Genomic DNA, 68391 nt, shown 5'->3' with positions numbered 1-68391 from the left:
CTTAGCCCTCTCCTCCGCCAACTCCTTATCCAGGGTCGCCCTTTCAGCAGTTGCCTTGGCTTTCTCTGCCTCCCACTACCTCTGAAGGCTTTCCTTTTCAGCAGTCGCCTTGGCTCTCTCTACTTCCAACTTCTTCTGAAGGCTCTCCCTCTCCTCCACTGCCTTAGCACGCTCGCCCTCCAGCTCCTTCTGCAGACCGTCAATCTTCACGTCTGCCTCATCCTTTTGCCTGACCAGCTCTTCATTACTGCTCATCGCCTCTTCATGTCGTTCGATCGTGACCGCGCAGGCTTTTTGGGCCTCATCCAACCTCTTCTGCTCGCCAGCCAGTTGGAACTCGAGCGACACAACCTGGCAGCGTGTGTTCTCCAGCTCCACCTTGACCGCTTGCAGATCAGCGTGGGCACTCTCCCAACTTGTACTCTTCTTCTTTAACTTTGCAAGCTGAGTCTTGGCCTCATCTGCCTTGAGTTTTGCAGCACCCGCCTTCCTCAGCAAAGTCCCTGCTAAGGTGGTTACCTCCATTTGAGCGGAGCATAACCCCCTCAGCAGTTCAGTTTCATTGAATCTGGCTGCTGGGCCTTCTTCTCCCTCCAGCCGCCCAGCCACTACACGAGCGTGGTAGATCGCAGTAGTCAGACTGACTCCACCTCCTTGGGGTGCAGGACCCCCCTAGGGCTGTTCTCCCCTCCTTGGCTCAGGGCCAGTTGCCCCACCTTCTACTTGCACTTCAGGGGCGACCCTCGCGACCCCTGCGGCGATCGCCGCTACTACTGGAATAACTTCCATGCCCTCTGAGGCAATGTCCACCACTTCTGGGGCAATTACTCTTCCTGGGGTCTCCTCCACTTTTCCCCCCTCTGCCTCTTTCGCCATACTGGTCTCTTTTGCCCTCACTTCCCTCTTTCTCTTCTGGGCAGGCTCTTCTTCACTCCTCCTTACTCTCCTCTTCTTCTTCACTACACCCAACACCTCCATCTCCTTCAAAGACCTCTCATTCAAAGGATCTATTGGGGGCGGTCGTGGTACAAATTCACCTAAGTTTTTTTCCCCCAAAGGTTTGGGGCGAGGTCGGATCCTCTCCCTTGCAACCGGCCTTGGTGGTCGGTCTTCCTGAGACTCTTTGAATTTTTGGGCTTTGGCAAGGATGGTCTGATCCTCCGCCTCTTGAGCCTTCCTCCTTGCCTCCAACTCCGCTCGGTCGAGGTCCCCACTGCTCGGCTGCGGACCCAACCCCGCCTCAAAGAAAGCCGACGGCTGAATGAGCTCATCCCATCTGGCCCTTTTCTTCTCCCTCCATTCATTTACCCTCTTCACCCTTTCCTCTACTGCTGCTGCTCCCAACTTTGGCTCCACAGACTTGGTGGACACTTTCCAAATGGTGCGCACTCCCACCCCTCCACTGGCAGACACATAGAACCACCGTGGTCTCCACCCCTTGATCGACGACGGCAGCCCCGCCACCAGCCCTTTCCCTACTGCTGCCTGCAGAGTGACCCAAGTCTCTTGTTACCCTGACGCCTTGTAATATGCGAAGAATTCATCTACTGTCATGGCCACCCCTTCGTTCGCCTTCGGCCATGCACTGGCACAGGCCAGTAAGATCTTCCACGCATTGGGCATTAGTTGGCCTGACGCTACCTCCAAATGATTCAGGACATCTACCACCACTTGCGGCAGGGGCGGCCTCAGTGCTCCCTTCAATGCTTCCTCATAACGGGCAAACTCCCCTGGCCTGGCGTCGGATGGCCTCTCCGTCGACACCGACAACAATAACTCTATTTCAGCAGGCACCTGGTATTTTTCGCGAATAGTCTCCAAATCCGCTGCAGTAACCGTTGATCTATCCGCCTTTGTATGCCAGTGATCTGGTTCTGCCTGGCTGATTAGCCTTGGAGCTGCTATCATGGCGGAACCATGGAATTGTGCCACCGACTTTCCCACCCTCTCCATCCTATGTTGCTGTGCTAACTCCACTGCATCATCATCACCAAGTGGATCCACCCTGACCTTCGCAGCTTCTTCTTGGGCCATTTCTATGGTATGTTTGCGAATCGCTTCGGATGCAGGTGCAAGGAAATTGAAAAAGTGTTGCAGAGGTGTGTCGTGAGCAACAAAGGAATTCACACTTGGAATATTTTGATTTTTCGTAAACAAGTAGGTGAATCGAATAATGCCAAAAGCCCACGGTTTGCCCGTATTCCAAGGATCCCAATTAATTTCGCCAGTTTAAAAACTTTTCAAATCATCCGCCAAAACTGTCTTTTCAACACCCATACTGACCTATCGTTTCATTTTTGATCTAACGCCTAATCTTTCCCCCCCCGGCAGGATGTTGCCACGTGTACGACCACGATCCACTGTCTCCTCCCCTTACCCTGTCTTTTCCACTTCAAATCACCACGTGACACGTCACCTCTCGAGCCCCACGCCCCTCCACTTCCCCCTTTCGCGGTGGGCCCTCCTCGTGGTCGGCCCTTCTACTCGGTCACCCTTCGCGATCGGCCCTCCTCGTGGTCGACCCTCCCACTCGGCCAACCTCCGCAGTTGGCCCCCTTTGTGGTCGGCCCCCCTCGTGGTCGACCCTCCTACTCGGCCAACCTTTGTGGTCGGCCCTCCTCGTGGTCGGCCCTTCCATTCGGTCACCCTTCATGGTCGGCAATCCTCATGGTCGGCCCTTCCACTCGGTCACCCTTTGCGGCCGGCCCTCCTCATGGTCGGCCCTTCCATTCGGTTACCCTTCGCGATCGGCCCTCCTCGTGGTCGACCCTCCCACTTGGCCAACCTTCGCGGTCGGCCCCCTTCGCGGTCGGCCCTCCTCGTGGTCGACCCTCCCATTCGGCCAACCTTTACGGTCGGCCCTCCTCGTGGTCGGCCTTTCCACTCGGTCACCCCTGCCGGTCGACCTCCATCTTGCCAATCCCTAACACCCTCATCTTTTTCATTAGTATTTCCTTCATTGGACTAAAGCTGCACTCGGGAATGGGGGACTACTGACGTGTATAAGCCCATAAGGGCCATGAATCACTATGAACAACCCAAGCCCATCACTTGGAGCCCAATACATAACACAGCTGGTGAGGTCCAGAACAGCTGGAATCCAACATGGTATAAAGAGCCAATGACATTCAGACACACGGCAGGTGAAGGACGAGCCACATCAGCAGACAAAGATCTGCAAAGTTATTGCCACTGCACATCACCATTAATGCAGCCTATCACAGCATTTATTACGACAACACCTCTCTGTTGAAACAGGATCCCCTTACCCTGAACAAGGTAAGCTACAGCATAGACTTTCGGTGAGGAGGGCAGGTTAGAAGGGACAGCGAAATGATTACCAGAGGATATAAGCAAACGTTGAAGACAAGAAGAAGGTTAAGCTTTCTATCTCCAATCTCTCCCTCTACACTCTACTTCTCTTCCTAACTTGCTCATCGGAGGGTTCACTAGGGGACTACCCCATTCCCCGTTGAACTTGTTTGCAGGTTATCCAGTGGGCTTGATCATTTGGACGTGGGCCTGAGGAGCTTGGACAAGTCCGATCCATTCACTGGAACAAACTTTATCATCAGGTTCTTTGATTGCAGTGCAGAGGATGCAGGGGGAAGGGTCGGAGCTTACTGATGAATATTAGTACAGTTTGTGTAAATAAATTTGGACATGTGCAGTGTTGGTTTAGGTCAGGGGCTTGCTTATGATAGTAATAGCTTTAGTATGTTGCTTTACTGTTAAATTTTTTGCATTCAGATAGTGTTTGTATTCTTTTTTCTGGTTGTTTCCTTCACTGCCCTTTGTTTCAGAAGAGTAGTGTTAGTAAAGGAAACAGCGTACTGGCAGTTTTAGTAACAAATTTGCAACAAACAGTTAGCGTTCATCTGTACTGACTACTATCGTTTCCACCCAAATCTTCACTGTGGTGATGATGCTAATAATGGCAATGTGATACTCTGGAAAGTTAATCAACTAATAGTATATTAGCCTTGCTGATTTTCAGTTCTACTAGCCCCAAATCAACACATTGCACCACGTTATCACGTGGATTTGGCATCATCCTCGTTTAAAAAAATTATGAATTATATGACTTCATGTAACCTTGTTTGGTAGAAAGATTAGTCTCTAAAGATTATGGTGCTGCCTTCAGGGGCCTTTGGTGACCAAAAGAACTGGAGAAATGATACCCAGTCAACAACTGGTGTTTTGCCATGGTCTTTCTTCAACTGACCTTTATTGGATATTAGAAATTTGTCCAAATTGATTGCTTGCTTACTATGTTAATAGGTCTCGTTTGGGAATAGGCAATTTTAATAATTTATTGGTTTTCTTACAAAAAGAAATGCAGAAAAGTAAATAGTAATGTGATAACTTATAGTAATTTTTTTGACTTTTTAGCTGAAATGTTTAGTCCCCAAACAAGGCCAGTCAATCTAAATACATCTGATGTTTTTCATACATCCATTTTGGCTAGCAAAGATGAGTGGGTAGAAAAATTATAATTGTCTGCAAAGGGAATTGTTGTCTTCTTATGCTGAAAATTATCCAGTCTTATGCTTTGAGCTAAACTTTCTTTAATGTAGAATGTCTAATTAATGTAGATATTTGTAATAACCATCAAATTATTATGATTTAATTAAATTATTGCTGGGGTCTATGATTTTTGGTTTGAATGCTTAGTATAAAGTCTACCTTTTTTTTTTTAACAGATGTCTAGAAAATTATTGATCTCACATGTGGTTTATGAGGGGATGATTGAAAAATCTAGCTGCCCAATGCCCAGTAATTTGATCATTTATTATATTTCAAAGTTTCTAATTCAATAATGTTTTACAATCTCTTAATAATATCATTGAGAGAGCTCAAAAAATAAAATAAAATAAAAATGGAAACAGTCAACTGCTCATGTAATCATGAGATTGAGCGTGTTTGAAACCAACTGCTGATAGAGACAGAAAATAGTGGTGCTACATGCACTAATTAATGTACACATTAGTGTATCAATTAGTGTTATGTTATTATTATTGACTCCACCTATTATATAAATTATAAATATCCAAAAATTTTAAAATTATGCCACATTATCTGTTAGTATACTAGTTAGTACATTATTGGTACATATAACATTATTCGACAGAAAAAGTTAGCCAAAGTCAAACAAAACTGACATTGCTGTTAGGTTTTTATTCTTGGCAATCCCGTTTGACAAAAATCCTTTTAGTTGTAATTTTATTCGCTCTTGTATTTCAGTGAGGATGTGAGTTTTAGATACGAATTCAACCCGAATTGTGCCTTGCAAAGAAGTTTGTGATGTAAATACTTTCAAGATTGCCACTTCGCTGATTATGACAGGGATTGAGCTGCCCGGTCAGCTCGTAGGGGTCCAGGGGGCAGCGCCCCTTGGCGGGTCCGGGGCAGCGCCCAGGCGGGATTAAGGGGCGGCGCCCCCGAAGCAAAATGCAAAACTGCATTCGAAGTTGCCTGTCCGCCCTTGCTCGCTCGAGCGAAGGAGTTCTCGCTCTGCGTTTGTGTAAAAACCTGAAAGAGATTAATGTACGCTCGAGCGATGCCACTTATGGAAAACACGCGTTTTTGGTTCCTCGCTCGAGCGAGCATCGCGATTCAGATTTCTATAAGTACGTGTTTCTGTCAGATTTTAGGATTACGCCTCCAGATCTTCTTCTTAGGTTCTAGGGTTTATATCTGGGGATATTTTGCTAGTTTTCTTTGATGTTTTGATTGAGTATTCAACTCATGGTTTAAAGAGTATACATCAAATGATTATTTGTTTGTTCTACACAAAAGAGAAAGTTGTTCTTCGGTGAATTCTGAAGAATTCAAGCCTGAAGCTTTGGTGGATTCTGAAATGGCTCATCGTCAAGACAATTCCGAGGTGAAGACGGGGTTGGAAGAGGCACATAGGGGTTGGTTCAATTAGGGCGTGGATTCGCTAGGTAATTGAGAGTATACCTATGTAATTCCTTTATATCTTCTTAGTAGATTGTTTTGTGGCTGTTGCCCATGATTTTTTTTATCACAATTGGAGGTGCTCCAATTGTGGTTTTTCCAAGTTAAAATCATTGTGTCGATTTGTCTTGATTGTTTGATTGGGATTGTTTTATTTCTTAAAATTGAAACATAATTACAAATCAATATCTAGCAGATTTCGAGATTTTTCAATTAGTATCAGAGCGGGTCGCTCTTTTGTTTCTTAAAACTTTTGAGCGAGATCTTGTTTGATTTGTGATAATGGATTCAATTCGTGAGGTATGGTTCGACCACCCCTACTTGACGGATTCAATTATTCGTTTTGGAAAGCTCGGATGAGATCGTTTTTAAAATCTATTGGTGAAAAAGTTTGGCAATCTGTCATGTATGGGTGGACTAAACCGACGATTACCGTTGATGGAGTAATTTTTCCCAAACCAATCGATAAGTGGGACACAATTGATAACCAAAATAGTAGCTGGAATAGTAAAGCTATCAATTCTCTCTTTTGTGCTGTCACACCTGAAGAGTTTAGTCGTATTTGCAATTGTGAAGTCGCAAAAGAGGCTTAGGATATTTTACAAACTATTCATGAGGGCACTCCTTCGGTTAAACGCTCAAAACTTCAAAGGCTCACGTCTAGTTTCGAAAACCTTTCAATGAAAGATAGTGAGACCTTTGATGAATTTTATGCGAAGTTGAGTGATATTGTAAATTCCAGCTTCAATTTAGGTGAAAAAATACCTGAATCCAAGATTGTAGGAAAAATTTTGAGGTCCTTTCCCGATCGGTTCCAACCAAAAGTTACGGCTATTGAGGAGGCTCAAGATGTTGACAACCTCAAGCTTGATCATTTGGTTAGAAATCTCCAAACATATGAGGCACATAGGAATTTCAAAAAGAAACAAAAAGATGTTGCTTTTAGTAGTGCTCATAGAGCTGGAGAGGATTTTGATGAGGATTGTGAGATAGATTCCAAGATTACGGATGCTTTTGTAAAACAATTTAAAAAATATTTTTTGAAAAATAATCCTAATCTTTTGGAATCTACTCACACTCATAAATCCAAAGGTAAAGATAAACTCAAAATTAATTCTATAGCTAAGAAGGAGAAAGGAAAGATACAAGGGAACTCTGAAAGAGTCCAATGCTATGAATGCCAAGGATTTGGTCACTTTGCTCAAGAATGCCCCACTCGTTTGAGGAAAAAGAAAGCCCTCGCTATCACTTGGGATGATGAATCAGAATCTGATAAAGATGAAAGTGACAATGAAGATCAAGGCGAAGAGGGACATAAACAATTCCTTACTTTCATGGTAGCTTCTGAAAATGCAGGATGAACAGAGTATCCGAAGAGGCCAGTTGAGAATGCCATTAATGATGAATCCTCGGGAAGTGATGATGAAGAGCTTGAGCAAGCTTATGAAAAGTTGTATAAGGAATCGCTTAACTTATCCAAATTGAATGACAAACTCACTGTGAAACTCAAAGCATGTGAAAGTGAGAATGTCAAACTAAAGGAGGAGATTTTCGAGGCTAGGATTAATGCCATCAAGATAGCTAATGATCGACAAGCTCTTTGTGCAAAACTCTTGACTTGTGAGAAAGAGAGGAATGAGCTACAGCAAATCTATGCAATGTATGAAGAAAAGATTGAATCTCTCGAGATGTCTCAAATTTCCTTGGAAGAACTAATGATCAAGAACGAGGAAGAGCTCAAGTGTGCTATGGCTACTATTGGTCTTTGGAACAAAGGATCAAAGACTTTGGAGGATATCATTGAGTCCCAACAAATGTGTTGTGACAAGAGTGGCATTGGCTTTGGTGATAATAAAGAGTAAAAACAGAGTGCATCTACATCTCATGATACAAGAACTCAAGGTAAGGGAGAACAAAAAATTCAATATAAGGATGGACTTCTCAAACTTCCTAGAGTTGGTAAGGTAAAAGAAAAGAAGGTACACCCTGTTTTTATTTGTCATCATTGTGGTATGTATGGTCATATTCGCCCTTATTGTTATAAGTTGCATGGGAGAGTGTCTCATAGAGATGGAAGAAATTCCAACATCTCGTGGGGTAGGAGACACATCATTGGTAGTAATGAGGTTAAAGGTCATATTAGACCTCGTTATTTTGATCATCTTGAGGCCAAACATGGAGCGAGTTTGTGTTTGCCAAGACCTAGAAATAGAAAGTTGGAAACCAAGTCGAGACGAGTTCCCATTGAAAGCAAAGGGAACCACAACGGCAAGACACCATCCAAGAACCGCAATTCTCACAACTTTCTTTATACTAAAGCGGCTTGGGTGCGAAAACTTGACTTGTGTTAATTTGCATATTCTTTTTAGTTTTTGGGTTTCTGTTTTTTTTCTTTTTAGGTCATTTAATGTGTGGGTATCATTTATTGTGTGCTTGTTCATTTTTTTGTCTTATTTTATTTTAGAAAGAAAAAAAAATCCAAAAAGATTTTCTTAGTATGGTTTTGCGAGCTTGAAATTTTTTTGGAGTCCTTGGTGCATGTTGGAATTGATGAGAATATCCATTACATGTTAATACGTGTGTCCTTTCTGTGGTCATTACTCATCTCAAAGGGTGTGTTCTTTGGTTAGTATGTCCCATTCTGTACACACTCTTGGATAAGCAAATATTGGAGTCTTCTGCCTTAGTGATCTTTTTTGTCTATGGACTTCTGGCATGGTATCTTTTGCTTTTTCTAGAGGAATTGACCAATACTAGCATATCTTGGGTGATGTTGAGTCTCTTAAACCACATTCCATCTTTTTGCATCTCCACGGCTTTCCCCTCTATTCTTTGTACTCCAGCCATGAGGAAAAGGCTACCTCAGAGTCACCAACCAGGCCATTCTTATTATATCCATGTTTCTCTGGTTCGATTTCCATACTCTTGAGCGTGTCAGCTGCAAATGAGTGCGCAAAAGAAAGAAAAAAAAAAGGGATGTGCAAAAGAAAGAAAAGAAAAAGATGTGAAAAAAGAAAAAAAAAATAAAAAAATAAAGGATTCATTGATTGAGGGGGAGCCTTCGCTTTTACTCACCAAATACCCATTGATTCCTAGTGGTTTGACTTTTCTTTGGTGTGCTTAGATTCTCTTGCCGGAGGTCCAGCGTTCATATCACTACTAGGATTTAAATATAGTTTTTGTCGAACTCCAAGAGTCACACACACACTTTTATCATGGGATCTATGCTTTTCACATAATGCATCACTTTCTTTTATGAGGAATCTTCTAGAGGCTCTGCACATTGTGTTTTTAAGTAATTGTGCTTCTTGGATAATTTTGTGTGTTTCGAGGAACAAATCTGAAATTCCTTACTTGCTCCACCATATTATTTTTTGTCGTTTTCTTCCTGTCCATTGTTTTCAATGTTTGTGGTTGTTTTTCGTAAAGGGGAGTTTGGTTTATCATTACAAGAGTTTGTAGGCATGAACACTTTGATTTGTTTGGTAAGGGAGATTGGCTATAGTTGTTTTGCATGTTGCTATGCACTGTGTGCTTATTATTTCCTTCTTGCATGCTCATGATATTTATATCGTCATACCATTGCTTGTGTGGTTTCAAATCTTCTTGATGTTGTCCGGTGCATGTGTCTTAGGATTTCATGTATTCATGTCTTAAGATTTCATGTATTCATGCCATGTGTCGGGTGCATGTGTCTTAGGTTTCAGGTTTTCATGCTACATGTTCTTAAAATCTCCAAGTTGCATCTATTCATGTTTTCCATCTCATGCTTCAAATGCTTCAAGATAATCTAGCCATATGTTTATTTCTTTTTCTTATACTCTTGTAGGACTAATAGTTGTTTTGGAGATTGTGGCACTAATAGCTGTTTTGCAGATCATTACCTTGAGAAAGAAGTTTGTTTTTGTTGGCTGTAATAGGTTGGGGTGATTAGGATTTTATTTCTTAGGTGTGTTTTGTCACGGCATTGCCAAAGGGGGAGATTGTTAGGTTTTTATTCTTGGCAATCCCGTTTGACAAAACTCCTTTTAGTTGTAATTTTATTCGCTCTTGTATTTCAACGAGGATATGAGTTTTAGATGCGAATCTAACCCGAATTGTGCCTTGCAGAGAAGTTTGTGATGTTAATACTTTCAAGATTGCCACTTCGCTGATTATGATGAGGATCGAGCTGCCCGGTTAGCTCGCGGGGGTCTAAGGGGCAGCGCCCCTTGGCGGGTCCGAGGCAGCGCCCAGGAAGCAAAATGAAAAATTGCATTCGAAGTTGCCTGTCCGCCCTTGCTCGCTCGAGCGAAGGAGTTCTCGCTCAAGCGAAGGCTGCGTCTGTGTAAAAACCTGAAAGAGATGAATGTACGCTCGAGCGAAGGTTGCGTGGCTCGAGCGAAGCCACTTATGGAAAACACGCGTTTTCGGTTCCTCGCTCGAGCGAGAGAGTCTTCGCTCGAGTGAGCATCGCGATTCAGATTTCTATAAGTACGTGTTTCTGTCAGATTTTAGGATTACGCCTCCAGATCTTCTTCTTGGGTTCTAGGGTTTATATCTGGGGATATTTTACTAGTTTTCTTTGATGTTTTGATTGAGTATTCAACTCATGGTTTAAAGAGTATACATCAAAGGATTATTTGTTTGTTTTACACAAAAGAGAAAGTTGTTCTTCAGTGGATTCTGAAGAATTCGAGCCTGAAGCTTTGGTGGATTCTGAAGTGGCTCATCGTCAAGACAATTCCGAGGTGAAGACGGGGTTGGAAGAGGCACATAGAGGTTGGTTCAATTCGGGCGTGGATTCGCTAGGTAATTGAGAGTATACCTGTGTAATTCCTTTATATCTTCTTAGTGGATTGTTTTGTGGCTATTGCTCGTGGTTTTTTTTATCACAATTGGAGGTGCTCCAATTGTAGTTTTTCCACGTTAAAATCGTTGTGTCGATTTGTCTTGATTGTTTGATTGGGATTGTTTTATTGCTTAAAATTGATACATAATCACAAATCAATATCTAGCAGATTTCAAGATTTTCAATTGCAATTCTTTATATCAAATTATTAAGTTGCAGAAACTTTTATAATATGATTTTTTGAGACCTTTTTGTGGCATCTCCCATTGGTAGATCACCACCATTTGGTTTCCCTCTGGTATGTATTCGAACTCTCTTCATGTTCTTCTATTTGTTCCTCTGTTTGCTCTTTCTCATTAGTATCACTGATGGGTTCTCGATTCAATTTTGTATACAACTAAACTCACTAATTATAAGGAAACGTTTGAAGATGATGGTTCTTGTTTAGGTATGCTTCTAATTAGTTATCTTAGGAGAGAGAATTTCAGATCTTTCTTTTTCTGTAAATGGTCTCAATCATATTTTGGGCTTCTTTTGTTCTTCTTCATGCCATAATAATCGGTGGGTTTCAGTGTATGATTTCTATAATGAAGAATTGACACCAATTGGATCAGCCCCAATCACTCAATTTTGATGATTCATTTTCTTGAAATACCAATCTTAAAAGTCGTGAATATTCTTTTTCCCAAACAATGTCATACCTATGTTACAGTTTAGTGCATAAAATTGGCTCCTTTAAATTGATTGTTGCAATATTATAACAAAAACTACTACTCTTTGTATCAACTAAGCATGATGATGGCGCTCCCAAACTAATGAGAGCAATAGTAATGGGGTGAGCGGAGTTGACGTAACCCATTTTTGGGTGAGAGACAAGATCGACCCCATTAAGAGCTTGTTTTCTGATTGCCGATAACTCTTCTTTGAACAGGGCATTTCAGAGCGTGGTTTCTATGAGCAAAATTGATTAGACTGTCAATACAAACTCCGGAGCATCGTGGTTCACGCACCTGAAGCTATCAGAGTGGGTACCATTGGAACAATCAGTGCTCTGATTACCCATGAACTAGATTCCATCAAGAGCACACCCCAGATGCCGGTGTCCTGTGAAAGCTGACCTCACACTCAAACTGTCCCAGTTTTTATTGATTGTGGTATATCAACAAGAAGGCTACAACCAAGAAGAATGTTATCTTACAGAATGAGAAGAGCTGACAACATGAGCAATGCTGATCGTAGAAGGCAAGGGAGCGTCCAGAAGAAATTACATAGCACTTTCCATTCTCCCCATGGCATTCCTATGCTCAGTGACATTTCCATGGATAGAACTTCCAGAAATGGGAGAACTACAAAGAAAGGATTTGGTATTGTTGAAATTGTGGACTTCAAATGTGGGAATACTGATAAATCATGGTCCAGGCCTATTACTGATCAATTCAAAAAGCTTAGTTTTTCGCGACTTTCTGATTAACCTGGAAGATTCTGTGTCAGGGCGTATAATTGTGAGATTACATAGTCTCGTACTCACTGTTTCTTAGAGGTTTCAAGGCGCCCTCTGTTTCAAATATGCAGAAAGTTATTTTGTCAAGGAAGTTGTGAGCTATAATACAGGCTATGTATATCATATTTTCTTCAGTTTGATGTTTCAGGCTTGTGGATGAAGAATGGTGGTCTTATGTCTTTTACATCAACTCTCAGAATAAAAGTGGTTTTTTTTTTTTCCTTTTTTTTTTATAAACCAACCTTGATCATGTTGAAAGAATCGTCTCTTTTGCTTTCCTTTCAGTTCTCTTTTTCATTAGAACTTTATTTTTTGGATTATTTACTTCAGTTATGTTCATTAAAATTGCATGTTTTGTTCATCCTAACCCATAATTAGCTGCACCTTTCTCCTTAAGAGTGCTAATTTTCAATTTAAAAGAAAATTTATTTTAAGACATCATATGTTGGGAGAAGGCTTGGGACAAAGGGACAAACATTTTTGGGGACAGAGGATCCCTATGCCTTTAATTTGTGTTACAATCTTGAATTTAATCTTTTGCGTAATGCTAGGTAATGCCATGCAGGGCAACATAGACCACTGAATTTATAACATCAGAAATCTCCCCAAGTCAATGTTAGTAAGAGGTTGAATGTTCCCATATGATATGAAGTTAGTTCCATGCATGAGGGGTCACAATTTGGTTTCCTCATGTAGTTAGTAAGAGCCACTAACTTTAGCATACAAAGGTGATATGGCTCTCCTAAATGGCAGAAAATTTTGTGCTAAAGGTCCATGGTTGTTTTTGCCAACAGACTTGTACATCCACTGTTTACTTTTATAGGTATCAAAATGATTCAACTATCCAATAGTTATAAATGTCAATTTTCCAAACCATTTAGCCTAAACAAGCTCTGAATTATTGTAAATGCCAATCATAACAATTCTCATGCCATAACAGAAGAGAATATAAAACAGAGAAATAATTGTATGGCAAAGAAGAGAAGGAATACAAGTAATTAAAATGAAATAACCAATAAATATACTGATAAGATAATTGTCATGTCAGTATATCTGATACAACCTGTGTTAAAATTAATGCCATATTTACATTAGATACATTAGATACATTGCATGCATTGGATACATTGAGTTCATACATTCTTTGTATTCATGTATTTTTATATTTGTTAAGTACATTGTCTAGATTATATTCATGTACCTAATTAATTACAAGGTTGTTTAGGTTCATGGATCTTATTCATTGAACTTATGTATAACCTTCTCTATATAAAAGGAAGTAAGCCTATGGGCAAGATATATGAATCAATAAGTGATAAAAATTCAATACAAAATATAGTTCATTCTAAAGAGAGTTTTATCAAAAGCTAACATAAGTGGTATCAGAGCATTGGTTGGGTCAAGAGCAAGTTGGGCGTAGAGATCGCATACGGGAAAACAAGCCCCGAAGAACAAACCGACGTCCATGGCGAATCCCAACAACCAAAATGTATCCACTCCTATATTTAATGGTGAAAATTTTGATTTTTGGTATGTGAAAATGAGAACTATTTTTGTCTATACGGATCTTTGGGATCTTGTTGAGAATGGGTTCGAGGAACCTGAAGATGAAGTAGCTTTGACAAATCCCTAAAAGAACCAATTAAAAGAGCAAAGGAAGAAGGATTCAAAGGCTCTCTCTTTTATTCAACAAGGAGTTTCAGAAGCAATCTTTCCAAGAATTATCAATGCAACAAAAGCGAAGGAGGCATGGGATATTCTTCAGAAAGAGTATAGAGGCAACTTGAAGGTAAGAACCATCAAACTTCAATCATTGAAAAGAGATTTTGAAAATCCACTTCACACCAATTATTTCTTTTTCTTTCGGTTTCTCCACTAACTCCCAAGTCTTGTTCTTCTCAATCACATGAATTTCATCTTCTATTGCTTTCTTCCATGCTTCATCTTTAACTGCCTCTTCAAAATTTTCTGGTTCAACAATGCATAAATTGCATCTTGCATACACATCACTAAGACTCCTTATATTTCTTGGAGTTGAACTTGGAGATGAAGAATCATGTCTACCATTCTCGTACCAAACACATTGCTATCAAACATCATTTCATTAGAGAAGCTGTGGAAGATAATGAGATTCAAATCAAGTATTGCAAGACTGAAGATCAAGTTGCGGACATCTTCACCAAAGCTTTACCAAGGGACAAATTTGAATTTTTTAGAGAAACGTTGGGTGTCACACAATATGGCATTAAGGGGGAGTGTTAAAATTAATGCCATATTTATATTAGATACATTGGATACATTGCATGCATTGGATACATTGAGTTCATACATTCTTTGTATTCATGTATTTTTATATTCATGTATTTTATATTTATTAAGTACATTGTCTAGATTATATTCATGTACCTAATTAATTACAAGGTTGTTTAGGTTCATGGATCTTATTCATTGAACTTATGTATAACCTTCTCTATATAAAAGGATGTAAGCCTATGGGCAAGATATATGAATCAATAAGTGATAAAAATTCAATACAAAATATAGTTCATTCTAAATAATTGGTGTGAAGTGGATTTTCAAAACAAAGTTCAATCCGGATGGCTCTATTCAAAAGAACAAAGCAAGACTTGTGGCAAAAGGGTATTCACAACAACCTGGAATTGATTTCCAAGAAACTTTTGCTCCTGTGGCTCGACTTGATACAATTAGAGCTATCATTGCTTTGGCGGCTCAAAAGGGTTGGTTCTTGCACCAACTTGATGTAAAATCAGCATTTTTGAATGGAAAATTAAAAGAAGAGGTGTATGTTGATCAACCTCAAGGCTTTGTTGTCAAAGGCAAAGAAGATAAAGTGTACAAGTTGAAGAAGGCTTTATATGGCCTAAAGCAAGCACCCCGGGCATGGTATAGTGAAATTGATGCTTACTTCAATGAAAAGGGTTTTCAAAGAAGCAAAAGTGAGCCAACTTTGTACATCAAGAGGCAAGGTACAACCGGTATTCTCATTGTTTCACTTTATGTTGATGATTTGGTTTTTACCGGTAGTGATGAAAACTTGATTGGAGATTTTAAAAGGGAGATGATGAAGAAATATGAAATGAGTGATTTGGGGCTATTGCATCATTTTTTAGGCATTGAAATCCACCAAAATAATGGTGGTGTTTTTATTTGCCAAAAGAAGTATGCTCAAACACTTCTTGAGAAATTCCAAATGAAGAATTGCAAATCAGTTGCTACTCCCTTGATTGTGAATGAAAAGTTGTCAAAGGAAGATGAAAGCAAAGAGGCTGAAGCATCTTGTTATAGAAGTTTGGTTGGAAGTTTGTTGTACTTAACTGCTACAAGACCGGACATCATGTATGCTACAATTTTATTGTCTCGGTTCATGCACAGTCCAAGCCAAATTCATTTTGGGGTTGCAAAAAGAGTGTTGAGATACATTCAAGGTACACTTGATTATGGAATTTTTTATGAGAAATTTCTTGATGCAAAGTTAATTGGATTTTGTGATAGTGATTGGGCCGGATGTGTTGATGATATGAGAAGCACTTCTGGATATGCATTTTCTCTTGGATCGGGCGTAATTTCATGGTCATCCAAGAAACAACAAACTGTGGCACAATCATCTGCTGAAGCCGAATATATTTCAGCATCATTGGCAACTACACAAGCAATTTGGCTAAGAAGAATTTTGGATGATTTTGGTGAGAAGCAAGGTGATAATATTATGTGTGATAATAAGTCTGCTATTGCTATGGCAAAGAATCCCGTCTACCCTTCTCGTACCAAACACATTGCTATCAAACATCATTTCATTAGAGAAGCTGTGGAAGATGATGAGATTCAAATCAAGTATTGCAAGACTGAAGATCAAGTTGCGGACATCTTCACCAAAGCTCTACCAACGGACAAATTTGAATTTTTTAGAGAAATGTTAGGTGTCACACAATATGGCATTAAGGGGGAGTGTTAAAATTAATGCCATATTTACATTAGATACATTGGATACATTGCATGCATTGGATACATTGAGTTCATACATTCTTTGTATTCATGTATTTTTATATTCATGTATTTTATATTTGTTAAGTACATTGTCTAGATTATATTCATGTACCTAATTAATTACAAGGTTGTTTAGGTTCATGGATCTTATTCATTGAACTTATGTATAACCTTCTCTATATAAAAGGATGTAAGCCTATGGGCAAGATATATGAATCAATAAGTGATAAAAATTCAATACAAAATATAGTTCATTCTAAAGAGAGTTTTATCAAAAGCTAACACTATGCAGATCGACAAGCATGATACAGCCTATGCAGATCGACAAGCATGACAGCAGACAAAAATGTAACAATGGCAATAACATCTATATCTACTTCTTCTTCCCAGCTTTGCCCTCCTTTCTTTGTACTACTTCATCAGCATATTTCACACCTTTACCTTTGTAAGGTTCGGGGGGTCTCCATTTCCTAATTGAAGCAGCAAATTGACCAATGGCAGCCTTGTCATATCCACTTACTACGATTCTGGTGTTGTCTTCCACCTTCACTTGTATGCCAGCTGGAATTTCCATTCTAACTGGATGAGAGAACCCGAGATTTAATACCAAGACCTTTCCTTCCAACATTGCACGATATCCTACACCAATCAATTGAAGTCTCTTCTCAAATCCTTTAGATACAGCCACCACTATGTTATCGGTAAGAGTCCTGACAAAAGTAAAGTAGACTGGAGCTAAGAAAAAGGTATAGCACGTCTTGTGGTCCTATCGTTGAATTTCACTTCGTTTGAATAATGATCAGGTAGGTGGTAAGAGAGTTGTTTAAAAAATTACATTGAAAGCTTAATGCAGTCGACATTAATCTCTTGTTTTCTTAACAAAGTTTTTCCTTATTCATGATATATATTGAAAAAAAAATAAGATAACAACCGTACAAGGTGTTCAGAAAAGATCCACAATTTTTTTTTTAGAAAAACAAGATCAATTAGTTTCCAAGTAAGAATTCAAATAAAATCACGTTTTAAAATTTAGAGAATAGTAAAGAAGAAGAGAATAAATTAGGGTACATTAATATCAAATCTACGCACAATAAATATTAAAATAAAAGAAAACAATATATACCTATCCACAAAAATAAAAATAAAATGAGCTTACCTGAATAGGCCATGCATTTGGTTGGCCCTTCTCGTTTCCACTGCCTTTCTAACCCTAAGAAGACCTGACTCCTCCCTCTCAACCTTTACTTCTCGTGGATAAGCAATTGAAAGTTGCCCAAGAGGACCCTTTACATTCAAACCCTGACCTTCCATTGTGATTGTCACATTGGATGGAACTTCAATTGGTTGCTTCCCAATTCTCGATTCTTTACATTCCACAGTCTTCCTCATAAAACCAGCATGAGTGACAGGAACAGTGGAAACATATATCCCATTTCTTTCACTCAGAAATATAGATCTCAAGTTGCCGTCACCAAAGAAATAGATTTAGCTCAAAATTTCAGAATAAATTTGGAAAAACCAGTTTTATTGGCCAAATAACTATGACATGAAATCTTTTCTGCATGCTAGTTTTCAAGACAAAAGACATGAGAGACCATCTATCAAACAACTTTAAGTCATCAGCTTAAAAATAAATAATAAAAAAAGAAGAAGAGAGAGACAAAACAATGTGGTATTTTTGTCCTATTATAACACAATGATCAATCACACAAATGGAATTTAGGACCCAAGAAAATGAAAACCAAACTATGGATTCTTCACACCATTGTTACTCTTGGTGGACCAATAGGTTTTGTATAAATGACACAAACATTAGATTTAAATCCAGCCTTTGCTCTAGCACTTTTTAGAACTCATAGAAAAGTGCAACTTAATATCCACTAAACATCATTTGATCATCAGCCAATCAAAATTAAACTACACCAGTGAAAGTTGGTGTGATTAAACTCTACCATTGTGACAAATCATAATCAAACAATAACTAAACCAAACTAACTATAAAGATGAAAACCCTAAACCCTAAATCCTAATCAAACAATAACTATAAAGATGAAGACCCATCCATGGATTTTCTCAACATTGGTCATTTTTTCATCAAGGCAAACTAATATTGTTCCAAAAAACAAAAACAAAACAAAACATTCAATCCTTTTTTCTATGTTACAAATGTATGTGTTACATAAAACCTTGGTCCCAAAAAAGGAGGAAAAAAATTGACAGACAACAAATTCAAAGTTCAAGAACATCTAATAGCATATGTCCACAACATTTAGGCTCCCTTTGGATTTATGGATTTGAAATGAATAGATTTGATGCCAAGAATTTGAGGAGTATAGCCCTTTAAGTCAATGTAATAATTTAGATTTAGATATCAAGAATGAATTTGAAAGTTCTATAACAATGACTTTCACATAATTTCACAAAAATAGTTATTTGAAATCATTCTGTAAAAGATTCTACTTGTACATGATCTAAGCAAAATACATGAAACATACCTCTGTTCAATCCTCCACTTCAGTGTTATCATTTACCTGCAATAACTAATCCTCTAATATATATATATATATATATATATATATTTTGAAAAATAACTATCCTCTAATATTTTTATAAAATTCAACCTCAAATCTCTTCATGTGAAATCCATTCATCCAAAGGCTTGAAATTAGGCCAGAATACAAGTGAAGTTGGCTGGACCAAGCTGGTATAGCCCAGAATACAAGGCTTGGAATTAGGCCAAGCCCAATTGTACAGAGCAAATCCCGTAGTGCACAATAGATTAGGCTCAGCCCGAAACATGCAGCATACCAAGAAAGTGGAGTGCAAGCATAACTGGGCTGGAATTGCGGACAACAGATGGAGTGGGCACAAATGAGGCTGGTCTAGGTGAAAGACCTGGACCAGGCAACTTTGGCCCTTCCTTGGTTTGGAAATCTTCTAAGGCCAACCAAGACGTTGCAAGTCAGAAGAAGGCCAAGTTAACTGACATCAAGTCCAATTAAGATAGAGAAAAGATGTCTCACATGTGCGTAACGAATTGCTTCACAAGTATGCCAGGTATACCAAACCCTAATTAGCTTTCTCTATAAGGAAAAGGCTCTTTCTTCTCCCCTGCTAGGTATACCAAACCCTAATTGGCTTTGTCTCTCTACCTCACTCTCTCTCCCTTTTTTTTTGGGGTAGGTATCTCTCCCTTTTTAACTTATTGTTCCTTGTCTCGCAGGCTATCCCAGTTCACCGGAGCACTTTGAGCTTCCTTGTGTGGAATTCAACGCCGAAATTTAGATTAAACTAAAATTTACATGCATTGAACACCACCAAACAAATCCCAACAACAACATTTCATTGTATCAAAACCAAAACCAAAAAAATCCCCTACTCATATTAGGAACCTATCATAAAAACCCAATTCATGTTTCAACAATCAACCTCCCCAGAAAACAATACATGATGTTATACTGTTCAAATCTGTTAGGATATACCTTCTTATTATTGGAGTGTGGGACCCAATTAGTTTTGGTTTGTTAAAGAATTTTAATTTGATTTGGTTTAGATATAATATATTTTAATATATTATATCTAATTTTTGGAGACGTAATTCAATTGAGTAACAATTAGGATTTGATTTCAAAACCCAAGATTCAATATATATATATATATATTATCTTTGGTCCGGTGACAGAGTGCTGCGGAAAATATTATACATTTTGGTTGTTGCTTTTCCGAAGTTCGGGCGGGTATTACAGATTGTTAAATCAATTTGGTGGGTTTTGGTCTATGCGGGGCTTCTACATATTGGTTCAATTTTGATTTTTTTGAAGCTCGGTTTGGGGCATCTTCGATTAGTGTTGGTTCATTATTTTGGATCTTCTACAATTTTGGTTTCGAAGATTTTGATTCATCTATTTGGTGAGGTCTTTTCTCTTATTTATTTGTGACTATTTGGAATTCACCTAAAGGTGATTTTGTGAGACCATTCGTGTCTCGTTTGTAATCGTTTGTAAACTTATTTGGTTGATAGTGGAATCAGATTTCGATCCCGTTACATTGAGAAAATCACATAAAATTCTCGTGTTGTTTTTGATTTAATTTTTCCGCATTAGTTTTTATTTCCATTGATTGATTTACTTGTGGGGAATCATATTTTTCCTAACAACTGGTATCAGAGCTTACGGTTTATTTCGATTTATTTATTTGTGTAAATCAATGGAGGGGAATGTGGGTCGTATGTCTAGTTTCAATGGAAGCAATTGGGTAACTTGGAAAACTAAAATAGAGTTGTAACAATGGACTAAGTCACTAGTAGCATGTTGAATGAAGAAACTAGAAGAAAATTAGCGGGTTCCTCTCATTCGGAAGCATTCGTTGTGAGAGGCCGAAGCAAAATAAGGGGGAGGAGTAAGACTCCTCATGGTTGTGATCAAAGCCGTGACAAATCAAAAGATGGTTTTTTTTTTTCAAAGAAAGACATTGAGTGCTATTATTGCCATGAGAAAGGGCACATGAAGCAAGAATGCCAAAAGCTCAAGAACAATGAGAAAAAGCGCGACAAAAGTGTGGATAAGAAGTAAGAAGACACAATGGCAGTTACTACCGATGATCTCATGATTTTTTGTGAAGATGATTGTATCAATTTTGTGGGCCAAGAGAGCAATTGGGTGATTGATTCCGGTGCTTCTTTTCATGTGACTTCTCGAGTTGATTTCTTCACTACCTACACCGAAGGAGATTATGGTTCTGATCGAATGGGTAATGAAGGTTTGTCCAAGATTATCGGCATGGGTGATGTTTGCTTGGAAACAAATTTGGGTTGCAAGTTGTTGCTTAAAGAAGTGAGGCATGTTCCCGATATTCGCCTCAATTTGATCTCTACTGGGAAGCTAGATGATGAAGGCTTCAACAACAAATTTGGTGATGGAATATAGAAGCTCACAAAGGGTTCTTTGGTGGTGGCTAAGTGCAAGAAGACTCATACATTTTATTCGATGCAAGGAAAAATTTATAAAGATATTGTCAATGCACTTCAAGATGATACTTCTACCGAATTGTGGAACAAGCGACTTGGGCACATGAGTGAAAAGGGGCCGCAAGTTTTGTTCAAGAAAGAGCTTCTACCCAGTTTGAAAGGTACATATCTTAAAACTTGTGTTCATTGTTTGGCGGGTAAATAACATAGAGTTTCTTTTCAGAAAAATGTTGCTTCTAGAAAAGAAAATGCTTTGGAGTTGATTCATTCAGATGTTTGTGGTCATTTGAAAGTTAGAACACATAGTGGTGCACTTTATTTTGTTACTTTCATTGATGATTATTCAAGGAAAGTTTGGGCTTTTCTACTAAAAATTAAAGATCAAGTTCTAGAAGTATTTAAGCATTTTCAGGCCATGGTTGAAAGAGAAATAGTGCAGATATTGAAGTGCATTCGATCAGACAATGGTGGTGAATACATTGGGCCATTTGATGAGTATTGTTGCAGCCAAGGTATTTGGCACCAAAAGACAGTTAAGAAGACTCTTCAACAAAATGGCGTTGCCAAGAGGATGAACCGCACAATTGTGGAAAGAACAAGGTGTTTGCTTTCACAAGCTAAATTGCCAAGATCCTTTTGGGGTGAGGCAATGAAGACAGCGGTTGACGTAATCAATTTATCTCCTTCTTATCCTTTGAATGGTGATGTTCCAGAAAGAGTTTGGACCGGCAAAGATGTGTCTTATGAGCACTTGAGAGTGTTTGGTTGTCGAGCTTTTGTTCACATTCCAAAGGATGAGAGGTCCAAGCTTGATAATAAGTCAAGACAATGTATTTTTCTTGGCTATGGACGTGATGAATTCGGGTATAGATTGTGCGATCCGGTCGACAAGAAAGTCATTCGAAGCTGTGATGTTGTGTTTCTTGAAGACCAAACAATTGAAGACTTTGACAAAGGTGATCAACTGGAGCAAAAAACTAGTGATCTCATTGACATGGATCCATCTCCTTCATCTTCAGTTGATGATGAAAATGGGGGAGATGTGCAGCCACCTATTGGAGATGTGGATGATGGTTCTAATCCTAATGAAGTTGAGCCCGAAATTGAGGAAGAGCATCCGACTCAAGAACCACCACTTCAACTTGAGTTGAGGAAATCTACAAGGAACCGGCAACCTTCGAGAAAGTATCCTCCCAATGAGTTTGTGTTGATTTCCGATCAATGAGAGCTTGAGAGCTACCAAGAAGCAATTGAGCATGCAAAGAAAGATGATTAGAAAAAGGTAATGGAAGAGAGATGAATTCCTTACTTCAAAATCACACTTATGAATTAGTGAAGTTGCCTAAGGGGAGGAAAATTCAGAAAAATAAGTGGGTCTTCAAATTGAAGAATGATGGTAAGAATCTGAGGTACAAAGCACGTCTTGTTGTGAAAGGCTTTGGGCAAAAGAAATGCATTGACTTTGATGAGATTTTCTCGCCAGTTGTGAAGATATCTTCTATTCGGGTTGTACTTGGCATGGCTGCAAGTATGAACCATGAAGTTGAACAACTTGATGTGAAGACCACATTTCGTCACGGTGATCTTGAAGAAGAAATTTACATAGAGAAACCAGAAGGTTTTGTAGAGAAAGGGAAAGAGAAATTTGTTTGCACATTGAAGAAAAGTTTGTATGGCCTCAAGCAAGCCCCGCGGCAATGGTACAAAAAATTTGACTCTTTCATGATGAATAATGGTTTTTCTAAAACCACTTCGGACCATTGTATGTTTGTAAAAAAAATTTCGGATGGCAAATTTATTATTCTTTTGCTTTAGGTTGATGACATGTTAATTGTGGGTCAAGATTACACCATGATTAACAGGTTAAAATTGGAGTTAAGCAAGTCTTTTGCTATGAAAGATTTGGGGTCGACAAAGCAAATTCTTGGTATGAAAATTGTTCGTGATTGCAAAGAGGGATTGATTTGGTTGTCTCAAGAAAGTTACATTGAGAAGGTTCTTGAGAGATTCAACATGGATAAAGCAAGGCTAGTTGGTTGTCCACTTGCAGGTCACTTCAAGCTTAGTTCGAATCAATGCCCTACAAGTGAGAAAGACAAGGAAGAGATGCAGAAAATTCCTTATGCTTCAACAGTTGGTTCTTTAATATACGCCATGGTTTGTACAAGGCCAGATATTGCTCACGTCGTTGGTGTGGTGAGTCGGTTTCTTCTAATCCGGGTAAAGAACATTGGGTAGCAGTAAAATGGATTCTAAGGTATCTTCGAGGGACTTCGAAAGTGTGTTTGTGTTTTGGAGATAGTAAGCTGATGCTTGATGGGTTCACGGATTCTGACATGGCCGGTGATGTTGATTCTAGGAAATCTACTTCAGGGTATTTGATAACTTTTGCAGGGGGAGCTGTGACATGCCAATCTAAATTACAAAAATGTGTTGCTCTCTCAACTACCGAAGCTGAATTTATTTCCATTACGGAAGCTTGCAAAAAAGAGTTGTGGTTGAAGAATTTTTTGCAAGAGTTGGGTTTGAAGCAAGAAATGTATGTGCTTTATTGTGATAGTCAAAATGCTATTCATTTGAGTAAAAATTCTACTTTTCATTCGAGATCGAAACACATTGATGTGAGATACTACTGGATTCGTGATGTGTTAGATTCGAAATTGTTACAACTCGAAAAGGTTCACATAGATGATAATATTTCGGATATGTTGACAAAGACTTTGTCGAGGGACAAACATTTAAAGTGTCGAATTTTGGCGGGTATGGTTGATGTCTCCACCTAAGTCGGTAGGAGGAAAATTGTTGGGATATACCTTCTTATTGGAGTGTGGGACCCAATTGGTTTTGGTTTGTTAAAGAATTTTAATTTGATTTGGTTTAGGTATAATATATATTAATCTATTATATTTAATTTTTAGAGACCTAATTCAATTGAGTAACAGTTAGGATTTGATTTCAAAACCCAAGATTCAATATATATATATATATATATATATATATATATTATCTTTGGTCCAGTGACAGAGTGCTGCGGAAAATATTATACATTTTGGTTGTTGTTTTTTCGAAGTTCGTGCGGCTATTACAAATTGTTAAATCAATTTGGTGAGTTTTGGTCTCCGCAGGGCTGCTACATATGTTGGGTATACCTCCTTATTGGAGTGTGTGACCCAATTGATTTGTTAAAGAATTTTAATTTGGCTTGGTTTAGGTATAATATATTTTTATATATTATATTTGTGGAGGCCCAATTCAATTTGGATACAATTAGGGTTTGATTCCAAAACCTAAGATTTAATATATTTTTTTGGGTTGTTTTTTCCCAAGCAAGGACGGTGGCTTTGTTTGTGGGTGAAAAACACTTTTTCGAAGTGCTGCGGCTAATACAGTGTGTTTGAAATCAAACAATTCGGTGGGAGTGCTTTAGTGCATCTTCGGTTTTCGGTTCTGATTTGGGTTCGTTATTTTGGGTCTTCTACAACTCTGGTTCTGAAGATTTTGGTTCATCTATTTGGTGAGGTCTTTCCTCTTTGTTTATTTGTGATTATTTGGAATTCACCTAAGGGTGGTTTTGGGAGACCATTAGTGTCTCGTTCGTAATCGTTTGGAACTTATTTGGTTAATAGTGGAATCGGATTTCGATCCCGTGGACGTACCTCACATTGAGGGAACCACGTAAAAATTCTTGTGTTGACCTTGATTTAATTTTTTCGCATTAGTTTTTATTCCCATTGATTGATTTACTTGTGCGGAATCATTGATTTTCCCTAACAACTGGCATCAAAGCTTACGGTTTATTTGGGTGTAATTATTTGTGTAAATCAATGGAGGGGAATGTGGGTCGCATGTCTAGTTTCAATGGAAGTAATTGGGTAACGGGGAAAACTAAAATGGAGGACCTATTATTTTGTAAAGATTTGTATAGACCCATTGAGGGTGATAGTAACAAATCAAAAGATGGTTCTTTTTGAAAGAAAGACATTGAGTGTTATTATTGCCATGAGAAAGGGCACATGAAACGGGAATGCCGAAAGCTCAAGAATAAGGAGAAAATGCGTGACAAAAGTGTGGACAAAAAACAAGAAGACACAACGGCAGTTACTACTGATGATCTCATGGTCGTTTGTGAAAATGATTGTATCAATTTTGTGGGCCAAGAGAGCAATTGGGTGATTGATTCCGGTGCTTCTTTTCATGTGACTTCTCGAGTTGATTTCTTCACTACCTACACCGAAGAAGATTATGGTTTTGTTCGAATGGGTAATGAAGGTTTGTCCAAGATTATTGGTATAGGTGATGTTTGCTTGGAAACAAATTTGGTCTGCAAGTTATTGCTTAAAGATGTGAGGCATGTTCCCGACATTCGCCTCAATTTGATCTCTACTGGGAAGCTAGATGATGAAGGCTTCAACAAAAAATTTGGTGATGGAATATGGAAGCTCACAAAAGGTTCTTTGGTGGTGGCTAAATGCAAGAAGACTCATACACTTTATTCGATGCAAGGAAAAATTTGTAAAGGTGTTGTCAATGCACTTGAAGATGATACCTCTACCGAATTGTGGCACAAACGGCTTGGCCATATGAGTGAAAAGGGGCTGCAAGTTTTGTTCAAGAAAGAGCTTCTACCCGGTTTGAAAGGTACACATCTCAAAACTTGTGTTCATTGTTTGGCGGGTAAACAACATAGAGTTTCTTTTCATAAAAATATTGCTTCTAGAAAAGAAAATGTTTTGGAGTTGATTCATTCGAATGTTTGTGGTCCTTTAAAAGTTAGAACACATGGTGGTGCACTTTATTTTGTTACTTTCATTGATGATTATTCAAGGAAAGTTTGGGCTTTTTACTAAAAACTAAAGATCAAGTTCTAGAAGTATTTAAGCATTTTCAGGCTATGGTTGAAAGAGAAACAGGGCAGAAATTGAAGTGCATCCGATTAGATAATGATGGTGAATACATTGGGCCATTTGATGAGTATTGTCGCAGCCAAGGTATTCGGCACCAAAAGACAGTTAAAAAGACTCCTCAACAAAATGGAGTTGCCGAGAGAATAAACCGCACAATTGTGGAAAGAACAAGGTGTTTGCTTTCACAAGCTAAATTGCCAAGATCCTTTTGGGGTGAGGCATTGAAGACAGCGGTTGACGTGATCAATTTGTCTCCTTCGTATCCTTTGAATGGTGATGTTCCAGAAAGAGTTTGGACCGATAAAGATGTGTCTTATGAGCACTTGAGAGTATTTGGTTGTCGAGCTTTTGTTCACATTCCAAAGGATGAGAGGTCCAAACTTGACAGCAAGTCAAGACAATGTATCTTTCTTGGCTATAGGCGTGATGAATTTGGGTATAGATTGTGGGATCCGGTCGACAAGAAAGTCATTCGAAGCCGTGATGTTGTGTCTCTTGAAGACCAAACAATTGAAGACTTTGGCAAAGGTGACCAACCGGAGCCAAAAACTAGTGATCTCATTGACATGGATCCATCTCCTTCATCTTCAGTTGATGATGAAAATGGGGGAGATGTGCAGCCACCTATTGAAGATGTAGAGGATGATGCTAATCCTAATGAAGTTGAGCCAGAAATTGAGGAAGAGAATCCAACTCAAGAACCGCCATCACAACTTGAGTTGAGAAAATCTACAAGGGACCGACAACCTTCAAGAAAGTATCCTCCCAATGAATTTGTGTTGATTTCTGATCAAGGGGAGCCTGAGAGGTACCAAGAAGCAATTGAGAATGCAAAGAAAGGTGATTGGAAAAAGGCCATGGACGAGGAGATGAATTCCTTGCTTGAAAACCAAACTTATGATTTAGTGAAGTTGCCTAAAGGGAGGAAAATTCTGAAAAATAAGTGGGTTTTCAAATTGAAGAATGATGGCAAGAATCTGAGGTACAAGGCACGTCTTGTTGTGAAAAGCTTTAGGCAAAAGAAAGGTATTGATTTTGATGAAATTTTCTCACCGGTTGTAAAGATGCCTTCTATTCGGGTTGTACTTGGCATGGCTGCAAGTATGAACCTTGAAGTTGAGCAACTTGATGTGAAGACCGCATTTCTTCATGGTGACCTTGAAGAAGAAATTTACATTGAGCAACCGGAAGGCTTTGTGGAAAAAGGGAAAGAGAAATTTGTTTGCAAATTGAAGAAAAGTTTGTATGGCCTCAAGCAAGCCCCGCGACAATGGTACAAAAAATTTGACTCTTTCATGATGAATAATGGTTTTTCCAAAACCACTTCGGACCATTGTGTGTTTGTGAAAAATTTTCCGGATGGTAAATTTATTATTCTTTTGCTTTATGTTGGTGACATGTTAATTGTGGGTCAAGATTCTACCATGATAAACAGGTTGAAATTGGAGTTGAGCAAGTCTTTTGCTATGAAAGATTTGGGACCGGCAAAGCAAATTCTTGGTATGAAAATTGTTCGTGATCGCAAAGAGGGGCTGATTTGGTTGTCTCAAGAAAGCTATATTGAGAAATTTCTTCAGAGGTTCAACATGAATAAAGCAAAGCCGGTTGGTTGTCCACTTGCAGGTCACTTCAAGCTTAGTTTAAATCAATGTCTTACAAGCGAAAAAGACAAAGAAGAGATGTTGAAAGTTCCTTATGCTTCAGCAGTTGGTTCTTTGATGTATGCCATGGTTTGTACAAGGCCGGATATTGCTCACGCCGTTGGTGTGGTGAGTCGTTTTCTCTCTAATCCGGGTAAAGAACATTGGGCAGCGGTAAAATGGATTCTAAGGTATCTTCGAGGGACTTCGAAGGTATGTTTGTGTTTTGGGGATGGTAAGCCGATGCTTGATGGATTCACAGATTCTGACTTGGCTGGTGATGTTGATTCTCGGAAATCTACTTCAGGGTATTTGATGACTTTTGCAGGGGGAGCTGTGGCATGGCAGTCTAAATTACAAAAATGTGTTGCTCTCTCAACTACCGAAGCTGAATTTATTGCCATTACAGAAGCTTGCAAAGAAGAGTTATGGTTGAAGAAATTTTTGCAAGAGTTGGGTTTGAAGCAAGAAAAGTATGTGCTTTATTGTGATAGTCAAAATGCTATTCACTTGAGTAAAAATTCTACTTTTCATTCGAGATCGAAACACATTGATGTGAGATACCATTGGATTCGTGATGTGTTAGATTCGAAATTGTTACAACTCGAAAAGGTTCACACAGATGATAATATTTCAGATATGTTGACAAAGACTTTGTCGAAGGACAAACATTTAAAGTGTCGAACTTTGGCGGGTATGGTTAATCTCTCCACCTAAGTCGATAGGGGGAGAATTGTTGGGTATACCTCCTTATTGGAGTGTGGGACCCAATTGATTTGTTAAAGAATTTTAATTTGGCTTGGTTTAGGTATAATATATTTTTATATATTATATTTGTGGAGGCCCAATTAAATTTGGATACAATTTGGGTTTGATTCCAAAACCTAAGATTTAATATATTTTTTTGGGTTGTTTTTTCCCAAGCAAGGACGGCGGCTTTGTTTGTGGGTGAAAAACACTTTTTCGAAGTGCTGCGGCTAATACAGTGCATTTGAAATCAATCAATTCGGTGGGAGTGCTTTGGTGCATCTTCGGCTTTCGGTTCTGATTTGGGTTCGTTATTTTGGGTCTTCTACAACTCTGGTCCTGAAAATTTTGGTTCATCTATTTGGTGAGGTCTTTTCTCTTTATTTATTTGTGATTATTTGGAATTCACCTAAGGGTGGTTTTGGGAGACCATTAGTGTCTCGTTTGTAATCGTTTGGAACTTATTTGGTTGATAGTAGAATCGGATTTCGATCCCGTGGACGTACCTCATATTGAGGGAACCACGTAAAAATTCTTGTGTTGACTTTGATTTAATTTTTCTGCGTTAGTTTTTATTCCCATTGATTGATTTACTTGTGGGGAATCATTGATTTTCCCTAACAACAACATATTGGTTCAATTTTGATTTTTTTGAAGCTCGATTTGGGGCATCTTCGGTTAGTGTTGGTTCATTATTTTGGATCTTTTATAACTTTGGTTTCGAAAATTTTGATTCATCTATTTGGTGAGATCTTTCCTCTTATTTATTTGTGATTATTTGGAATTCAAGGTGATTTTGTGAGACCATTCGTGTCTCGTTTGTAATCGTTTAGAAACTTATTTGGTTGATAGTTGAATCGAATTTTGATCCCGTGGAAGTACCTTACATTGAGGGAACCATGGAAAATTTTCATGTTGTTTTTGATTTAATTTTTCCGTATTAATTTTTATACCCGTTGATTGATTTACTTGTGGGCAATCATATTTTTCCTAACAAAATCAAGAAGACCCATCTCAGAATCATGATATTGGAGTGACCCAATAAATACACACATCCATATTCAACAATACACAATGTATTAGAGACATATGTATGATACAAGAGGTTAGAAAGAAAGGAGTATTAGAACCCATACCCGGTTTGAAAAGAAGCTGTGATTGAAGAAGCCATTGTTCATAGGTTCGGAGCTGGAGCTCACTGGGAAGGTTTGTGAACCCTTTTTCTGGTAATCGATGAAAAGGCCTATCCAAATCGACTGTTATCAGCTACGGACTTTTTGCGTAATAACCCAATTGCCCCTCATACGTGATGATATCTCCCATATTACCCCCTTTTTCTTTTTCTTTTTTCAGTTTTTGCTATTTTTTTCTTATTTCTTTTCTTTTGAGGATCTAAGAAAAATGTGAGAAAAATAAAGAATAGAATTGAAATTGGATACTTTTTTTTTTTATCAATTATTCTCTCCAAGTCAATTAGAATGAAGTTGTATGAGGAGGTGTAGGCTAGTGCAATTGTTAGGCTCATAACTATACTCAGATTAGAGCCAAACCCTATTAAAAATTTTAACTCTTTGGATTAAAGGTACAATTCAATTGCCTTGTTAAAGATGTTTGTGATCACTAAATTGACCAAGTAATAAAAAAAATTAAAAGGAAAAGTGTAAGGTATGCCTATTTCAGCATAAATTTATTTGGTTCTCAAATTAGTTATTGCTTGATCTAATTAGAGCTTTATGCCTACCTAATTTTCCAACTACAATTAATTATGAGAACCATTGCAGCTGAATATTTGATCAGCACAAACACTAATTTTACTTCAAAGTTTTGAAAAAAAACAATAATTGATAGTAAAATATGAGAGCAATAAAATCTCTTTTGAACAAGGAAATTTGTGTTCACGCAATGGAATGCTTTGCAAGAATTTTGCAATAATCAAATCCACCACCACATTCCAAAAGGACAATATGGGTGTAAATATTGTAATCTCCTATTATCTTCATTACTATTTTTTAAAATTTTATTTATAGATTTTTTTGGGGTTCATGTTCATTTGAAGAGGTATTCACAAGGTCCAACTTATAGGGTTGAAAATTAGGGAAGGCACTTGCACTGCCACTTTTCTTTTTCTTTAATTTTTTGGGGCCCCCTCTTTGTGAAGATGGAAAGAACTCCATTTGTGTTGTTTCTACTTTCAAAGACCCACAAATATGCATTTTAGATACATACATGTAAAGAAATTCATTTGATAAAAGATTAAGATGTTATTTCTTTCTTTCTTTCTTTGTTTTTTTTTTTTTTTTTTTTTTTTTTTAGGAAAAGATGCTATTTCTTTTTCAAGTGACCCTGTTTAAAGGAGATGCTCTTAAAATCACCAATCAAATATTGTTCTTTTTTTTATTTATTTTTATTTTATGTCTATATATAACCTTTTACACTACAAGAAAAGCTGGCTATAACAACGTTTCTTAGACATCGTTTCTTGGACAAACGTTGTGAAAGACGCGTTAAACACACGCGTTAGATTAAAATACACCCGTTAAACACGCGTTTCACTTTATAACAGTGCTCCGTCTCCCCATTTCTCTTTCCGTCTCTATCATTCTCTCTCTATCGTTTGCTCTCTCCGTCCTAGATCTAGGGTTTTCTCCGTCTCTCTCATGCTTCTTGAGAGATTCACCAGTTCGATTACGATTACTTGGTCAGATTTAATTCTAAATCCATCGATTTTGGAATCGATTTGGTTGAAATTTCCAGACGATTTTTTGTTGTTCTTGATTCTGATTCTGATGATTTTGCAGAGAAAGATGGACCGGTTGAGTTGCAGGAACGCGAGGTTACGAGACTGAGGAGTGAAAAAGGATCGAGATCATGGATCGGGATTGAGACAGGGATCGAGACCGAGACCGGTCGAGTCGAAGCAAGAGGAGGAGATGAGATCATGAATACTGGGTTTCTGGTAATCCTCCTAAGGTCTGGTCCTCCCGTCGCTACCGCCCCTCAGGTCTCATCCTCTCTCTCTCTCTCTCTCCCTCTATTGCTCCATCAGATCTAGTCTCAAACACATGACTCACTATCTTCCTCGCTCTTCCTACTGGATTTCGAAATTTCTTATTCAATAACATATGTTTCAGATATGAGATTTCTCATTCAAAAATATGTTTTGAGATTTGAAATTTCTTATTCAAAAACATATGTTTCAGATCTAAAATTTCTCATTCAAAAATATATGTTTAAGGTTTGAAATTTGTCATTCAAAAATATTTGTTTGAGATTTGAATTTTTTCATTCGAAACAATATCCTTGATTTTTTTTTCCTTTAAATGGTTTGATAATGCTTCCCTTAGGAACTTGTCGTGGTCAGTTTTGGTTTCATTTTCTTCTTGGTATGGCAAATTCTATAACTTTTTCACTGAAATATTTGGTATCTGTGTGCATTGCAGGTTTGCACAAGCTCTCTCTATTGAACATGGAAGGTTGCCCTGTTACTGCGGTATGCTTGGACTCTCTTGCAGGTTCACTTTTACCTTTTCTTCTCCTCTGAGCCATCGCCATTGTAGTTATGTTACTGGATATTGTGATAAATATTGCATTTTGAGAGAAGGGTATGTGCTATGAAACAATAAATATTTCATGAGTATTATTTGTTTTATGGTCTAAACTTAAGAAAATATCTTGACAAAGGTAACTCAAAGATATGATTTTGGATTTGTAGGAGACTAGCAGTTTATTGCAAATCCAGGATTTCCATTTGAAAATTTAAACATTTTGTGGATCAAAGCACAATAAAAATATTTGGAAGTGTAATGCATTGGATTATTGAGAAAATGAAAAAAAATTACTTTCTCAGTAATGTTTTCTATTTGGAAGCTGACTTCTGATTTTCAAAGGAGTTGATTGTTAATTTTTTTGATTTTCTGCTTAAATGTTTTTGACTTAACGTGGTAAATGCTGGTGATGAATGAAGGATTTCTTGTGATATACTATGATTAATAATAGTATAAGTTATTCATGTTTGGTATTAATCTGATTGCCATTTGTTCTATACATGCAGCTATTCCTGCCCTGCTATATTTGAACCTAAGTAGATGTAATTTGTCTGACGATGGGTGTGAAAAGTTTTCAGGTAGGTTATATATAAACTTTACTTTGTATCCCTCCTGATTTAAGAATAATGGACTGTCTTTTAAATTGGGATACATACTCCACTTTCTAATAGCACCAGGAAAACATTGAAACAATCTTCACAGCAAAAAGTAACCTTTTTCATGTCATGTTTTCTGCAGGGCTACGGAATAAAGTACTAAGCTTGGGATTCAATGATATCTCAGATGCTTGTTTGGTACACATGAGAGGTGGTTTTTCCTTCTTATATTTATGCAAGTTCAACAACAATATAAAAAATTAGGGCAAAAATTATAGAGTTTCTCACTTTTGACGGAGATACCCAAGAGGGATAATAGATGGGTCTTGTGCAACAACTCACAGCTGTATTTAGGGAATGGGTATTCCTCTAGCCGTTGAATATACAATATGTAGAATTTTCCCTCCTTGCTTCTCAAAATCCATTCTTGTGGGTTTGCCTTCCGATGTGATTATTTTTGGCAGGTATATAAACATCATGACAAATGCACTTTATTTAGCAAAATTGTAGATTTATTGTGTTTGGTTTATTTAAATTTTCCTTATTTTGTGGAAATTAATCTGTATTCTGAAACATGAGTTCTCTATTATGTAATACCAGAGCCCTTCAGAGTTTATATGGATAAAATAGAGACATGCCATTTTAGAATTGTGGAAATTGAAAAATCAATTGGTGACACTATGATCAACAACACTGATGCAGAAAGCAGACTTACACTGGCAGATGCTTTGGTATATGCCTGTAACCAAGGTGTAGAGCAGGTATATAAACATCATGACAAATGCACTTTATTTAGCAAAATTGTAGATTTATTGTGTTTGGTTTATTTAAATTTTCCTTATTTTGTGGAAATTAATCTGTATTCTGAAACATGAGTTCTCGGTTATGTAATACCAGAGCCCTTCAGAGTTTATATGGATAAATAATTACAAGTGCGGGCAACGAACTTTGACAATAAGCTATACTAACAACTATTGCAATAACCCAAACAAAAACTAGTCTCACATCCTCAGTCACTCTAATTGCATTAATGAGAACGACCGTAACCAACCATTCATGTCTAATATTCGTTAGGATAATAATATAATATTATCTTAACGCTCTTAATCAAGAAGAACATTAACTCATTGGTATTGGTGGTCTTCTTTTGTTTTTCTATCTTGTATCTTTGATTGGGGACTGTTTGGCTTTTGGTTGGTTTTCTTTAGTCTTGTTTGCTTAATTGGTTCCTCACCAATCATTTCAGTTTAGTGGTGGCATATGATTGCACTTGCTTTTTGATGTTGACATAGTTGGGATTGTTAAATTTTATTGTGATTGCACTTGTATTTTGATCTTCATTAATAAAAAATCTTCTTTTGTTGATAAAAAACAATGACATTGACAGTAGCTTCCACTCTTTTTGTCTTTCCTCTATATAAACACCTCATTGTCTGAGCTTGGACACAAGTTTCAGAGATAAGAGTAAGTAAAGGTAATGCTTCTCTCTCTCTCTCTCTCTCTCTCTCTCTCTGAAAGTTCTTAAAGGGCTGTGGGGTGGGAGGACCTGTTTTATTCTGTTCTGTTTTATAATTTCATTTTTGTTTATTATTTGTATACTTTCTTTTTGGATTAATTTAAGTTATTCTTCGAATATACATTTAATTGATCACATCCTTAATTTGTTTAGGTCTTGGAGAATCAATTCAAGAAAGGATATGGAAAACTATTGCTTTGGTAAGGTGCTCTCCCACACAGACATTACGTACACATTGGAGATACCGAACTGGGCAGCTGATTTGCCGGAAGACAATGATGCCATCATGCCAGTGTGGGATCAAGGTGGAAGATATTGGGAGCTTCGTATGACAATAAGGGCAGATCAAAGAAAGGCCTTGAAATCCATTTAAACTCTGAAGGGCAGGTTTCAATAATGGGCTTCGTATGACAATAAGGACAACAATACAAGTACAATACCTGCCCTTCAGAGTTTAAATGGGTTTCCTTATTTTGTGGAAATTGAAAAATCAATTGGTGGTTCATTTTCCTAACTCTTTTTGGAAGAGTTTGCTCTATTTTAGAAAGTTTAGTTTGCTCTATTTTAGAAAGTTCAGTTTGTCTTTTTGGAAGAGTTTGCTCTATTTCGGGAAAATTTTTTTTGATACTTTTTAGCAGCTTCATGTTTATTTTTATTTTTAACATTTTCACTAGGTTTCTTTAACTGAAAATTACATTTGGTTCCATTGTAGTATGACTACTCCAAATGGACGATTTATGACACAAAAGAAACTCTGCTTGTCTATGAGTGATTGTAAGTGCCGTTAAATATCATCTAGGAATCATCTGTTCTTTTTAATAAACTGATTTTATTTTCATCTCCTTTCTATCATTTTTCAGTTCATCCAGAAAGTTGGAATCCGATGTGGTCTGTATCAAGGTAATACATTGTCATTGATGAAAAAACAGATGTCATTGTTTGTAACCATTTAATCTAGCGTCTGATGCTGACTAGGGTTTGTATGTCTTAAATGTAGCATACTTACTGGCCTTCTCTCATTCATGGTGAGATTCTGAACTCTCTAGTATTCTATGGCTATTGTCTGCTAACTATACAGGATAGATACACAACTAGATGAAATGTGCCTGAAATTTTCTTTATGGACATCTCAATCCCATTTATTTACATACCAAACAGTCCTTATTCATTTGACTTTTGAGTCTTGAGTTCTTGCCGATGACTGTATCATAGGAATGTATTCTGCATTCATGACATTGTATACTACTCAATTTTTAACAAAGTATCTGGTTGTGCATTGGTGTAACTGGTTGATTCACTTATTTCAATGAATGGAGGTTTTCTGCACCTTCTCTGCTTCCTCGTGCATCCGTGCATCCGTCTCCACTTTATTTTAAATTTATTGAATGATTTCCTGGTTGATTCGCTTATTTTAAAGTATTATGTGATTTTCTTACCTGTTTTATTACTCTTTCCATCGTCATCTGTGACCCTACTACCACTATCGGCCACCTCTATTCCTCTCTCCGTCTCTTTCCGTCCCTCTCCTTCACCTTTGACCCTTGCCACATATGGCCACCTTTTTGGCATACATGAAACCACAGAGGCATGAGTAAGTCAAATACCTATATATATTATATATTTATTACATTATTGAGAACACGAAAACATACCGGTAATTGTATTTGCAGGAAATGGAATATACAAAACATACAAACCCTCAGCTCAGTGTATAAAATTGAATGCTTTACAAATTACATTCTCTCTTGAAATATCACAAACCTTGGGGGTGAAGGAGACAGGTAGGTAGGTACACATTTTATGCTCTGCTTGACTGTCAAATGTTCACACAACATAAAACACATACAAACCCTCATCTCATTCTCTATATGCTTTGTTCTTTCTTTATTGTCCTACTCATTAATTTTTGTTTGGATCATCGTAGTATGAACCAGTTGAAATCATTAATGAGGAACAGATTTCAGTAATAAATCAATATTTATTTTGTTATTTTGAAGAATTGATCTCTGATATATGCCCCATTTTGAAAGGGCAAAAATTAGATTGTATTGTTTTCTTGAATTGATATCTACTGAGGCATGTATGTTCTCTCCAGATGAAGAAATTTTAGCTAGAAGGCAACTTCCTCCTGAATGCCAGCCTGAACTTCATACAGATTATGATGGTCCTTCACTCTTATGAGTAAATATATTTATGTGATGAACGTGAAGTTTTTTTGAATGTGGGTGTTTGCAGGTGGTGGAGGTGAAGAGTTTTAAACCTATTTTTCGCTAGCTTTATTATTGGCAATAATTATAATTTGCTAACTTTTTATTTATTATTTTTAGGTTAGCTTCTCTATTTTTTTGACTGATTCCAGTGTTTTTTTGTAGGAGCATTGGCCAGCTGTTCCTTGAAATAAGCATTGGCCCATGAATGAGTTTTCTAATATTTTAATGGTTTTATTAACATTTTTTTGGGGTATGGTTTGTGGTTAAATATAAACAGCTAGGAAATGTTACAATGTTCTTGTGTTTCTCAAATGTAAAATTGTAGTCATTTGGAAGAGGAATTAAACTTGTTTGGTTATTTTTGTTTATGCGCTTCTATATAAGAATCCTTAACTTTCAGATTTGATCTTATTTAGCTAATAGTGCAATTTGACAATTAAATCCGTATTTTGCTAATTTTTTTTGTTTTTTTTTTCTTTTTGAGAAGCATTATTTTCATAAATGAAAGTTACTTATATTGTTTTTTCCCCCATAATTAGTAGTGGAATTTTTTTTTAAATAATAAGGAGAAAAGATGGCGTTTTTGAAAAACGTCACTAAATGTCGTCATATGACGTCAGCGTTTAACCGTGACGGATTTCACGTTACGGATGTATAAGCATTTAGGACGTTTTAAAAAGCGCCGGCTAAAGTCATTAGTGACGTTTAATAAACGTCATAAACTAAAGACGGCGGCCGTATCTGCGACGAAAGTTATAAACGCCACTTTATCCTTTAACGGCGTTTTTATGGCTTATAGTGGCGTTTTTTAAACGTCGCTAATGGCCAAAATTCCTGCAGTGTTAGATATATTTGGACAATCAGAATTGATGCACAGTGGACATGGTTTACTTCCAATTGGATCACATTCACATTCACATTCACATTCACATTCTCATCTTGCTTTAATATTTACAATCTCTCATTGGTTTTGGCTAAAAGTTGTAATCTTCCTATCAAAGAACCAAAAGAAATCACCTTTAAGCACCAACTCCTTTCCTTTATAAGGAAAGCACTCATAATTTATAGCATTTATTTAGGGATTATTTGGGATATTCTAAATAAGTATATTTTTTTGACTTTTTTTAAAAAAATATGTAGAAAAATAGATAAGAGATGTTGATTAATGTGACCTAAATAAGTGTATGTAAATAAAAAAAATACAGTTTTTTAGTTCAAAAATGATTCGTAGCTCGAAACTTATGAGCCTCGAATGGCCCGACTGCCCAAAACGAAATGTTTTTTTTTTTTTTCAAACACAGACAGGAGAAGAGGAGAGAGAGAGAGAGAGAGAGAGAGAGAAAAGAGGGGAGAGGAGAGAAGAGGAAGAGGAAGAGAGAAGAGAGAAGAGGCGACAAAGAAGGAGAAAAGATGATCGACGGTGATGGTGGCGGCGCTGGTAGGTATCACCGATCTCTCTGTGTATCACCGATCTCTCTGTTTTCTCTCTTTTTTTTTATTTTAAGTAGATTTGGATCTGGAAAAAAAAAAAAATTGTTGATGATGAAGCAAAAATTCAAACCCTGCTGTCTTATGAATTTTGCTTCTTATTATGTTGATGTTGATGAAGATGTTGTCGATGTTCTGTTTTTTCTTCTTCTTCTTCTTCTTCTTCTTCTTCTTCTTTTTTCTTTTTTTTTTTTGTTTTTCTAAGTAGATCAGGATCTGAAATAAAAATAAAAAATAAAAATTGTTGATGAAGATAATGTGTTGATGATGATGATGTTGATGAAGATGTTCAGTTGTCCAGCTCCAGCTCCAGCTTCAGCTTCCTCTTCGTCTTCACTGTAACGTCCTCAAAATAATAACATTAAACCCATCAAATAAGACATGCATTGAGATGCATAAGTTCCACATTCTTCCATTTATCCGAGTTCTATTACACAAGTATTACATGTTAACAACAAAAGCAAAATGCCTTACAGGCTTACAGCTTTCCAAGTTAACACTTGGTTACAACAAAGAGTTCTAACTCGTTTACACATAAAGCCCTTGGCTTGAAATTACATGTAATACATCAAAAAGATAACGACAATAGTGTGCCCGCCTCTAGCCTCCCAAGCTATGTCCTTGGAGGTGGCATGCTACCTGTACCTGAAAATGATATTCCCATATAGGGTGAGCCACAGCCCAGTAGAAATACACTAAACCAACCATGAACAATGACTAAAATATTAGCAATTGATAGATGGCCAACACTGATACATTCACATAAATCACATATTTATGTTATACAACTTACGAGTCCAAGTTACCCTTCATTTTCCCTTTTTCAACGGATAGGCATATAAGCACCACCCACATTCTAAACAGATATGTATAACAACAATATCCACATTCTCAGATAAGCAAATAAGCTATATCCACATTCTACAACAGATACGTATAACAACAATATCCACAGATAAGCATATAAGCTATATCCACATTCTACAACAGATATGTATAATAACAATATCCACAGATAAGCATATGAGCTCTATCTTCACTTTACTAGACAAGCATATGAGCTGTATCTACGGAGTTCATCCCCTATCTTCTCCCAACACTATCCGGTTTAGAGGTACATCCCCTATCTTTCCCTAAACCGCGGAGTACATCCCCCATCTCCTCCTCTACACATAACGTATACAAACACAATGGTTCTATATACAATCACTCAATACATACAGTTAATGTATTCTATCAACCGTCAAGTTCCATGACACATTCCATTGATTAGTTTCCGTTTGCCTAATCATCATGCATTGTCTACAACAATCACGACTATCCTCCATCGATAGCCCAAAGCAGTTATTTCTAAACAGAAAATAAATGCATAATGGATATTCAATCAACATTTCATTTCCTCATTTCTCACAATTAATTATCCCAATTAATTAAACAATGTAATTAGGTTGTTATCCATAATTACCATTTCAACCCTTAGGTCCCATTTTCATCAATGATTCAACATTTATTCCATTTCTCTATGCCAAACATGCATCTAGGTTTATTATGAATAAAACCCCAACTTTTGTAAAATTACACAAAAGCCCCAAACTTTTACCAAATTACCAAACCAACCCCAACATCTCAAAATACTAAAATTTAAAGACAAAATCCATAGAGAGGAGTAGGATATCCCTACCTCGAAGTTTGAGCCAAAAAGGAGATGAAGACTCGAAGATCAACGTGCTCCAAATCCAAACTTTTTCAGATTAAATCAAAGCTCTCAACGCCCTCTATCTTTTTAACAAAGGCCCTAGGCTAGATTCACACTCTAGGGAGATCAATTCTTAGAGAGAGTGTAAGTTTAGAGAGAGAGTGTCTCGGATCAAGGGTTTGAAAGAAAAATGAAGTGAAAAAGTGATGTTTCAAAACGCTACTGTTCGCTGATATAAAACACTCTCGCTTGAGCGAAGCCTTTGTCGCTCGAGCGACCAGACACAGAAAATCTCGCTCGAGCCAAGAAGTTCTCGATCGAGCGAAGAAAAACCCAGACCGCTTGAGCGAAGGAAGCTCGCTCGAGCCAAGAAAGACAACTCTCAGGTCCAGAACCAGACGCAACACTCGCTCGAGCGAAGCCACCCTGGCTCGACCCACCAGACACGAACCTCACTCTCGCTCGAGCGACCAACTCCTCGCTCGAGCGAAGGTCCAAAAATCTGGGCAGCAACATTAGGCTCCCAAACACAACCAACCTGTAACAAACCTGCCCAACACATCCCATAACTCAATATACAAAGTAAAGAGGATGCAAACAAGATAATAAACAACTACCAACATCCACGGACACATGTCCGGATCACTGTACAACAAGGGTAAACCCGGGATCGCTATATTCACTTTGATATCCTTCATCTTTAGAAAAAACGAGAAAGACAAAGAAAAAAAAAAAAATTTAAAATGTCATCGTTTTCTACTTGGGCCATTCGAGCCCCATAAGGGTCGAGCTACAAAACGGGATTGTTTTTAGTTTATCCCAAACACCTACTTAGGCCTCGTTTGGAAACAGGCTAATTTAGTAACTTTTTGACTATTTGGCTAAAATATGAGCTAAAAAAAACTAGTATGTTTGGGATGACTTTTTGATTTTTTACGAAAAGATGTGCAAAAAGTAGAGAGAAAAGAAAATCTTTGACTTTTTGGTATGTGTTATTAACTTTTTAACTAATTTAGTAATTTTTGACTTTTTAACTAAATCAATCGCTTCCCAAACTAGGCCTAGTGTCCTATCAACTAATAGTGGCGTGGGAAAGTGGGAAAAAGATGGCCAATACTGGGGTGGTTGGCGGTGCGGCAAGGACTAAGAAGGGGGGAAGACAAAGAACAAGAGGGGCAAAAATAGGAAGAAAAAAAAAAAGAAAAAGGCATTTCCAAGATTTTGCAATTTCTATTGCTAGTTTAATTAACAAATATTTTCATTTTTTAAAATTTTTTTTTATCGTAAACGTTATTTTATTTGGTAAAATTAATGAAAAAATATATTTTAATCATTAAAATTAATAGAAAATATTATTTTAAATATTTTAAACTAAAATACTATTTTTTGTCAACTTTACTTAGCATAAATAGATAAGTAATTTAAATTGAAAACAAATCAAAATATTAGAGTTTAAATTGATAAAATTAAAAATTCATAATTTATGTTGTTATAAGACTTAGTTCCTAATTTTTTTTAATTTACATTATTGTTATTTGTCAATTTAATTTTTAACTTATTTAATATTTAATGGAAGAATTTTTTTTTTCTTCTCTCTTTCAAATTGAGAGAAATTTTGGACAGAAACGATGATGAGATTATTTAAACAAAAATTAAATAAATTGATAAATAAATTAACAAATATTAAAATGTAATAAAATATAAATTTAGGTAATTGTACTTACAATATCAATTTATCTTTTTATATTATTTTTCTAATTGCACGTTTTGCGGGATATTTTTTCTCTTTACACTCTTTATAATTACAAACTAATCCTAATCTTTATCATTTTTTCTTCTCTTTACTCCCCCCCTCAATTTTTTCAAGCCCTAATCTCATGGCGATCACCATTGGCCACCACTTCATCCACATTCGACCACTATTCCATGACCACTACGTGGCAATCCTCCCCCACCCATGACCGCCAACCCACCGCCAGTCTCTACCTCTGCGAGCCACCACCATCGCAACCCCTATCTCATGACCCACTGCTATCACAACCCTCACCTTGGATTTAGGGGTTTGAACATGGTGGGGGTCGATGAAGAGAAGTGGGGTGATGGCGATAATAAGTGGTTCTCCGGTGGAGATAGAGAAGGGGGTAAGTGGAAGGAGAAACGAGGGTTTTTGTTTTGAAATTTGAATGCATTTTAATAATTTTAAATAAAAATAAAAATATAGTAAAAAATTTGAAAAATTAAGAACGTTGTTTATTTAGTTGGGTATACGCGAAATTCTACCACACAATCATTTATCATAGGCACCTTTAAGTTATGTTATTTTATTGTTTAGTTACGATTAAATTCTTTTTTTAGTTATGACTCATAAGATTTTTAATTATGCCTTATGTGTTGTTTGGCTATGATTTTTTTTATTTCATTTTAATTATGACTCAGAAAATATGAAATTATATCATTTTTTTATTTAGTTATAAAGTGTATATCGTAATGGTTCCCATATAAAATTAATTCCCTACAAACTTTAAACACCAATCATTAAAGTGCTTTGACAACTATTTATTTTATAACTAAAAAGAAAAATGACATAGTTTTAATTTTTTGACTCATAACTTAAAAAAAAAATGTCATAACTAAATATAATATGAGATATAATTAAGGAACTCATGAGTTATAATTAAAATAATATCATAAGTTAAAAAAAAAATAGTCATAATTACAAAAAAATAATAATTAGCAAAACCAAAAAAAATGATACATGCATGATGCTATGATTTGGAAGTTAGCAAAATGAGGAAGTCTGTTGAGTCTTCATGCTCTTTCCTAGTGCAGCCTCTCTCTATCTAAAAATATGATTCTTATATCCACAAAACCAAAATCAACATCACAATTCATTACTATGCATTTACCTTCGTCAATTTCTCCACATCCCACTCTTTAAAACTGTCAATTACTTTCCTTACCTAATACAAAGTACCCTTCACTTCATGTTTCCACTAAAAACTGGGCATTTCAGTGATCACGATTCTGAAATACTTTCATTTGCAGGTTATAGAAAATTATACAAGTCTCTGAAAATCAAACATTAGGGAGGACTTAAATCTCTCCTCATAAGCAAATGGGTTTTGATTCACCATTGATTTTACTCTGTACTAATTAGTTTTCAAGCTTCACACCATGAAATTCACTATGATGATACCACTGACCCTTTTTATATTGATCATTCTTGGTGGCTCTGTGTACTGTGAAAGGCCTTCTGTTGTAAATGTTGGAGCAATTTTCAGTTTTGATTCGGTCATCGGCAGAGTTGCCAAGGCCGCCATGGAAGCCGCGGCCTCCGCTATCAATGCCAATCCGAGAATTCTCAGTGGGACTGAATTGAAGTTAATTATGGAGGATACAAATTGCAGTGTATTCATGGGGTCTATTGAAGGTAACCCTCTCTTCCTCTCTAATTGGTGTTAATTGTTTTTAAGATTCTATTTAATTAGTTAATATTGTTGTGTAAGTGAAGTGAAATAAAATTCTTGATTTAAAATAATGATGAACTTAACCAAATTTGTGGAAATCATATTATTGTTCTATAATTAGTTTTTCATTTTTCTCTTCATTTGTGTCACGCCCCAAGTTCCGTGACAACGCCGCACACTCATTTAAGTGAGCATGCAAGGCTAAGAGTCCAACACATAACTAACAATGTAAAATACTCAAATTAAATCCTTAAATATTATAATGCTAAAAACCATACAAATAGATAATTCTTATCATATGAAATTGTCCACTAAGTCCACTAATAAAAGAAATAATAATAATAATCCAAGTACTTAAATCATAGTCCTACTCTCGGCACTCCCACAAGTAAAAACCCCGCGCAGCTCTACTCCTCAGAATCTGAAAAATAAAATAAGGGTAAGCTAGACAGCCCAGTAAATAACCAACCATCACTGTTAGCTGGATCGAGTATACAAAAAAAATAGTCGATAACCAATAAATATATTTTTTGCTACCATTCAATAAATGAACAATTATTTTGTAAGATGTTTCTTAGCTGAAAATAAACAGTGTAGCAATACATTTTAATTGAAAAGACAATGAGGTAATTCAATGAAATTTCATTGTTCAAAATTGATGGTTCGATATTCAAATGGTTCAATGATGCAATTCACAAAACCCAAGTTTTGGTGACTACGGTCACTTAACTCGTGACAAGGCCCAGAACCACACGTAGGCCGGTGGTAAAGCCCCAAAAGAAACTAGTTCCTGTGCCAATAAATAATCCCCATTGGCTAGGGTCCAAATCTTAGTCAGACTGGAGTGATGTTCCGCATTCAAACAAAACACAACTTTTAAATAAAATATTCGATATTTTCATAATAAACATTTGATACAATTTTTAGAATAGTTTCACCAAATATTCGAATAATTTTCGTAATAATATTCGATGTTGTTTTATACTTGACCCATATTTTATTTTAAGAGAACATGAAGGTTATAAATAAATATTTATGATTTTAAACGATTAGATACGAATGAAAATGAACCAACAGTGATAGAGGGTTACTTACCTCAAACGCTTAGAAATAACACTCCAACACCAATTCCAAACACCCAGCTCCACCACTTCGATCACACAAACCTAATAAATAAAACCTCAAATAAATTAATATTTTTTACATGTTACATACACCCACAAAAGCCCCACTATATTAGATTAATGTATTGCTTTAATATCCAAGAGATCAAACCATTCAACCCAACTTTATAGCCAAACACACCCTTACCCATGATACAAAACTCCATTGTTTCTATTACCCACCCAAAGTTACACTTACACATTGCACCCAATTCTCACAACCTAAGTAGGCACCTATAGATCTTCCAAATCTCCTTAATGCATTGATTGTTAAATTCCTCAACATAAACTTAATAATTAACAGTAAAGACAGATTTTACCTTAACCAGTGGGTGTCCCAAAATCACCAATGTGCTGCCTCCAATCCCTATTGCAGCCTCACTTGAACTTCTCTTCACTTTTTCTTTTCTTTTTTCTTTTACCTTCTCAAACCCTAGCCGCCTATGGAGCAATTCACAGCCCCTGTTTTGTTTGTTTTCCAAGACTTAAAGCCACAATACGTGGGCTTATTAACCTAATTTTGCAAAGTTACAAAATTACCCATCTAAGTAATAGGAAATATAATGTCATCTCATAACTAATTCTTTGATATTAATAAATGACCCATATAAATTAATTTAATTACTAATCTATCCAATAAAATAATCCTACACATAACTTGGGTTTTACATTCTTCCCCTCTTAAAAGAAATTTCGTCCTCGAAATTTGACATGCCTGTAGTCTCAAAAAGTTGTGGATACTTTTGTCTCATTTCATCCTCAAGTTCCTAAGTAGCTTCTCTTTCCGAGTGATTGCTTCATTAAACCTTAACGTAGTGGATGACTCGACGCCTCAAAACCTGCTCCTTCTTATCAATAATTCTTATAGGGTGTTCTTCATAGGTCAAATCCTCTGCAACGGTGCATAATCAATCACATGATTGGGATTCGATATATACTTCCTCAACATCGAAACATGGAAGACATTATGAACTCTAACTAGTGAAGGTGGTAAGGCAAGTCTGGAAGCTACCTCTCCAATTTGCTCTAAAACCTCAAATGGTCCAATAAATTTAGGACTCAATTTACCACGAACACCAAACCTCATTACTCTTTTCATAAGAGACACCTTAAGGAACACATGGTCTCCAACCCCAAACACCAAATCGCGTCTCCTGTTATCTGCATAACTTTTTTGTCTACTCTGTGCAATGCGAAGTCGCTCTCTAATAAGATTGATCTTGTCCACTGTTTGTTGCACAATCTCAGGCCCTAACAACTTTCTTTCGCCCACATCATCCCAATAAATAGGTGATCTAAACTTTCGTCCATATAAAGCCTCATATGGTGCCATCTGAATGCTCGCATGATAACTATTATTATAAGAGAATTCCACTAAGGCCAAATACTCATCCCAAGAACCTCCAAGATCATTAATACAGGCCCTCAACATGTCTTCAAGAGTTTGAATAGTTCTCTTAGACTGTCCACCACTTTGAGGATGAATGGTCGTGCTAAAATTCAAACTAGTATCCAAAGCTATATGCAAACTCCTCCAAAACATAGATACAAATCTGCTATCTTTACCAGACACTATGGTCATCCGAATACCATGCAACTTCACAATCTCCTTGATATACAATTTTCCAAACCTCTCTAGAGAGAACCCTACCATAAAAGCTAGAAAGTGAGCAGATTTGGTCAATCGATCAACAATAACCCAAATAGCATTGTTATCACCTTGGGTCCTAGGCAACTCCATCACAAAATCCATGGTAATATGTTCCCATTTCCACTCGGGAATAGGAAGAGGTTGTAACTTACCTGCAGGTCTCTGATGTTCAATTTTCACCTATTGACATACTAAACATTGAGCAACATACTGAGCAATTTCCCTCTTCATATTATTCCACCAAAAGTTCCTCTTCAAGTCTTTATATATTTTAGTGCTCCCTGGATGTACAGTATACCCTGAACTGTGAGCTTTTCTCAGGATTTCTCTCTTGAGCTCTAAATCATTAGGCACACATAACCTCTCTCCAAATCTCAAGGTTCAATCTTTATGCATACAAAATTCCATCTGTAGCCCTATTTCCATTTCAGCCTTAAGTTTTTGCAACTGAGGATCTTTTCCTTGAGCATCTTTAATTCTATCAATCAATGTGGGTTGAACTCAAAGGTTTGCCAACTGCACTCCATGGTTATGCCATTTAATCTCGATATTCAACCTTCACAAGTCCTCCAAGATATTCTTTTGGTTAGTGATCAAGGTAGCTAAATTACTTGGCGTCTTTTTACTCAAGGCATTAGCCACTGCATTGCCTTTTCTTGGATGATAATTGATAGTCAAATCATAGTCCTTTAATAGCTCCAACCATCGCCTTTGCCTCATATTCAATTCTTTTTGAGTGAAAATATACTTCAGACTTTTATGATCAGTGAATATCTCACATTTCACCCCATACAGTTAGTGCCTCCAGATTTTCAATGCAAACACCACTATAGCCAACTCCAAATCATGCGTAGGATAATCAGCTCATATGGCTTCAGCTGCCTAGATGCATAATTCCACTACCTTATCGTTCTGCATCAGGACACAACCCAAGCACATCTTTGATGTATCACTATAGATGGTAAAACCTTCATCTCTGGACGGAGCTATAAGTACTAGAGCACACACTAATTGACTCTTTAGATCCTGAAAACTCTTCTCACAATCATCAGACCATTCAAATTTAACCCTTTTTTGTGTTAAACGAGTCAAAGGCATAGAAATTCGGGAAAATCCCTCAATAAACCTTCTATAATATCCTGCTAAACCCAAGAAACTACGAATTTCAGTGACACTAGTAGGCCTATTCCACTCTACCACCGCCTCACTTTCTTGGGGTCAAGAGACACCCCGTCTTTAGATATCACATGACTCAAAAATGATACACTCTCCAGCCAAAATTCACACTTCCTTAATTTAGCAAATAATTTATTCTCCCTTAATAACTACAACACTATTCACAGATGTTCTTCGTGCTGCTCTTTACTTTTTGAGTAAACAAGAATGTCATCAATAAAAATTACCACAAACTAATCTAAGAAGGGTTTAAATACTTTGTTCATTAAATCCATAAAAGTTGCAGGCGTATTGGTCAACCCAAACGACATCACTAAAAATTCATAATGCCCATACCTAGTTCGAAAGGCTGTCTTAGGTATATCTTCCACCTTAACCTTCAACTGATGATATCTAGAACAAAGGTCAATCTTAGAAAAGACTTGTGCTCCTTGCAATTGATCAAATAGGTCATTTATCCTAGGCAAAGGATATTTATTTCGAATTGTCACCTTGTTTAACTCTTGATAATCAATGCAAAGGTGAAAACTACCATCCTTCTTTTTCACAAATAAAACAGGCACACCATAAGGAGAAACATTAGGCCTAATAAAGCCCTTATCTAGTAACTCTTGTAATTGTTCCTTCAACTCTTGCCCCTGATTTTCTCCGACTGCTTGAGAACCACTACCAATATTAGTCACATTCCTTCACCGATTATTATTACCAGTCCGTCGATTCGTTTAACCCTGGTGTGTATTCCTAGCCATATTTGCCAATGTCTCCTCATGTTTCATTGCAACTTATATGCATCAATAATAAAACCTCATCTTATTCTATTCTCAAGTCCCTATAGCACGTAAATAAAATTAACATTTTACTAAATTATAAGCGTTCCCAATCCTACAACTACCCAATCTTACCACTATTCTATACCAACTTTTAAAATTACAACCTGGCTTTGATACCATAAAATTGTCATGCCCCAAGCTCCGTGACAACGCCGCACACTCATTTAAGTGAGCATGCAAGGCTAAGAGTCCAACACATAACCAACAATGTAAAATACTCAAATTAAATCCTTAAATATCATAATGCTAAAAACCATACAAATAGATAATTCTTATCATATGAAATTGTCCACCAAGTCCACTAATAAAAGAAATAATAATAATAATCCAAGTACTTCAATCATAGTCCTACTCTCGGCACTCCCACAAGTAAAAACCCCGCGCAGCTCTACTCCTCAGAATATGAAAAATAAAATAAGGGTAAGCTAGACAGCCCAGTAAATAACCAACTATCACTATTAGCTGGATCAAGTATACAAAAAAAATAGTCGATAACCAATAAATATATTTTTTGCTACCATTCAATAAATGAACAATTATTTTGTAAGATGTTTCGTAGCTGAAAATAAACAGTGTAACAATACATTTTAATTGAAAGACAATGAGGTAATTCAATGAAATTTCGTTGTTCAAAATTAATGGTTCGATATTCAAATGGTTCAATGATGCAATTCACAAAACCTAAGTCTTGGTGACTACGGTCACTTAGCCCGTGACAAAGCCCAGAACCACACGTAGGCCGGTGGTAAAGCCCCAAAAGAAACTAGTTTCTGTGCCAATAAATAATCCCCATTGGCTAGGGTCCAAATCATAGTCAGACTGGAGTGATGTTCCGCATTCAAACAATACACAACTTTTAAATAAAATATTCGATATTTTCAGAATAAACATTTGGTACAATTTTCAGAATAGTTTCACCAAATATTCGAATAATTTTCGTAATAATATTCGATGTTGTTTTATACTTGACCCATATTTTATTTTAAGAGAACATGAAGGTTATAAATAAATATTTATGATTTTAAAAGATTCGATACGAATGAAAATGAACCAACAGTGATAGAGGGTTACTTACCTCAAACGCTTAGAAATAACACTCCAACACCAATTCCAAACACCCAGCTCCACCACTTCGATCACACAAACCTAATAAATAAAATCTCAAATAAATTAATATTTTTTACATGTTACATACACCCACAAAAGCCCCACTATATTAGATTAATGTATTGCTTTAATATCCAAGAGATCAAACCATTCAACCCAACTTTATAGCCAAACACACCCTTACCCATGATACAAAACTCCATTGTTTCTATTACCCACCCAAAGTTACACTTACACATTGCACCCAATTCTCACAACCTAAGTAGGCACCTATAGATCTTCCAAATCTCCTTAATGCATTGATTGTTAAATTCCTCAACATAAACTTAATAATTAACAGTAAAGACAGATTTTACCTTAACCAGTGGGTGTCCCAAAATCACCAATGTGCTGCCTCCAATCCTTATTGCAGCCTCACGTGAACCTCTCTTCGCTTTTTCTTTTACCTTCTCAAACCCTAGCCGCCTATGAAGCAATTCACAGCCCCTGTTTTGTTTGTTTTCCAAGACTTAAAGCCACAATAGGTGGGCTTATTAACCTAATTTCGCAAAGTTACAAAATTACCCATCTAAGTAATAGGAAATATAATGCCATCTCATAACTAATTCTTTGATATTAATAAATGACCCATATAAATTAATTTAATTACTAATCTATCCAATAAAATAATCCTACACATAACTTGGGTTTTACAATTTGATTCTTGGAATATGAGAGAAAGGAAATTGAGCCCTCTTTAATTTGCAAAAGTCCTAACAGAGCCTAAACCATCTTACTTTGCAAACAAAGACTGTAGGTTTAACGATCCATCAACTTTTTTAAAAAAAGAAAAAAAATTATACTATTTTATTGTGTTTTCCTTTCACAAATTTCATGTTATGTTGGCTTGTGAAGTTACCTGTGTGAGAAAGAAGAATATTATATTGAAATTATTTGGTCATGGTTGAAGAAATTTCTCAAATATTAATCATCGGTGCGGCCGTGTGGGTCCATTGTTTTCCACTGTAACAACACATGTTTTGCACTCTTCAAAACTGTGGAGAAATCATACAAAAATGAGAAAAGTTGGGATCTTACATCAGCCAGTCAAAACCCATACTAAGGATTTTCTAACCCATAGTTGCCAGTAGTATTGAAAACCAAGGGACAACAATATGTGAAATGGAAATATGGTCCAAAAATATTATCCACATGGAGAACTATAAGAAATTATTTCAGGAAGCTTAAAATTAGCAATGTAAAAGTATTAGAATACTCTCATGATCAATTAGAAATACTAATAGTATATATATGCCGTTTGTCGAACGTTTTACATTTTCATCTCAAACAATGCAATGTCAGGATTGTACATGACTTCATGGAAAATCTCATTTTATATAAAAAACAGGGCAATAGATACAAAATACTGAGAATTTCTAGGTACGTTTTTGCTAGTAGGTTATACAAGCACTACCAAAGTCATTTTACCGATACTAACCGGAAGGATCGACACCTAACCACGCGAGTTTCTGAACTTACCAAGGACACGTAGGCCAAAAATACAAATCACAACCACACCCTCTAACTAGATTCACCAAGGTATACACTAGGGTTGTGCATCAGATCCACCAACCCACCAAATCCATCCAACCCGACTCGATCCCATTTGGGTGGATACATGACACGCGGAGGGCAGATGCAGGCCTAGATTCTGTGATTTCGCGGGTTTTGGTTGGGTGGCGGTTGATCCGCCATTACACCTATTGAACCCGACCTGTTTGTTTTGTCTCAATTTATATATATATATATATATATTTTACGCCCCCCTTTTTTTGATCTCACTCAGTAACCTAACCAAACCCATCCCATTCATCTTCAACATACACACTCTATTCTCTCAATCTCTCCCCCCAAAACCCTACCCATCTATCGACAGCGACGATGATCTTCTCCATCGTTCGACCAACAGTGAGCGATGATCTTTTTTTTTTTTTTTTTTTTACACCCTTTTTTGAGAATCTTAGATTAAAACCCTAACCCATTCTTTGACTGAAAGAGGATCGGGGATCGTGGTGGTGGTGAGATCTTGTCTTCTCTTCTTCTTTCATCTTCTTCTCTTCTTCTCCTCAATCTCTAATCTATTTTGTAATTTTTTTCCCAGTTCAAAAACCTCTGTTTTGTCTTCTTCTTTAATTTTCTTCTCTTCCTCAATCTCTAATATGTTCTTTTTTTTTGTTCCAGTTTGAAAACCTTTCTTCTTCTCTTCTTCTCCTCAATCTCTAATTTTGTTTGTGTGTGTGTGTGTTCCAGTTTTGAAACCAAAGAGGTGGTGAGATTCAGAGTGTGAGGGTTCTGTTCTTTAATCTTTTTTTTTTTTGATATTCGGTAAACCTCTCTTTTCTTTTTTTCTCCTCAATCTCTAATTTGTTTTTTTTCCCCCTTTCTTTCTTTCTTTTCTTTTTTGTTTTTTGGGTGCAGTTCTAAAAGCAGAGAGGTGGTGAGATTCAAAGTGTGAGGATTCTACACACACACAGAGAAAGCTTACAGAGAGAAGAAGCTTAGGCCTTGTTTGGTTTGGCTTTGGGAAAAAGATTTTGGAGAAAATTTTTAGAAATTTTGTTTGGTTTGTAATTTTTCTCAAAAAAATTTCAAAATCACTTTCTCTCTCCTACACATTAATCAATCATTTTTTCTCTCTCTTCTGTCATTTTCAATCATTTTTTCTCTCACATATATCTACTCAATTACAATAAAATATCAAATCATCCCAAACTCCAAAACTATTTTCAAAATATACAACCAAACAAACTACAAAAATTTCGAAACTTTCTTCTCAAAATATTTTTTGAAAACTTGTCTCCCAAAGTCAAACCAAACAAAGCCTTATAGTTCGAAAACCAAAGACATTTTGAAAGTACCTGTTGCAAATGGGATGTTTATATTATGTTAGCTCTAAATCCTGTTAAATCTGTTAGCCTAAATTCTATGATTTTGAACCCTTAATTCTGCTAGCCCTAAATTTTGTGATTTTGAGTTTGAACCAGTCTAAGAATTTTAGCTCTCTTTTAGTTTGTGATTTTATATCTGTGTCTGTGATTTATAGTTTTTATATTTGTGACTGTGATTTTTAGTTTGAACCATTGAAAATGGGATGTATACATTCTGTTAGCCCTAAATTCTGTTAAATCTGTTAACCCTAAATTCTGTGATTTTGAGTTTGAACCAGTCTAAGAATTTTAACTCTCTTTTAGTTTGTGATTCTATATTTGTGTCTGTGATTTATAGTTTTTATTTTTTATTTTTAGATCTATGACTGTGATTTTGAGTTTGAACCATTGAATATGGGATGTTTATAATCTCTTAGCCCTAAATTTTTGTTAAATCTGTTAGCCCTAAATTCTGTGATTTTGAGTTTGAACTAGTCTAAGAATTTTAGCTCTCTTTTAGTCTGTGATTTATAATTTTTTTATATCTGTGACTGTGATTTTGAGTTTGAAACATTGAAAATGGGATGTTTACATTTTGTTAGTCTTAAATTCTATTAAATCTGTTAGCCCTAAATTCTCTAATTTTGAACCCTTAATTCTATTAGCCCTAAATTCTGTGATTTTGAGTTTGAACCGGTCTGAGAATTTTAGCTCTCTTTTAGACCTAAGTTCTATTGATTCTTCTCCTGATCTAATCTTCATACTCTTCTTTATTTGTTTTTGTTTACATTCCTTAGTTACACAATTCAATATCATCAATGACAGCCAATTTTAATACAAATATATACATTACATGTATTTAAATCTGTTTCACATCTGATTTGAAATCTGTTTCTATTAGCCCTAAATTTTGTTAAATTTGTCATCTTGTTTGAAATTATAGGGAAAAGTAGTTTATTTGATAATCTTTTCATGGATCCTCCAAGTGAAGAAACATTTTTTGTGAGTTCTAATGTTGAGCCCCAAATTATCTTCTATTGACCCCTTTACCCAACTTACTGCTCCGCCTCCTAGGTCACTCTTGGCCAAAAGTAGTAGTAGTAGTGAAAGAACAACATCGAAGGCTTGGGATCATTTTGAAAAGATTAAGGGTATTGATGGGAAATATAGGGCTATGCGCAAGTATTGTAAGAAAGAATATATGGCAGGCTTTAAAAGTCATGGAACAAGTAATTTGCTTAGTCATTTGAAAAATTGTACAAAATATCCATATAGGGATACTCATGGGCAACAAACATTGGGATTTTAACCTAGAGAAGTTGGTGGCGAAGGTGTTGTTGATTTTGTGGCTACGTCATTTTCTATAAAAGTTGCTAGGAGGTATCTTGCCTAGATGATAGTAATTGATGAATTGCCCTTTAAATTTATGGACAGGGTTGGCTTTAAGAGGTTTTGTAATGTCATGCAACCCAAGTTCAAGATCCCATCTCGATATACCATTGCTAGGGACATTGTAGATACATAGACCACTGAAAGGGAGAGGTTGAAGAAAATTGTGAAGGGACGTAGAATTTGCTTTACCACAGATACATGGACTTCCATACAAAATTTGTGTTATATGTGTCTAACTGCACATTTCATTGATGATGATTGGAAGTTACAAAAGAGGATCATAAATTTTTGTCAAGTTGAAGACCACAAAGGAGAGACTCTTGGTAACAAAAATTGAGGCAATCTTAAAAGAGTGGGCGACATTGATGGCCTTTTTACCTAAACTGTTGATAATGCAAGTTCCAATAATCTAACCATTAGATTTTTGAACCGAACCACAAAACTATAGAAGGGAACTGTCTTGGGCCATGATCTTTTACATATGCGTTGTTGTGCACATATTCTAAATCTCATCGTTAGTGATGGATTAAAGGATCTTGAGTCTTGTATCGCTAATATGAGGCATGCAGTGAGGTATGTGAGGTCTTCTCCAAACTATCTTGACACTTTTAAAAAGTATGTAGAAAGTTTGAAAATTGAGAGTAAGAGTCTCTTGTGCCTAGATGTCATGACCCGAACCCGCCCTTATAGGTTTAGCATCGTAACCAGCTAGTAATCCGAGATTATCAGAGGCTTGCTTAATAGTAATACAGTAGTAGAGGCCGGTGGAAGCCAATAATTAATAAAATATAACGTCCAATGAGCTATGTAAACTTAAATGCACAAAAAAACCTTTATATATACATAGATGTACGTAAGTCTAAATCAAGAGTATATACCAAAAACATAAACAAAACTCAGGGAGTGAATCCTGACAACCAAACATCAGTCAGGTGGTGTTTGGGAAGAATTGTAGTTGGGTTTTTTCTCATTTTTTCTACTAAAAGACAAAAATCTTGCAAAACCAAAAAAAAACACATCCAAACAAAATATCACATCCAACCCCATAATCATTTCACTTTTTCTCTCACAAACATTACATCCAACCACAAAAAAACTCAACTATCTTCCCAAACACACAAAATTTTCTTCAATAATATCCTACATCTAAAAAAACCTACATAAAAACCCACTTCCCAAACACCATCTCAAAAACAAAAACAGTTTTGCACTTGAACACTATCAAAAGGGTGTATATAAAACCACCTGTGAAGCTTCGGAGCTCGACCATTTGGAACCTCGTAGTGAGGCACGAAAGTTGGCTTCACAAAACAGAGGCTATAGCACTTGAGCCCTTTAAAGCTTTTGGTAAATGTATTTGAACCCTTTATTTTATTTTGGGAATCTTTGGTGTTGTTGTACCTCAGTTTTGGAGGTGTGCAAATTGATTTAAACTTGTTGGGATTGCTCGTTCACGCTCGTTCGCGTTGAAAAGTTGTTTGGAAACTTGAAAATCATGTTCTGGGGTTGACACCGGTCTTAGCGGTGTCAACACCTTCTCTTTTGCTTGCCATAAGGGTCGACACCAAAGCTGGGAAGGGCCGACCCTTGTTCTGAATTTGTTTACTGCATTTTGGGGTCGACACCAGCCTTGGTGGTGTCGACACCTTCTCTTTTGGTTGGCCGCAAGGGTCGACACCAAAGCTGGGAAGGGTCGACCCTTGTTCTGAATTTGCCCACTGCATTATGGTGTCGACACCAGCCTAGGGAAGGGTCGACACCTGCAGTGCAGTCACACTTAGTGTTCCAGATTTCTTCGTTGGTGTCGACACTTGTGTTGTGAAGGGTCGACACCTGCGACTTTTTCCCAGATTTTTCTCACGGTTTGGACCTACTTTTTGGGGATATTTTGACTAGATATTTTGAGTTGACTTTGGGGCTTATATCTATTTTTGACCTAGTACTATATAAAGGCCCTCACTTAACCTTTTCTTTCACTTTTTCTTCCCTTTCCTCTCTCTAAACCGTGAAACACCTTCTCTCTCTCTCAAAGGGCACTTTTTACTCAAAGATCCTTAGATCTACTTGTTTGGAGACCTCTACTCACCTTGCTCCTTTGAGATAAAGTGTAGAGCTTGTCGAGGGCTTCATTTTGATCGGAGCAAAGCTTGATTTCTCCTCCGTTGACTTTTGGGTTTTCTTCCTCCTTCCCCTTCTAAACTTGAGGTAGGGATATCCTACTCCTTTCTATGAGCTTTGTTTTTAAATTTTAGTATTTTGAGATGTTGGGGTTGGTTTGGTAATTTGGTGAAAGCTTGGGGCTTATGTGTAAATTTACAAAGGGTGGGGTTTTATTCGTAATAAAGCCTAGATGCATGTTTGGCATGGAAAAGGTGAAATTAATGATAAAACATTAATGAAAATGGAACCTAAGGGTTGTAATGTTAATTATGGAAAATGCCCTAATTACATTGATTGATTAATTTGTATGATTAATTGTTGAGAATGTGGAAAATAAAAAGGGAAGGGGTTACAGGGTGTAGTTGGATTATTTTCCGCTCACCTAGTTGAAATGTTGATTATATATCCATTGTTGCATTTATTTTCTGTATAGAAATAACTGCTTTGGGCTATCGGTGGAGGATAGTCGTGATTGTTGTAGACAATGCATGATGATTAGGCAAACTGTAACTAATCACTGGAATGTGTCATTGAGATTAACGATTGAAAGAATACATTAAATTTATGTATTGTGTGATGATGTGTATAATTGTTGTTTATATGCATTGTGTTGTGTTGGAGGAGATAGGGGATGTACTCTACGGTTTATGGGAAGATAGGGGATGGACCTCTAAACCGGATGCGTTGGGAGGAGATAGGGGATGGACTCCATAGATAGAGCTCATATGCTTATCTATTAATGTGTTGACAGAGCTCATATGCTTGTCATTGGAAGTGTGATAGTGCTCATATGCATATCTGTGGAAGTGATGATAGAGCTTGTATGCTTATCTGTTGTTGTGTGATATAGCTAGTATGCTTATCTATTATGAAATGGGAAGTGTTTGATATGAGTTACTGTCTCATATGAGTTGTGTGGCCAGGTTCTGAGCCATGGTTGTAAATTGAGAATTGAAAGGAATTGGAAAATAGATTGTAATATGGACTTGTATGTCATGAAACCGTAAAGTGTGATAAGGGAAGGTATTTGTGTTGGCCATCTATCAACTGCTAATCTTTTAGTCATTGTTCATATTTGGTTTAGTATATTTCTACTGGGCTGTGGCTCACCCTATAAGGGAATATCATTTTCAGGTACAGGTAGCATGCCACCTCCAAGGACGTAGCTTGGGAGGCTAGAGGCAGGCGGACTTTTGTTGCTTTATTTTTGATGTATTACATGTATATTCAAGCCAATGGCTTATTGTGTAAATTGAGTTAGTACTCTTTTGTTGTAACCAAGTGTTAACTTGGAAAGCTGTAAGCCTTTAGGGCATTTGCTTTTGTTGTCAACATATAGTACATTTTGTACAGAATACTCTGATTTATGAAATTATGCTTTATTTTCTTTCGTCTAAGCATGTCAAGAATGTATAATTTATGGGTTTATTTTGAGGGCGTTACAACTTGGTGTCAGAGCGTACCGGGTTCGAATACTTTGGGTACGTGGGAAGTGATTAGGATCACAATGGGTTTGTCTCGCTTGATAGAGACTTAGATGTAGTGTCATATGCTATGTGCTTAATTGATAACATGCTTATGTGACTATGTGGGTATGGAATGTAGTTTCTAGGATGTTGATTGGATCCTTGGGTTTCTGGGAGTCTCGTTGGAAAGGCACTTGATCAATGCTGTTTCTAACTGGAACTCTGGGAACGCCTCGGGACTATCATTATCTGGAAATCAAATTCGTAAGTGCTTATGTGTTTATGTGCTTACGTGGAGTGAATTACAGTTGCCCATGCATTAGGACGCGAGTGTTATAGCTTCGGCACATTTATAAATGTGCTAATAGTCTTGGTTACCTTTATTAGGATGTCAGGACGAGGACGTGGTAGGCGTGGCAGACGTGGTAGGCAGGAGATGCCTTTACCGGAGGAGGTTCCGGCAGTACAGGAAGGAGTTGGTCAGGCCAATGTGGCCGAGCCAGCGGGTCAGCAGGCTATGAGTGCTTTGGCACGAGAGATAGCAGGAGCTTTGGGTATTCTTAGAGCTGGGAATCAGGCAGCTGAGGCAGGGCCTTCCTTCTTGAAGAGGGAGTTCTTCCGGTCTAATCCGGATGAGTTTATCGGGGATCCGAATGAGCCACTGAAGGCTGATGAGTGGCTAGAGCAAATGAGTAAGACGTTCGAGATGCTTGGCATCGAGGACGGGGCACTGAAAGTGACCTTGGCATCCTTCCAGCAGAAGGGAGATGCGGGTCAATGGTGGAAGTACGAGAAGGCTCGTGTTGGTGGCACATGGGAGGCGTTTGTAAATTCTTTCCAGGAGAGGTTCTTATCTGCAGTGGCTAGGGAGAAGCTGAGGGATCAGTTTAGCCGGCTTAATCAGCAGGGCATGTCTGTGGCAGAGTTTGAGGCCACTTTCACTAGTTTGTCCAGGTTTGCATCTGAGTTGGTGGTGTCTGAGGAACGCCGTTGCTATGAGTTTGAATGGAAGTTGAGGCGGGGCCTCAAGCTGAGAGTTGGTGGGTCTCACATCCGAGAGTATAGCCACTTAGTGGATGCTGCAGCTCATATGGAGCTCATGATGCAGGAAGAGGATAAGGGGCAGAGAGGCTCCAAGAGGAGCCAGGATGGTCAGGGTGATGGCAGGAGACAGAGGGGTTCTAACCCCCAGCAGTCTTAGGGAGGAGTTGTTAGATCGACCTTTCCGGTGCCGAGTGCAGGCTCGGGGAGGGGTAGTCAGGGAGGCCTGACTTGTTTTGCGTGTGGCCAGCTGGGTCACAAGTCTTCAGTTTGCCCGCAGAAGGGAGGGGGTCAGCGAGCTGTTTCTTCATCAGCTAGACCTCAGGGCCAGAGTCAGGGCAGAGGCCAGCCTTTGTCTTGTTATCAGTGTGGTCAGCCTGGGCACCTGAAGAGGTATTGCCCGCAGTTGAGTACTACTTCGGGAGCGTCTGGTTCTAGGCAGACGCAGGGTTTTCAGCCAGCTCAGTCTGTGTAGGCCTCGAGGGCCAATCCGAGAGCTTCATCATCCCAGTCTGTGCAGCAGTCTTTTGCTCCGAGGGGTGAGCAGGTGGACCAGGGGCCTACAGGGCGCGTGTATGCTGTTACCGCGCAGGATTTAGTACCGGCTCCATCGGTAGTGAGAGGTACTTTTCTGTTTTGCAACTCGGTTGCTAGTGTGTTGATTGACACGGGTGCATCTCATTCTTTTGTATCTGCTGCATTTGCATCTGTTTTGGAGTTAGAGTTAGCACAGTTAGCATCTCCTATATGTGTGGTATCGCCTATTGGTGGTGAGTTGATCTTGAAACAGGGTGTTAGAAGTTGTGATATAGAGGTCGCCAACCATAGGCTTCCTTTTCCATTTGTGGTCATGCCCATGAAGGGCTTTGATGTTATTTTAGGTATGGACTGGCTATCGTCATACCGGACTGTTATCGATTGCTACCGCCAGAGGGTCATGTTATGTACCTTGAGCGGGGAGTGGTTCCATTTCTTGGGAGACCGGGTTGGTAGTGTTTTGCCACCGGGGTATGATTCGCGAGGGCGAAGTGAGCTTAGTGGTCTACTTGCTAGCTTTGAGATTAGTGAGTGTGATGAGACCCAGATTGTATTGCCGAGGGTGGTTTGTGAGTATTCGGATGTCTTTCCCGAAGACCTTGTTAGTTTGCCACCTCATCGAGAGATAGAGTTCTCTATTGATTTAGTGCCCGGCACGGCGCCGATTTCTATGGCACCTTACCGTTTTGCTCCAGCAGAGTTGGTTGAGTTGAAAGTTCAGCTCCAGGAATTGTTAGATAAGGGTTTTGTTCGCCCTAGTGTTTCCCCGTGGGGAGCACCGGCCCTCTTTGCTAAAAAGAAAGATGATGCCTTGAGATTGTGTATAGACTACCGGAAGTTGAATCGGGCTACGGTCAAGAATAAGTACCCTATGCCCCGTATAGATGATTTGTTTGACCAATTGAAGGGTTCCCGTTGTTTCTCTAAGATAGACTTGAGATCGGGTTACCACCAGTTGAGGGTCAGGGAGGAGGATATTCCTAAGAGGGCATTCCGTACACGGTATGGCCATTATGAGTTTTTCGTGATGCCATTTGGGCTTACCAATGCACTGGCAGTCTTTATGGACTTGATGAACCAGATCTTCCGGGAATTCTTGGATCGATTTGTAGTCGTTTTCGTGGACGACATTCTTGTTTATTCGCCTTCTGAGGAGGAGCACGAGGCACACTTGAGAGTGGTGCTTGAGTTACTTAGAGCCCATAGGCTGTATGCCAAGTTTGGGAAGTGTGAGTTCTGGCTAGGAGAGGTGAGATTCTTAGGCCATGTGGTATCCGGGAAAGGGGTGTCTGTTGATACATCCAAGACTGAGGCAGTGCAAGATTGGGCACAGCCTAAGAGTGTGTTTGAATCCGCAGTTTTTTGGAATTAGCTGGATATTACCGTCGGTTTGTGAAAGATTTCTCCAGGCTAGCTTCGCCTTTGACTAGATTGATGCGGAAAGGGGTCAAGTTTGTGTGGAATGAGACTTGTGAAAAGTCGTTCCAGGAGTTAAAGGTTAGATCGACCACCGCTCCGGTTTTGATTATTCCGAAGAGAGGGTTGGGTTATGCGGTTTATTGTGATGCCTCGCGAGAGGGTTTGGGTTGTGTGTTGATGCAAGAGGGGAGCGTGGTAGCTTATGGCTCACGTCAGATGAAAATTCACGAGAAGAATTACCCTACACACGACCTAGAGTTAGCAGCAGTGATCCTTGCCTTGAAAATCTGGAGGCAGTACCTTTATGGTGAGAGGTTCGAGGTGTTCTCGGACCACAAGAGTTTGAAGTATCTGTTTACACAGAGAGACTTGAATTTGAGGCAGAGGAGATGGATGGAGTTCATTGAGGACTACGACTTTGAGTTACACTATCACCCGGGAAAGGCCAATGTTGTGGCCGATGCCCTTAGTAGGAAATCCATTAGTGATGTAGCTTGTATAGCCATCCGGGAATGGGAGATGTTGGGAGCACTTGGCGAGTTTGATTTGCTACTGGGCGAATCCGTTGAGGCTGCGGCCTTGTTTTCCGTTGTCGCGCAGCCTACACTTGTGACTAGAGTGTTAGAGGCACAGAGAGGTGACCTTAAGGTAGAGTCCTTCCGAGAGAGGATCTCCAGTGGGAAGGTTAAGAAGGGTTTGACGGTGTATCCCGACCTGAGTGTGAGATACCGAGACCGCTTGTTTGTGCCGGAGTCTTGCCGAGAGGAAGTACTCCGAGAGTTTCACCATTCACGTCTTGCGGTACATCCGGGAGGCACTAAGATGTATCGGGATTTGGGTCGCTAGTTTTGGTGGTGGGGTATGAAGAGAGATGTGGCTGTTTTCGTATCGAAGTGCCTTACTTGCCAGCAAGTGAAGGCCGAGCATCAGAGGCCAGCGGGTTTGTTGCAACCCTTGCCTATTGCCGAGTGGAAGTGGGAGCATGTCACTATGGACTTCGTTGTAGGTCTTCCGAGGACTCAGCGGGGTAGTGATGCTATTTGGGTGGCTGTAGACCGGTTGACTAAGTCGGCGCACTTCATTCCTATGCGCGTGAGAGATTCGGTAGATCATCTTGCCGACTTGTATATTTGAGACGTAGTGAGATTGCACGGGGTCCCAGTGACGATCGTCTCAGATAGAGATCCTCATTTTACTGCTAGGTTGTGGCAGAGTTTGCAGAGTGCCTTGGGCACTAAGTTGACTTTTAGTACGGCTTACCATCCGCAGACTGACGGGCAGTCCGAGCGTACTATTCAGATCCTTGAGGATATGCTTCGAGGTTGTGTCCTTGACTTTAGTGGGACGTGGGAGAGGCACTTACCATTGGTGGAGTTTGCCTACAACAACAGCTTTCAGTCTAGTGTCGGTATGGCACCGTTTGAGGCCTTGTACGGCCGACCGTGTAGGTCTCCAGTGTGTTGGGCCGAGGTGGGTGATGCACCTTTGTTGGGTCCGGAGTTGGTTAGGGAGACGACGGAGAAAGTTGAGCTTATCCGTAGGAGGCTTGTTACAGCCCAGAGTCGCTAAAAGAGTTATGCCGACCGTAGGAGGAGGCCTTTGGCGTTTGAGGTAGGTGATCATGTCTTTCTGAAGATATCACCTAGGCGAGGTTTGATGAGGTTTGGGAAGAGTGGGAAGTTATCCCCTCGGTTCATTGGGCCTTTTGAGATCCTTGAGAGGATTGGGGAAGTTGCTTATCGTTTAGCTTTGCCACCGCAGTTGTCCGGAGTTCATGACGTGTTTCATGTTAGTATGCTTCGGAAGTACGAGCTGGGTCTGTCCCATGTGTTGGATTGGACCGACTTGGAGGTAGATGAGGATGCCTCGTATGAGGAGAGACCGGTTCGTGTCTTAGATAGGCGGGATCAAGTCTTGCGAGGCAAGACCATCCCTTTGGTAAAAGTTTTGTGGAAACATCACGGGGTGGAGGAAGCCACTTGGGAACGTGAGTTGGAGGTCCGAGAGAAATATCTGGATCTATTTGTGGATGTTTGAGTATATGTTGTGTATTTTGTTATATTATTGGACCTTAAGAGTATTGAATATATCTAAGGTTGTAAAACATGGTATATGTTTTGGTTTAATGGAAGTTTAATGTAACATGGCATATGTTGATTATTATTGTTGGGATTGGTTTAATTGTGACTTTAAACACTTGCTTTAAAATTTTGGGGACGAAATTTCCTAAGGTGGGGAGGTTGTAGCACTTGAGCCCTTTAAAGCTTTTGGTAAATGTATTTGAACCCTTTATTTTATTTTGGGAATCTTTGGTGTTGTTGTACCTCAGTTTTGGAGGTGTGCAAATTGATTTAAACTTGTTGGGATTGCTCGTTCACGCTCGTTCGCGTTGAAAAGTTGTTTGGAAACTTGAAAATCATGTTCTGGGGTTGACACCGGTCTTAGCGGTGTCAACACCTTCTCTTTTGCTTGCCATAAGGGTCGACACCAAAGCTGGGAAGGGTCGACCCTTGTTCTGAATTTGTTCACTGCATTTTGGTGTCGACACCAGCCTTGGTCGTGTCGACACCTTCTCTTTTGGTTGGCCGCAAGGGTCGACACCAAAGCTGGGAAGGGTCGACCCTTGTTCTGAATTTGCCCACTACATTATGGTGTCGACACCAGCCTAGGGAAGGGTCGACACCTGCAGTGCAGTCACACTTAGTGTTCCAGATTTCTTCGTTGGTGTCGACACCTGTGTTGTGAAGGGTCGACACCTGCGACTTTTTCCCAGATTTTTCTCACGGTTTGGACCTACTTTTTGGGGATATTTTGACTAGATATTTTGAGTTGACTTTGGGGCTTATATCTATTTTTGACCTAGTACTATATAAAGGCCCTCACTTAACCTTTTCTTTCACTTTTTCTTCCCTTTCCTCTCTCTAAACCGTGAAACACCTTCTCTCTCTCTCAAAGGGCACTTTTTACTCAAAGATCCTTAGATCTACTTGTTTGGAGACCTCTACTCACCTTGCACCTTGAGATAAAGTGTAGAGCTTGTCGAGGGCTTCATTTTGATCGGAGCAAAGCTTGGTTTCTCCTCCGTTGACTTTTGGGTTTTCTTCCTCCTTCCCCTTCTAAACTTGAGGTAGGGATATCCTACTCCTTTCTATGAGCTTTGTTTTTAAATTTTAGTATTTTGAGATGTTGGGGTTGGTTTGGTAATTTGGTGAAAGCTTGGGGCTTATGGGTAAATTTACAAAGGGTGGGGCTTTATTCGTAATAAAGCCTAGATGCATGTTTGGCATGGAAAATGTGAAATTAATGATAAAATATTAATGAAAATGGAACCTAAGGGTTGTAATGTTAATTATGGAAAATGCCCTAATTACATTGATTGATTAATTTGTATAATTAATTGTTGAGAATGTGGAAAATAAAAAGGGAAGGGGTTACAGGGTGTAGTTGGATTATTTACCGCTCACCTAGTTAAAATGTTGATTATATATCCATTGTTGCATTTATTTTCTGTATGGAAATAACTGCTTTGGGCTATCGGTGGAGGATAGTCGTGATTGTTGTAGACAATGCATGATGATTAGGCAAACTGTAACTAATCACTGGAATGTGTCATTGAGATTAACGATTGAAAGAATACATTAAATTTATGTATTGTGTGATGATGTGTATAATTGTTGTTTATATGCATTGTGTTGTGTTGGAGGAGATAGGGGATGTACTCCACGGTTTAGGGGAAGATAGGGGATGGACCTCTAAACCGGATGCGTTGGGAGGAGATAGGGGATGGACTCCATAGATAGAGCTCATATGCTTATCTATTAATGTGTTGACAGAGCTCATATGCTTGTCATTGGAAGTGTGATAGTGCTCATATGCATATCTGTGGAAGTGATGATAGAGCTTGTATGCTTATCTGTTGTTGTGTGATATAGCTAGTATGCTTATCTATTATGAAATGGGAAGTGTTTGATATGAGTTACTGTCTCATATGAGTTGTGTGGCCAGGTTCTGAGCCATGGTTGTAAATTGAGAATTGAAAGGAATTGGAAAATAGATTGTAATATGGACTTGTATGTCATGAAACCGTAAAGTGTGATAAGGGAAGGTATTTGTGTTGGCCATCTATCAACTGCTAATCTTTTAATCATTGTTCATATTTGGTTTAGTATATTTCTACTGGGCTGTGGCTCACCCTATAAGGGAATATCATTTTCAGGTACAGGAAGCATGCCACCTCCAAGGACGTAGCTTGGGAGGCTAGAGGCAGGCGGACTTTTGTTGCTTTATTTTTGATGTATTACATGTATATTCAAGCCAATGGCTTATTGTGTAAATTGAGTTAGTACTCTTTTGTTGTAACCAAGTGTTAACTTGGAAAGCTGTAAGCCTTTAGGGCATTTGCTTTTGTTGTCAACATATAGTACATTTTGTACAGAATACTCTGATTTATGAAATTATGCTTTATTTTCTTTCGTCTAAGCATGTCAAGAATGTATAATTTATAGGTTTATTTTGAGGGCGTTACAGAGGCTAGATCGACGTCACTAAGTCCCTTCTTGCACTTGATTACCTACAAACATATATAAAACAATGAGCTAGAACCCAGTGAATAACAGCAGTGTAAAGAGGTTATGAATGATGTCCTTACAGTATTTAAAACAGTTAATTATCATCAGTAAATTAGTTTTTCATTTCAGGTTCATCTTGTAAGCATAGCAGTCATACGTGGTACATCTAATAACAGAACAATACAATAGGTCATAATGACCGAACAGTCAGAATTGATGGACATGTCATCAATACAACAAACAAAAGTTCCAAGAATTGGAACTGACAGAGATATCTATAATAGTAACACAGTAACAGATACTAAGGATGCCACGAATATAGTTAAGAAAATAGGACAATCATTCAATCAGTCATAAGATATCATTTCAGGAACGGAACATTTTATAATTCGAAAAATACTTATAATTCGAAAAATACTTATAATTCAAACATATCTTTACAAGGTTGTTACTCATAGTTGGCTCCTTGAATCACGTGGTTGGGACGTGACGTTTGACCTATACAGACACATGCGAGCACAACAGTTCAAAATATAATCCATCCGTTCAATCATTTCATAACCTATCCATTATTTATTCCCTAAATCGTTTCTGTTCGTTCTTCTATTTCTTTGTGTCCAGGAAATGCATATGCATATGAAAAACATTTGAAACCCATGCAAACGGAAGCCCGGAAGTCAGAACAATGGAAAGAAAATAGAACTGAGCCTGCCCTATTGGCCGCATGTACGGTGGCCTTGGTTGTTTGTGCAGTGGCCTAGCTGCTAGTGCGGTGGCAAAAGCTGCTCGTGCGAGTAGAATGTAAGTTTGGGCAGAAGAGGGCTGGCCCTTCATATAGTGGCCTAGGCTACTCGAGCGGTGGCTTGGCCGCTCATGCGGTGCCAAATCAAAATGCACCTTGATTAGAGAAGGAGCTGGCCGCTCGTGTGGTGGCCTAGGCCGTTCAAGCAGCCTGGGTGCAATACAGGTTGAAAATCTGCTTCAACTTTGAGGCTCAACTTTTGCAAACTCATCTTCATTTTCATGCAAGTCAAAACCCAAAAACTCACAAAAACAAGTTGAATGACCAATTTCTAGCTTCAAGCTAAACTATAACTTCAAAACAAACCCATTTGCTATGTAAAAAGATCAAAACTTTGAATTTGAGTACAAAATCAAGAACCATGCAAATGTTAAGTTTCAAACTCAAAATCCATGGAGTTTCTTCCTTCATCTTCAAGAATCATGGAAGAAACAAGTGATTGAACATGAAGAATGCAATGTATGTCAAAATCTTAAGTTATTTCTTATAATTCCTCCCTTTAGGGTTTTTAACTTCAACTTACACCACTCAATTCCTAAATTCCACTTAGATTCCACGATTTCAAGGATAATACAACTTAGATTCAAGAAATTAGAGGACGGTTCTTACCTTAATTAGTTAAATTTGTGAAGATTTGCTCAAATCCCGCTTTCCTCTTCTTCTTGAGCTCTAGGTTTCTCCCTTTCTCTCTCTCTCTCAAATGTTTGACTCTAACATATATCACTAACTCTCTCTCTCTCTCTCTCTCTCTCTCTCTCTCTCTCTCTCTCTCTCTCTCTCTCTCTCTCTTTTATTAACTTGATGAGTAGCTTAAGGTTTGTAATTAAATCTCTATTTCCCTTAAACTCCAATTAAGCTTATTCATAAACTTAGATTTAAATTATTAAATTCTATGATTCATATGCTTAATTCCACTATTAATGTGAATTAGGCTCTAATCACCTAGTCTAAACATTTAATTTTAACCTTATGGTTTAATGCTTCAGACAGGTTCATTTCACAATCTATCATATTTGTTGACTATAATACAATTTAAATAACACATGGCACATAATTAACACACACAGAAGCACATAAGCAACATACAAACACATAATTAGGGCAAACCACAAAATTAGCAGTTAATTAAGGAGGTGGTTGTTACACTAGATGTGTAAACATGGAGGAGTTCCACATATCTTATGTTCGAGGCCGCAGAAAAATTTGAGAGTGCTTTTCAAAGAATGGGTGAGGAGGACTACAATTATAAACACAACTTTTTGGATAATGAAGGGGTTAAGAGGGGAGAGATGCCTACAACTGAGGATTGGGATAATTGTAGGGTGTTTTTGAAATTTCTTAGAATGTTCTACAATGCAACAAAGAGATTTTATGGGTCTTTATTTGTTGCTTTGGATACATTCTATACTGAAATTTTTGTCATTGAAAATTTGATTGGACAATTAATCAAAGACAATGAACCTACTTTGTCTTCAATGGCAAAGAAAATGAAAGAGAAGTTTGATGAGTATTAGGAAAATGGAGATAAAATCAATCTCCTTATGTATGTTGCAGTTGTGCTTGATCCTCAAAGAAAAATGAAATACTTGCAATTCTGTTTTTCAACAATTTTTGGTGGAGATGTGGTGAAAGTGAAAGAAATGTCAGACAATGTGAAAAATTGTTTGAGTCAATTGTGTGATCATTATGCCACGCTTGATTCAACAAATGTGCATGCCTCCAATATAAATGAAACAATAGATATGGTGATAGATGAAAATAATTCAACTCATTTTTGGAGGGGCAATTTTCTAGGAGTGGGAGTACATTAGAATTGGACAAGTATTTGGTTGATATTAAGAAAGGTGGGAAGAATGCTCAATTTGACATCTTGGAGTGGTGGAAGGTTAATGCAACAAAGTATAGAGTATTATCATCTTGGGAGCATTAATGTCTATTTCCATTGTTGCTTCTGAGTCAACTTTTAGTGTAGGAGGTTTTATACTTGATCCATTTCGTAGTTCACTTGCTCCCAAGATGGTGGAGGTTTTTGTTTGTACACAAAATTGGCTCCGAAGTAACATTCCAATATGCCTTCGACAAGCAATGGATGATGTTGAAGAATTTGAACAACAATATGATTCGGACAATATATACAATGATTTATTTTGTTTTAAATTTCGTTTATTTTGTATTATTCAAAATTCATTATCTTCACTTCACATGTTTTTGTTGTCTTATGTTTTATGTGTAGTTGTTTTGGAATCAAGTTCATGTTCAAGCCCAAGTTCGGAGAGTAGTTTTATTGAAGTTTAATGTCATTGGTAAAATACTTTCCCTTTGTTAAATGTTGTTAACATATGTTTACTTGTTTTAAGTTTAAGACATTTTAGTATTTTCCTTATTAAATAATTTCATTTTTTTGTTATACAGGTTTAGATGGCTCATGGTTTGGCTCAAGGAAATGAATGGCTTTTTTGCTTCTTTTTAGATGATTGTAATACTATTATTTGGATGCACAATGTTTTGGATGACTGTAACTTGGATGTACAATGTTTTCCTTATGGTTTATGTGTAACTTAGATGACTTATGCCCATTGGATGCACAATGTTTTGGGTGATATTGAATTATGCCCACTGGAACCAATAAAAACCAATAAACTGCCCCTATGCCTATATGATCATACATTGATATCTGTTACAATGCTGCATTGCAATGAATTATGTTGCCTAGGTTGTTTTTTTGAGGAAGTGCACAATTGAATTATGTTGAAAATTGAATTATGCCCAAGTTGTTTTTTTGAGGAAGTGCACAATTAAATTATGTTAAAAATTTGTAAAATTTCAAACCGCCATCTACCAATCCACCAATCTGCTCAATTCACATCCGCCAGCTTGGCGGATGGATGTAGATTGATTTTCTCCAATTCATCAATCTAGCGGACGGATGACAGATTGGAAGTTCTGTGGCCGCAATCGATCCGTACCCACCCCTAGCTCTTAGGATAAGTTATAACAAGTCATAAAATCTGAATTAAATATTGAATAATATTATTTTGAGATAAAATAATGCTCTCTTGCTTCTTATCCGTGAATCAAACATGACCATATTCATTCAGAT

The 68391-nt window shown here is 37.8% G+C and overlaps 2 protein-coding genes, 2 long non-coding RNA genes and 1 pseudogene across 8 annotated transcripts; 4 read left to right on the top strand and 1 right to left on the bottom strand.

Moving 5' to 3' along the window:
• The first annotated feature begins 11622 nt into the window (after nt 1-11622).
• On the top strand, nt 11623-12398 carry LOC145798215 (uncharacterized; annotated as a pseudogene).
• A 4209-nt stretch (nt 12399-16607) lies between these two features.
• Nucleotides 16608-17762, bottom strand: LOC145796726 (large ribosomal subunit protein uL6c-like). The gene is made up of 2 exons (XM_082881887.1): nt 17455-17762; nt 16608-17008 (listed from the first exon to the last, which is right to left on the bottom strand). The coding sequence occupies exons 1-2, from the start codon at nt 17685-17687 to the stop codon at nt 16672-16674; spliced, it is 570 nt and encodes a 189-aa protein (XP_082738013.1). The 5' UTR covers nt 17688-17762; the 3' UTR covers nt 16608-16671.
• Nucleotides 17763-31082: 13320 nt separating this feature from the next.
• LOC145788736 (uncharacterized) lies at nt 31083-34650 on the top strand. Of its 5 annotated transcripts, none has more exons than XR_014338532.1 (8): nt 31084-31253; nt 31354-31556; nt 31996-32067; nt 32607-32678; nt 32839-33160; nt 33297-33457; nt 34084-34170; nt 34366-34650. XR_014338532.1 is itself a non-coding variant. In XM_082883891.1 (8 exons), the coding sequence occupies exons 3-7, from the start codon at nt 32022-32024 to the stop codon at nt 34156-34158; spliced, it is 354 nt and encodes a 117-aa protein (XP_082740017.1). In that variant the 5' UTR covers nt 31086-31253; nt 31354-31556; nt 31996-32021; the 3' UTR covers nt 34159-34170; nt 34366-34650. The 5 variants fall into 5 exon arrangements, 3 of the variants coding, with proteins under 3 accessions (XP_082740016.1, XP_082740015.1, XP_082740017.1); XR_014338531.1 differs by having other exon boundaries at nt 31085-31253; nt 32839-32907; XM_082883891.1 differs by having other exon boundaries at nt 31086-31253; nt 32839-32907; nt 34153-34170.
• Nucleotides 34651-34848: 198 nt separating this feature from the next.
• Nucleotides 34849-35858, top strand: LOC145796725 (uncharacterized). Its single transcript, XR_014337216.1, has 3 exons — nt 34849-34986; nt 35073-35112; nt 35210-35858. It is a non-coding gene; the product is annotated as an uncharacterized LOC145796725 (long non-coding RNA).
• Nucleotides 35859-42405: 6547 nt separating this feature from the next.
• Nucleotides 42406-67867, top strand: LOC145797242 (uncharacterized). The gene is made up of 3 exons (XR_014338529.1): nt 42406-43036; nt 67525-67594; nt 67704-67867. It is a non-coding gene; the product is annotated as an uncharacterized LOC145797242 (long non-coding RNA).
• The last annotated feature ends 524 nt before the right edge of the window (nt 67868-68391 follow it).

Source organism: Camellia sinensis, chromosome 8 (assembly GCF_055761805.1).
Source record: "Camellia sinensis isolate YWXY chromosome 8, ASM5576180v1, whole genome shotgun sequence".
NCBI lineage: Eukaryota > Viridiplantae > Streptophyta > Magnoliopsida > Ericales > Theaceae > Camellia > Camellia sinensis.
This window is presented reverse-complemented; position numbering and strand designations above follow the sequence as displayed.

What these genes read in the sequence shown, in the direction of transcription:
- LOC145788736 (XM_082883889.1), top strand. Translation starts at nt 32,022, where the DNA reads ATGGAAGGTTGCCCTGTTACTGCGGTATGCTTGGACTCTCTTGCAG. An exon ending in TGGGTGTGAAAAGTTTTCAG is followed by an intron (nt 32,679 to 32,838) that starts GTAGGTTATATA and finishes TGTTTTCTGCAG; the next exon opens with GGCTACGGAATAAAGTACTA. An exon ending in TTGTTTGGTACACATGAGAG is followed by an intron (nt 32,908 to 33,296) that starts GTGGTTTTTCCT and finishes ATGTAATACCAG; the next exon opens with AGCCCTTCAGAGTTTATATG.
- LOC145796726 (XM_082881887.1), bottom strand. Translation starts at nt 17,687, where the DNA reads ATGAGGAAGACTGTGGAATGTAAAGAATCGAGAATTGGGAAGCAACCA. An exon ending in CAAATGCATGGCCTATTCAG is followed by an intron (nt 17,009 to 17,454) that starts GTAAGCTCATTT and finishes TACTTTTGTCAG; the next exon opens with GACTCTTACCGATAACATAG.